Here is a 71118-nt window from a genome sequence, read left to right on the forward strand (position 1 = left end):
GAATATATAAAATTTACACCAATAGGTAAGATAGATTATTTATCAGGTAGACAATATGCAATGAACTGGTAATTGTTTCATTATTTGCTGCATAGCAAATTAGTCAGTTACTGTAAACAACATAAACATTTAGCATCTCAGGCAGTTTCTTCTTGCTGTTGATGTTTGTAGAGATACAGGGACGTGAACTCAGGGCCTCAGGCTTTCACTTGGCTTTTTCACTCAAGGCTGGCACTCTACCCTTGAGCCAAACCTCCACTCCTGGCTTTTGCTTGTTAGTTGGAGATGAGTCCCTGGAATTCATCTGCCCAGGCTGGCTTTAAACCACAACCCTCAGATCTCAACCATCAGAGTAGCTAGGACTATAGAATGAGCTGCCGCATTCCACCTCCGGCCTTTTCTTTGCCTTGGAATTAAGGTGGGGCTAGCTGATGGCCCTGGCACCAGCAATCTCCCGAGCAGTTGACACGTCACCTGAGGCTTCCCTGGGGCTGGAGGGGTTTCCAGACAAACCAATTCCCATTCTCGCAGCACTACTTCACATGCAGTTGTGAAAATGTCGAGGACTGAGGACTGGATTTCATTCAGGGATTGTAACTCATGTTCATGAAATAATAGCATTGCTGATGGGTATGTTTAATGGTTTTGTTAAAGATTGACTTATTTACACTTGAAATACTATGATGTCTAGGATTTGTTTAAAAATAATCTAGCGAACATAACAAATGGAGAGCGGGCTAAAATAATATTGACTAGAAGTTGAGATGTTATGGGAACACATTTCGCTACTAAGTTCGAGTGTGTTGGGAAAATTTCCGCAAAGTTTAAATGACTGCGTGTCTGGGTTTAGCCACAGCAGCCAGCATTTTCTAGAGGTACCTAAGAGGCACTGTGGGGTTTCAGAGAAGTCCTGGGAAGGAGACAAAGGCACTTATGGTTTTTACCCTGCTATGAACTTAGGGAAACTGTGGCTGAAAAGAGGGGCTAAGGGGCAGGGAAAGGGTGAGGACTGTAGCGCGTCAATGTGGAATCCATTGGAAAAACTTACACGGATCCTCGTAGTCCCTTGCAGGGACACAGCAACGGAATAGGAAGGAAAGCACAACCCCATGCAGGTGAGAGGTCACAGCCTAGCAGAATCTGCAGTTGCTTCCTGCCAAATTGCCACCTCTTCCTTCCCTCCCCAGCTCATCAGGCTTTGTTTTTGCCTTTGAGGAAATCTCATCATTGCACTATAAGCATTCTTGTTGTGTTTATGAGTTCAAAATTTGTGTTTTGGTGTTTAATAAAAGCTTCACAGACTTTCCTGCCCAGGCTGGCGCTGCATGGCGATCTTCAGATCTCCACCTCCTGAGTAGCTAGGACTGCGGGCCTGAGCCGCCACACCTGGCAGGCACTAAAGGTTGTTGAAGCTCCTCGGCAAGAAGGAATGACCAGAAGTACAGTACATGACTTCCAACGACAAAAGGGACAGCAAGTGACATGTATCTCAAAGGAGGAGGAATTTTTTTTTCTCTCCCTGGGTATTCAAAATGATAGGATAGTGCCCAGGCCTTGAGTTTGAGCTCCAGGACTGGGAAAAAGAAAACAAACAAACAACAACAACAAAAACCACCTGTAAAGTGTCACATGTTTCTCATCAAAGGGAATCCTTGTTTCTTAACTCTGCAGTAAGCCAGCTGCTACGGGTCCTTAGAGAAACAGAGCCCTCCGCTATCATCTCTCCCTACTTCAAGGCCCCGCACCTCTAGCTCCTCTATTAGCTGTGAGTTTGCTAGAGGTGCAAACTCATAGACCCTGCCCATACCTACTAAATCAGACACTATTTTTCTTGGATTCCCAGGTGATTTGTAGACCTAATCCATCAGGAGAACGGCTCAATGATACCTGGGATACCTCAGACTCTAACCCTCCCCTTCCACTTCAAATAACCCCTAGCCAGCTGGGCAGCTGACACCTATAACCCTAGCTACTCCGGAGATCTGAAGACTGAAGACCATTCTTTGACAGTAAACAGATGTTTCAAAATCATATCTAACACTGAATCCTCCATTTTGTTTTCCTACAAACCGTTCCAGGATGATTCACCACGATGACTCAAGATATAATCGGAATCATCCTGGCCAGGCGCCGCCGGTGACTCATGCCTATAATCCTAGCTACTCAGGAGGCTGAGATCTGAGGAGTGTGGTTCAAAGCCAGCCTGGGCAGGAAAGACCAGGAGACTTGTATCTCCAATAAACCACTCAGAAAACTGGAAGTGGTACTGTGGCTCAAGTGGTAGAGCACTTGCCTTGAGCAAAAGAGCTGAGGGACAGCGCCCAGGACCAGGGTTCAAGTCCTATACCTTGCATTCTTCATAACAGTCTTGAACCAATTCCACGGACAGCACCTTGATGATAGTCCAATCCCCACACCATTCTCCCAGCTTCTGAAACTAGGTTTTCTAGATCCTAGGCCCAAAGTCCAGGAGTCCCACGTTAGATCTGGCCACTGGCTCCTCATATGTCAAATAAAGAGGCCCGGTGAAGGGCAGACAAAGGAGACTTACCACATGGCAGCTACAAGAAGCCAGCACTGAAGTAGTCTTCAGAGTACGGACATTGGCTTCAGGTCAAATAGGGAGAACTGAGGGTAGGAGAGAAGTAAGGTCTGCAAAGCCAAAATAGTCCCGATTCTCAGGTGTGGCCAACCATTAGCTCACGCTCAGTCTCGGGAGCTTCTGAAGTTATCACTTTATTACCCGGACAGAACAGGAACAAGACAGTCACAGAGTTTTGGGCTGTTTGCTTTAAGATGATAAGAAGACACAGCTTGTTTAAAGAGCAGTTTGCCTTCCACACAAGATGTTATCTACGTCTTTTCTTTCTTCCTGCAAACAAGGTCATTGTAAAGGGACTGCAGCTGAGAATAGCTCAGATCAAAGGGCACAGATACAAAGTTTGGGGGCTTATAGTTAATTCACAGGACCCCCCCCAAGTGTCTTTTAATGTGCCTCATATTTTCACTCTCTCTCCCTTATAGTCAATTCTTCACACAGCAGCTAGAAGCATCCTGCTAAAATGTCAGCTACATGGTTCTCTGCCCCACTCACAATCCTTTAATAGTTCCTCATCTCACAGTGAAAGTCAATGCATTCAATGTCCTTACAATGCCACCTTTCCCCCGCCTTCCCCTCTCTAGACTCACCCGTCTCCTCTCCCCACCTCCTGGCTTCCTTGCGGTGACCTGTAAGAGCCAGGCAACCTCACAGAGACTCAGGCCCCCAAGGTCCTAAACTGTCTCTCCCTCTAATCTCTTGCCAGAACCAGAAGCCAGGAGCCACAAGAACTCATTCCCTGGGCAGATAGAATGTTGGAGAAGGGAATGGAGAGACTGGGTAGTAACATACAGATGCCAGCAAGCTCTTGTGGCCACTAGAAGCAGAAGTAGGCCTCCTACTTTTCTTTTTACTCCCTCCCACCCCCTCTCAGAAATGACATGGTGTGTACAGTATGGTATACATGTATACCCTGGGTGCTAGTGACTTATCTCAGAACAGTTGGGCAGTCAGACACCAGTGGCTCACACTTGTAATCTTAGCTACTCAGGAGGCTGAGATCGAAGGGTTATGGTTGGAAACCAGCCTGGTCAGGAAAGTCTGTGAGACACTTATCTCCAATTAACCACCCCCACCCAACTTTTTAAAAAAACAAACAAAGAAACAAAAGTGGTGTGACTCAAACGGTAGTGTCAGCTTTAAGCAGAAAAGCTAAGGGACAGTGCCCAGGCCCTGATGTCAAGCCTCAGAACTGGCATACACAAACAAAAATATACAACTAAAACGAAAACAAACAAAAAGCAGTTGGGCAGCCGTTGAGGTAACCCATCCCCTCCAGAAGCAGTCAGACAGTTCCCGTGATGGCTGCTGACAAACCCTAAGTCTCAATGGCCTAGGTGACAGTCTCACGGGTGGGATCAGAGGGGAAACAAACTGAAGGACTTCTGAAATACGTTTTGGTAGTTGTATGCTGACCAGAATGTGTGTGTAATCCTCGAAATGGGCAACATGTGTGGGAGACGGGGGTACTGGCTTAGTGGACTCTGAAACAATCCTTGGGAGTCTGAAACAAGAATATGGGAAGTCTGAGACCAGCTCCAGCTACCTAGTAGGGTGTAAATCCCTCTGGGGGCGGGGGAGAAGGGAGGAAGAAGAAGAATTCTGAGGACACTAAATCACTGGAATGTCTGTAGTAAAACACTACGGGGTATGAATTCCTGGGCTGAGTCTCACAGTGTCACACTGATGACTGGCAAACAACTCCTTCAAACAAAGAGGGCTTTAACCCAAGTCTCCAGTCTTCCAGATTTATCTTATTATTTGTTCTATTACTCTTCGAGCCTTATAACTTTCTATGCATGATTTACTCATTCTGCTGAAATGTCGGTCCGTGACAGATTTAGGGGAAGATCAATAAAGGAAGGAAAAAGATGCCTGAGAACTGTGGGGCTTAATTTTGTAAATGTCAAGCTAAGGAAATCAGACAGGGCAACCAGAAACATGGGATACTATCTTAAACCACCAATTAGCATTCCATGGGCCTTTTATTAAATGGATACTTCCTTCAACTAGCTATGTTGCATGCACTCGACAGCCTAGTTACCCAGAAAGTAGTAAAACTAAATGCCTACTCTATTGATTAGCTGCCAAAATATGATAATATTTCACCTTTCTCATAAAATATGTACTAAAAATTTATTAGGCCATTAATATACAAATTTACCTCTCTAGTGGGATGAACTATGAAATTCAAGACAATGTTTCCTTCAGTTTTCTCAAAAGCAGTATTCTAATATAGGACAGAAAAATACAGTGTAAGTAAGTATATACATATAGAAATCTCCATAGGGATTGTTCCTTGTAAGGTCACGTATGTGCTCATTTCTTTTCCTAAGGTTTTCAAATACCATAACTTTCTTTCTGATCTTTTCCAGATCTTGAAATCATATAACAGACACATGGTGGTCGTGGCTGTGATCCCAGCACTAGGAAGCGGAGGTAGGAGAATCCTGAGTACAAAACCAGGCCAGCCATACAACAAGCCTGTCTAAAAACAAACCAAGAGAAAACAGGGTTCAAAGAAATCCCCCCTTTTTTTCATTTCAAGATTTAACAAGAACAAGAACACTTGATTTGAAATAGAATATGTGGTTTATGCAAATGCTTTAACAGCTTATAAAATTTTATATTAATAAATCTGCTACAGTAGTATAAAATAATTTTAAATTTTATATATAATTTACAGCATACATACATAATTATCCATCTATGATAGAGTTGCCCATAAGCACTTCATTTTATGAATTAAAAATCAGTTTCTTCAGTTGGATGCCAGTGGCTCACATCTCTAATCCTAGCTATTAAGGAGGCTGAGATCTGAGAACGGAGGTTTGAAGTCACCCTGGGCAGAAAAATCCGTGAGATCTTATCTCCAATTAGCCACCAGAAAACCAGACGTGGAGCTGTGTTTCAAAGTGCTAGAGTGCTACTTTGAGTGGAAAAAACTCAAGTCCCACGACTAACAAAAGAAAAACAAAGCAGCAAAACAGGGTTGGATATGTCACTCAGAGTGGCCATGCACCAGTCGGTCTTGCAGACCTGAATTCAATTCCCAATAATCTCTAGTGGTAGGGCAAGGGGGAAGATTTACATTTCCAAGCAGGGCAAGATGATACAAATCTGTCATCCCAACCACCAGGAGGTAGAGGTAGTGGCAAAGACAGGAATTCAGGGCCAGCCTGGTCTACAGAAAAATACCAGACTCAAAGAATCAAATTCCTCAGAGATCAGCAGTAAGGATTTAGTCATCTTAGATGGCTTGCTTCTGGGGAGGACAAACATCTTGATGAGCAAAGGTCTGGATTCAGGCTTTAGTGGCAGCCAGCACACACACACACACACACACAGACACACAGACACAGACACAGACACAGACACACACACACACACACACACACACACACACAGCTGAGAAATTTTAGAGAAGAATGTCTAATATTCTGTGGTATACTGCCTCAGAGGCAGTACCTACTAAAGGGAAAGATGAGGCAGTTATTGGACTCAGGACTCTAATCCCAGCACTCAGGAGATGGAGACAGAAAGAAGGCTGTGAGTTCGAGGCTTGCCTGTGTTACTTAGTAAGACCTTGGGGAAGGCCTGGGAATCCCCAGAGAGCAGGGGCTTGGATTAAAGGAGGATGCAGCTGCATGGTTTCTAGGGAAAATATTCAAGAGAAATGATGACAGGTTACTTTCTAACTCTGTTCCAGAGAAGACCAAGCCATCATACATACATCATACATACAGTATGTGGTTAGCTACTCAGCACCGTAGCACCCAGAAAAGATCCTCTTTTTAGCTGATTTCAGCTATTGAGAGAGGAAGTGGCACAGCTGTTTCTCTAGCACCAAGTTCTCTTGGATTCGGTATGCGATCATTTCAAAGCAAGCAGAATAGTTTGCTAATATTTCATCAACGGTGTTTACCTTAACGTTTGGTTTTTCTTTACAGACTTAAAAATAATATTCCAGGGACTTGGGAAGGTGTCTCAGTGGTAGAGTGCTTGCCTTGCATGCATGAGGCCCTGGATTCAATTCCTTAGTACCACATAAAAAAGGGGGAAAAAGCCAGAAGTGGCACTGTGGCTCAAGTGGTAGAGTGCTAGCCTTGAGCTGAACAGCTGAAGGACAGCACTCAGGCCCAGAGTTCAGGCCCATGACTGACAAATAATAATAATAATAATAATAATAATAATAATAATAATAATAATAATAATAATAATAATAATATTCCATGTGGAACTAGGCCACGTACCAGTCGCTCATGCCTATAATCCTAGCTACTCAGGAAGCTGAGATCTGAGGACCACAGTTCAAGGCCAGCTCTAGAAGATCAATCTGAGAGATACTTATCTCCAAGTAACCAGAGAAATGCTGGACTAGAAGCATGATTCAAGTGGTAGAGCCCCAGACTTGAGCAAAAATGCCAAGTGAGAGTAATAAGGCCCAGAGTTCAAGCCCCAGTACCAGCACAAAATAATAATGATAATAATAATAATGGAGGAGGAGGAAAAGCAGCAGCAGCAGCAGCAGCAGCAGCAGCAGCAGCAGCAGCAGCAGCTGAAGGAGGAGGAGGAGGAGGAGGAGAAAGAGGAGGAGGAGGAGAAGAAGATTGTATTATGTGGCTTCAAAAAATCTGATATTTGATAAAGTCAAATTACTATATGAAAGAAAAAATAAATGGGAAGTAAAGTGGTTTCTTGCCATTATAAACTTTTAGCTTGGCACCGGTGGTTCAGGCCTGTAATCCTAGCTACTCATGTGGTTGAGATCTGAGGATTGCAATTCAAAGCCAGCTAGGGAAGTCCTCATGAGACTCTTCTTTTTTTTTTTTTTCCAATTTTTTTATTGTGATTAAGTGGTTACATAATTTCCCAAATTTCACAGTGTTGTGGGATAGTGATGCTTAGTTAAAGTCACATACACACATTCTCTTTCCTGGAGCAAATTGTCTATCACAATCTATAACATTTATGAGTTCTATGAGCTTTGCGATACAGTTATTTCTTCTACATTGGGTGGTATGTACATTTCTTTTGTTTTGCATTGCATCAGCTGTTCCCTCTTTCCCACTTATTCCCTCCCTCCCATCGCTGCCATTGAGTTGCTTAGCTCATTTTGGTCAATGTCTAGTGCAGCTGATGGGTCCGGCTGGTGTATGTTTTTCCCTGATTCCCTCTAGTTCTGTGTCATCTACCTGGTTCCCCTCTGGTGTACCCATTGATACCATACATGTGATCAGCAGCATGGGGTTATTTAGTAGTGATTTGACCAGATGAGTGGAAGTCCTTTGTTTCTTAAGTCCTGTTAATTTTGTCGTATCACCTAACATTTTGGATTTAACATCCACTTATCAGGGAGACCATGTACCGTTTGTCTCTTTGCTCTTGGCTTACCTCGCTCAACATGATTCCTTCTAGCTCCATCCATTTCCCTGCAAATGCCATTATTTTGTCATTTCTAATGGCTGCATAATATTCCATTGTGTATAGATACCACAATTTTTGGATCCATTCATCTGTGGTGGGACATCTGGGCTGTTTCCATATCCTAGCTATTGTGAACAGTGCTGCAATAAACATGGAGGTGCATATGTCCTTGTATACTGGTTCCTGTTGTTCAGGGTAGATGCCTAGAAGTGGTATGACTGGGTCATAAGGGAGGTCAATATTTAGCTTTCTGAGGACCCTCCAGACTGCTTTCCAAAGTGGTTGTATAAGTGTACATTCCCACCAGCAGTGTAATAGGGTTCCTCTTTCTCCGCATCCCCTCCATCATTTGTCGTTGGCTGACTTGAGGATGTCGGACATTCTGACTGGGGTAAGGTGGTATCTCAGGGTTGTCTTTATTTGCATTTCCTTCACAACCAGGAATGGTGAACATTTCCTCATTTGTTTCTTTGCCATTTTTATTTCTTCTTCTGAGAAGTCTCTCTTTAGTTTCCTTGCCCATTTAGTAATTTGTTAGGTTTGGGAGGGATTAGATTCTTCAGTTCCCTGTATATGATGAATATTAACCCCTTGTCTGATATATTGCTGGTAAATATTTTTTCCCAATTAGTTGGTTGTCTTTCTAGCTTGGTTGCGATAGCTTTAGCTGTGCAGCTTTTTATTTTAAGGTAGTCCCATTCGTCGAGTCTCTCTCCAATTTGTTGTGACCCTGGGACTCTTTTCAGGAAGTTCCTGCCTGTGCCTATAAGTTCAAGTGTCTCTCTTACTCTGTCCTGCAGTAGTTTCAGAGATTCAGGTTTAATGTTAAGGTCTTTAATCCATTTTGAGTTGATGTTGGTGCATGGTGATAGGCTGGGATCCACTTTTAGTCTTCTGCATGTGACCGCCCAGTTTTCCCAGCACCAGTGGTTGAAGAGGCTGTGTTTCTTCCATTGTATGTCTTTGGCTCCTTTGTCAAATAGAGACTCTTATTTCTAATTAACCACTCAAAAATAACCCAGAGCTGGGCGCTGGTGGCTCATGCCTGTAATCCTAGCTACTCAGGAGGCCAATATCTGAGGATCATGGTTCAAAGCCACCCTGGGCAGGAAAGTCCATGAGACTCTTATCTCCCTCCAATAAACAGCTCAGTAAACTGGAAGTGGTATTGTGGTTCAAGTGGTAGAGCACTCACCTTGAGCTGAAGAGCTGAAGTACAGCACCCAAGCCCAAAGTTCAAGCCCCATGACACACACACACACACACACACACACACACACACACACACCCATAAGTAGAGCTGTGGCTCAAAGTGGGACAGCACCCAGGCCCTTAGTTCAGGCCCCACAACCAACCAAGAAACTTTTTGCTTTAGATCCCAGGTGCAATGGCCTATGCCTGTAATCCTAGCTACTTAGAAGGCTGAGATCTGAGGATTGCAGTGAAAAAACAACCCAGGCAGGAAATCTGTATGACTTCTTCAATTAACCACTAAAATCCAGAAGTGAAGCTGTGACAGACACCAGCAGTGAGCAAAAAAGCTGTGACAGCACCCAGGCCTATGAGCCCCAGTACCTGCACAAGAGGGACAGAGGCTTTGTTTCCCACTGTTAATGCAAATCCATTAGCCCTTTACCTAAACCAGATTATTTCATCTTGGCACTTGGAGCTCACAAGTTATATAAACAAGTTCTTTAGAAAGTGTTACTACCCTAATTCTGTTCTCCCTGGTGCTCGCATGCTTTGTAAGAAGGCCCTGCCTTCTGGGAACAGTTTCCCTCCATCCACTAAGGTCCGATCTGCTCGTCCCCAGCTTGTATCCTCTCACCCAGGAAGGCCTCTACTGTCCTGTAGCCTAGCCAGTGAGGGCAGACTGCTCTGAGACGATGATGATATGTGAATGGCAGCTAGAAACACTTCCACTTAACCTCAGTCAACACGCAAATTTACCACAGCTTAGACTCTAGTGACATTGCGTAGCTTGCTCTACAGACTGATTCCTGCTGTTGACAAACTTGACGGTCCACTGGGTCTGTGTGGACCTTCCCAGCGGCTTTGGGGAGAGGGGAGAGGAGTGAGCAATTGCATGAATTTCTGCCTGGGAGACAAGGGAAGTTCATGCAAGATCGAGCAGAACTCTGGTAATAAGCATGCTTCATTCTTTTGTCAAGGAGCACAGCATCACTGCCCACCGCTCAGAGAAGTCTTTCCCCCCAAGCAGAGACACTGGCACTGCGAACGCCGGAGACAGGCCTTTTCTGGCAAGCTAAAGATTCATTTTGAGATTGTATCCCAACCCCAAGTACAACAAGTCATTTTATTATTTTTTTAACATAAGGGTAAGAACCAGTTTTCTATATATAAACATTTTGAGTTTTTTCCCTATTTTTAGGTAATTGTGAAGCCCATGTGAAACTAAGTGAGTTAATAGAGTATTAAGGGTTGATTGTGGTTCCCTTTCACCTTTCAGATGACTGCTGACATGCTAACCCTCCGTTTCTAGGAGTGTGGCATTACTTGAAAATAGTTTGCACCTGCACACTCTTGTAGCTTTAGTCACAGCAGCAAGCCATTGACCCAACTCAGATGCTCTACAGTCCACAGCTGATGGATGTATCAAGGACACGAGGGACATTTACACACACACACACACACACACACACACACACACACACACACACAGAGCCATGTGTATGCAGCCATACATCTGGAAAATTAAGCCAAGCTTCAGACAAACTTTCATGTTCTTTTTATTTTTTTTGTCAGTCATGGGGTTTGAACTCTGGGCCTGAGCACTGTCCCTCAGCTCTTCAGTTCAAGACAAGCACTCTACCACCTGAGCCACAGTGCCACATCTGGTTTTCTGGTGATTAATTAGAGATAAGAGTCTAACGGACTTTCCTGCCTGGGCTGGCTTTGAACTGTGATCCTCAGATCTCAGCCTCCTTAGTAGCTAGGATGACAGGCATGAATCACCAGCACCCGGCTTCATGTTCTCTCTTATATGTGGATATTAGACCTAAAATGCAAACATATATATAAATATATCCGGGATCATATACACAAATGTAAATATACTATGTATGATACATTTATATATTTGCATATTATGTATTATATCATATCTTTTATATGTTATATATTATAGTATAAATATTGTATGTCATATATAATATATATAATAATTAAAACATGGTATTTGGTTATTCTTAGGTGTGAGGTACCAGACTGAAATCCTTTTGAACAATTTTCAGAGGCAGTATAACAAAAGGAAATGAGAAAGTTGGAACCGGTCTTGACTGGTGGGGGTATTAGTCGGAGAGGGGTGGGCCAGTGAAGGAGGAAAAGGCTGAATACACATGTGAAAATGGAACAAGGGAACTTAATGACACTGCTTGGGGGAATTGGGATGGGATTGGAATGAGAAGGATGGAAAGGGCGATTCTAACCAAGATACACTGTAGCCATAAACAGATATGTTAAATATAGTGCCCTTGTACAGCCAACTGATGCTAGCATTACAGCCTTGAACCACTGGTGCCAGCATGGATTTTTTTTTTTTTTGGTCAATCATGGGGTTTGAACTCTGGGCCTGGGCACTGTCCCTCAGTTCTTCAGCTCAAGGCTAGTGCTCTACCACTTGGGCCACAGTGCCACTTCCAGTTTTCTGGTGAATCTTACAGGCTTTCCTGCCTGGGCTGGCTTTAAACTGGGTTCCTCAGATCTCAGCCTCCTGAGTAGCTAGGATTACAGGCGTGAGCCACCAGCACCCGGCAGCATGGGTTATTTTGTGATTATCCTGTCTTCCCCAGTCTCCCAAGAACTTGGATCACAGGCATGTACCACCATACCTAGTAAAGAGTTTTGACAGCCAGAAATGTAGAAATCATCAAAAATAGGGGCTGGGAAGGTAGCTCAGTAGTAGAGTGCTTGCTTCGCATGCATGAGGCCCTGGGTTCGATTCCTCAACACCACATAAGCAGAAAAAGCAGAAAGTGGCACTGTGGCTCAAGTGGTAGGGCAGTAGCCTTGAGCTGAAGAGCTGAGGGACAGTGCCCAGGCCCAGAGTTCAGGCCCCGCGACCAACAAAAATAAATAATAATTGCATCTCCATATTGTTCACTTAAAATGATATGTTAGGCACACACACAGGCTATAATATGTAAAATTTAGGGCTCTTGCCCTCAAGACATTTACCATGTGAATTCATGCTGTGAAGACAGACAGAAGTATAGAAACTGGAAGAGGAACTGAGGACAGAGCTCTGTGTTCAATCCCCTGTGTTAGAGAATCAGCTGAATGAGCTGAAGGCTGGCCCAGCGAGGGCTGGGAGAGGAAATGATAGTGGAGGTAGGAGGGGGGATAGCCAGAAGACTGACAGAAAGGCTGGACAAGTACTACTGTGCACAGCGCAAGACCTAGATAAGAAGGTTAGAGGAAGTTAATGTGTATCCATCTAAGTCACAAGACCCGAGGCTTACACACAGGCAAGAACACGAATTTTGAAAGAGCCCAAAGATCAAGTTACTAGGGTAATCCTAGCTACTCACTACCTCATTAAGTCATGAAACCAATTAAGTGTTAGGGGTACAACTAGGACTGATGAAGACAGCTATCTTCCAAAGGATGCATGATGGAACAAAAAAGACTAATATATACCTTCTATCCTCCCCAAAATAGTGATGACTTTCATCTTCTCCATTGCTGAAGACGACAACTTCACCTAGGCAATTCTCCCGGGAAAAGTAATGGCATGAAACACAGCTATTCCGTGTTTGTGTTAGGCATATTCTCACCTAATCCTTCTGTCCTCTACCTACCAACATCCTAACTGGCAGGATGAGAGTCTGCACAGCTTCATAATTTCCAGGGGCCGCCATAAAACGAAAACACAGGCCAGGTGCTAATGATTCACACCTGCGATCCTAGCTACTCAAGAAGCTGCCATCTTGAGGATTGTGGTTTAAAGCTAGCCTGGACAGGCAAGTCCATGAGAACCTTATCTCCAATTAACCAGCAAAAGCCAAAAGTGGAGCTGTGGTTCCAAGCAGTCAATCATTAGACTTGAATGAAACAGTAAAGCAAGAACATAAGGCCCTAAATTCAAGCCCAAGTCCTGGGAACAAATTAAAATTGAGGCTATGTGAAATCATTAACTTCATATTGGAGACAGCAGAGCATTAAACCAAGTATGGAGGGCTTCTGCCGGTGGCTCCCTGGGTGGCTGGGGGGGGGGGGGGGAGGAGGTCTTAAGCCTGTGAAGCCAGCATGGCTAGCAACAGATCTCTGGGCACTCACTTCTGGGCAGGCAGGGGGAAGGGAGGAAAGGTAATTTCCAGGTAGTCACATTCTTGTTTTCAGAGACAGTTGGCCAGGGGAGAAAAGAGGCCCAGGGATGAGAAGGGAAAGGCTGAGTTTTCCTGTTGGTTTATTCTTTCAAGTGTGGAAGTGCTCTTCATGACCCCCTTAGAACATTGAAGAAATTTAGAGGAAGCAACACTTCTAATGAAAGGATGTAGCCGGGCGCTGGTGGCTCACGCCTGTAATCCTAGCTACTCAGGAGGCTGAGATCTGAGGATCGCGGTTCAAAGCCAGCCCGGGCAGGAGAGACCGTGAGACTCCTATCTCCAATAAACCACCAGAAAAACCGGAAGTGGCGCTGTAGCTCAAGTGGTAGAGCGCTCGCCTTGAGCTGAAGAGCTGAGGGACAGCACCCAGGCCCAGAGTTCAAGCCTCACGACTGACCAAAAAAAAATGAAACGACTGACCAAAAAAAAAAAAAAAAAATGAAAGGATGTAATCTGCAGGACTCTGTAACCATCAGTTACATGGTACCAGCCATTGGTACTAGCCATTAGCAAGAGCCGATTAAGGCTTGGTGAGCATTTTTCGCCTAATGATAGCTTATCTGTACTTATGATGGCCTGATTTCTACCTCTCTTTTCCTCTTTTTTAACAAATGGAAAAACACTTCATTACCTGCCCATAAGAGGTTTAAACATTTTCACTTAATCATAATCACTCATTTAAGCAAGCAAATGATTATTTTCCCAATATAATGGCAGAGAAGATCATAATGAGTTCAAAGCCCCCGTCCTGTGTGTCAGCTCACTCACCAGGATCTGGTTAAAAGATAAGGTCTCTCTAGCTTCCCTGACCTGTTTGATTTCCCTTACTGCCCACTTACTTTGCCATCCACGCCTGACCTCATCTTTGCCCTTAAATCAGCAAATTCTTCACAGAAACTTCCCCAAAACTTCCTGAGTAATGTGTCATATTCCCTTTCCTCCCCCTCCTCTCCCACTTCCCTGCGCCTCTTATTTCTATATTGCTTAAACTGGGAACCCAAGGGCTCCCTGTGTGTCTCGTGTTCAGACTTACAGGGGTGTGTCACACACAGCCATGTGTCACTCCCCCAACACGACATCGTGTTTTGAGTGCCAACTGTCATTCTTATCCCATCACTTTTAATGGCTTGGGGGGAAAATTCCTCCTTTGAGAGATCCCTCCTTCTTGAGCACAAAAGCTCAGGGACAGTGTCCAGGCTCTCAGCTCAAGCTCTAGGACAGGGACAGCACACATACACATTCTTCAGTCCATTTGTCCCTTCATCATGACCATCCTAAAAACTACCTAAACTTGATTTGATCCAATTATCTACCAAGAAATGTCATTTCTAGGGAGGGGAGACCAATAGGGCCTTATAGCCCTACTTAATGCTTTTTTTTTTTGGCTGGTGTGGGGCTTGCACTCTGGGCTTGGGCGCTGTCCCTGCGCTCTTCATTTCAAGGTGAGCCTCTACTGTTTGAGTCACAGCACCATTTCCAGTTTTCTAGAGGTTTATTGGAGATAAGAGTCTCACAGACTTTCCTGCCTGGGCTGGCTTTGAACCACGATCCTCAGAGATTACAGGCGTGAGCCACAGGCACCCGGCCTTAATGAAGCTTTCACACTAGCCCTGGTCCTCCTGAGGTTGGAAGATGAACCATAAATCCTTTAGTTTGATTGATGGATTGGCTGTTAGACAGAGCCGCTCTCTGTAGCCCAGGCTGGTCACCAATGTGAGCCTCCAGCCTCAGCTCCCAAGTGCTAGGATTACAGAGGTGCACCGGAAGCTCCCAATCCACTTTTCCTGTGCAACCCAACTATAAGCAGCAGAACCTATGCTTCCACTAATTTACATGCCACCAAGGAAGGTAAATGGGGCTCACCTGCAATCCTCCATCCTTGGGGAGTGAGATCTGAAGTAGTCAGGGTAAGAGTTTGTGAGATTCATCTCCAATGAACCCCCAGAAAGCCTGAGGTGTTGCTGGAGCTCAAGAAACAAAGGAAGGGGGCTGGGAAGGTGACTCAGTGGTAGAGCGCTTGCCTTGCATGCATGAGGCCCTGGGTTCGATTCCTCAGCACCACATAAGCAGAAAAAGCCGGAAGTGGTGCTGTGGCTCAAGTGGTAGAGTACTAGCCTTGAGCTGAAGAGCTGAGGGACAGTGCCCAGGCCCAGAGTTCAGGTCCCACGACCGGACCCCCCCTCCCCACAAAAAAAGAAAAAGAAACAAAGGAGCTCAGGGGCAACGCCCAGGCCCTGCGTTTAAGCTCCAAGATGGACAGACAGACACAGACAGACACAGACCAGAGTAGGAAGAGGTGGAAATCAGGAATAAAAAGAAGAACCGCCTGAGGACAAGCTGGCCATTCCCGACAAACTGAGCAGGAGCCGGGGCTTCCTGTCATTGTCTTTCTTTCCCTTCTCCCCCCTCCACCTCCCCTCCTCTCTCGGGCCTCGAAGCCCGCATCGCAGCGTGCTCCCCTCCGCCTCGGACCGTGCTCCCCTCCGCCTCGGGGCCGTGCTCCCCTCCGCCTCCGGGCCGTGCTCCCCTCCCCTCCGCCTCCGGATCGTGCTCCCCTCCGCCTCGGGGCCGTGCTCCCCTCCCCCCCATCGTGCTCCCCTCCCCCCCATCGTGCTCCCCTCCCCCCCATCGTGCTCCCCTCCGCCTCGGACCGTGCTCCCCTCCGCCTCCGGACCGTGCTCCCCTCCCCTCCGCCTCCGGATCGTGCTCCCCTCCGCCTCCGGACCGTGCTCCCCTCTGCCCGTGCTCCCCTCCCCTCCGCCTCCGGACCGTGCTCCCCTCCGCCTCCGGACCGTGCTCCCCTCCGCCTCGGACCGTGCTCCCCTCCCCTCCGCCTCGGACCGTGCTCCCCTCCCCTCCGCCTCGGGGCCGTGCTCCCCTCCGCCTCCGGATCGTGCTCCCCTCCGCCTCCGGACCGTGCTCCCCTCCGCCTCCGGATCGTGCTCCCCTCCCCTCCGCCTCCGGACCGTGCTCCCCTCCGCCTCCGGACCGTGCTCCCTTCTGCCTCCGGATCGTGCTCCCCTCCGCCTCCGGGCCGTGCTCCCCTCCCCCCCGATCGTGCTCCCCTCCCCCCCGATCGTGCTCCCCTCCCCCCCGATCGTGCTCCCCTCCCCCCCATCGTGCTCCCCTCCGCCTCGGGCCGTGCTCCCCTCCCCTCCGGATCGTGCTCCCCTCCGCCTCGGGGCCGTGCTCCCCTCCGGATCGTGCTCCCCTCCGCCTCCGGACCGTGCTCCCCTCCGCCTCCGGACCGTGCTCCCCTCCGCCTCCGGGCCGTCCTCCCCTCCCCCCCATCGTGCTCCCCTCCGCCTCCGGACCGTGCTCCCCTCCGCCTCCGGACCGTGCTCCCCTCCGCCTCGGGCCGTGCTCCCCTCCCCCCCATCGTGCTCCCCTCCCCCCATCGTGCTCCCCTCCCCCCCCATCGTGCTCCCCTCCCCCCATCGTGCTCCCCTCCCCCCCCATCGTGCTCCCCTCCCCCCCCATCGTGCTCCCCTCCCCCCCATCGTGCTCCCCTCCCCCCCATCGTGCTCCCCTCCGCCTCGGGCCGTGCTCCCCTCCCCCCCATCGTGCTCCCCTCCGCACAGGCCGCAGGAAGTGAGGAGAACCGGGTCTTCCCCCGGTCCACACCCCCCAGCGGGGCGCCCCCTCCCGCCCAGGCCCAGCCCGCCCCCCCCCACGGGCGGCCCCAGCCAGGCGTCCGTGGCTCACGCCTGTAGTCCTGGCTACTCAGGACGAGGATCGCGGTTCGAAACCAGCCGGGGCAGGAAAGCCAACTAACCACCAAGAGCTGGCCACGGAGCTGTGGCTCGAGCGGTAGCGCGCCAGCCGTGCGGCCTGGGAGGGACAACGGCCGCGCCTCAGTACCGGCCGGCGGAGTCCAGCGGCCCGGGGCCGAGGAGAACGTGCGGGGTAACTACACGTCGGGTCGGCCCGCGGGCGCGAACCCGACACTGACCCCGACGCGGGGCGGGGCGGCGCGCGCCGTCACGAGGCCGGGGGCGGAGCCGCACGGGGGCGGGGCCGAGAGGGGCGCGCCGTCACGAGGCCGGGGGCGGAGCCGCACGGGGGCGGGGCCGGGCAGTGCGCGCTGTCACGAGTCGGGGCCGCACAGGGGCGGGGCCGGGCGTCGCACGCCGTCACGAGGCCGGGCGGGAGGGGGGGGTAGGGAGGGGCCCTCACGGGGGCGTGGCTGCTGGGGAGGCGGGGCAGCCGGCGGGTCGCGCGCGCCCGCCGGGCCGTGCGTGCTCACGTGACAGGTCCGCGAGGCCCAGTTCGCGCCGCGGTCGGGGCGAGCGAAGATGGCGGCCGAGAGGGAACCTCCTCCGCTGGGAGACGGAAAGCCTACGGACTTTGAGGAGCTGGAAGACGGGGAGGACCTGTTCACCAGCACGGTGTCCACGCTGGAGGTGAGGCCGCGTCGCGGTGGGTGTCGGGCCGCGCTGCCGCGCGCGTCGCCCCCCCCCCCCCGCCCCGACGAGCCGCCGCCGTGCCGCGGTGTGCAGGGCCGGGTCGCGGTGACACCTGTGACGCGGGCCGCGCCTCCGGGGCCTGTCAGCGGCGCCTGTCAGCGGCCGGGCCTCGGCCCACGGCGGCCCACGGGCCTGGGGCCGCGCGCCGTCCCCGCTCGCCGGGCCCGGGTCGATCGCGCCCCCTCCCAGGCCGGGCGGGGCGGCTCGGGCTCCGGGCCCGGCCCCGGCTCGGGCTCCTCCGGCCCTCGGGGCGCGCTTCCCGCGGGAGGCGGGGCGGTGTGCCTGCGGGGAGCGCGGGAGCGGCGGCCCGAGGCCGGGGGGACCGCGGGGGGCGTTGCGTGCGCGGTCCGCAGACTCGGCCCTGGGAGGACTGTTTGTCCCGATTCGGACCTGAGACCGACGGGTCCACCGACCGGGTCGGGTCCGTCGGTTTCCCGTGCTGGGCTTTTCAGAGGCCGGGTAGTTCGGAAAGGTGAGCTCAGGGTGGGGGGAGTCGTGCGGGGAAACCGGTTTCGTGCGAGTTTTCCCCCTCCTGAGTTGCCCCCGGGGGAAACAGAAACCGATCTTCACTCCCTTTCCTCCCTTCTCGCTTGATCAGCGATCTCTGAAGCTGAGGGTTCCTGTTTTTGTCAAAGGAGAACACCCTCTAGGAACTTAACTGTGTCGGGCCCGCCTCCGTCTCGTTCCCGTTCGGAAGGCTCTGCTCTGGGCCGGAGCCTGCACCTCGCAAACGGTATTTTAAGTGTGTGTCTCAGAATGTCAGCACATTCCCCCGGTGCTTTGCCTCGGTGCCACCCGGTTCCGTGCTTTGTTAAAGCTGCCCTGCTTAGTTCTGCACCGACTCAACTGGAACTTCAAATATCCATCATCCGAATTTCTTTTATTTCGTGTTTGTGCTGGCTCCGGGACAGAGGATTGGATGGGGCCTAGGAACCTGCCCCTTACCTTTTTCACTCAAGCCCGATTCTCTGCCACTAACCCACAGCTCCCACTTCCTGCATTTGGGTGGTTAATTGGAGTTCAGAGCCTCAAGGACTTTTCCTGCCCCGGCTGGCTTCCAACCTAATAATGATCCTCATAGCTCAGCCTCCTGAGTAGTGAGGATTACGGTCATTAGCCACCCCATCGGGCCATTAGTTACCTGAAACGGCTAATTGTATGTGCTATGGTCCCAGCCTGACTTCCCCTCTCTGCATTACAGGTTCTTCCGCAGGCTGCGGATGGTACCTTGATCACCTTTCGTTCCTCACAAAATCTTAACACTTTTACACATAGTAAATGTATACCAGGCTGTCAAAACCAGCATCTCCTAAAAAATTAGTTTAAATTTCAGGGCTGGGAAGGTGGCTCAGTGGTAGAGCACTTGCCTTGCATGCATGAGGCCCTGGGTTCGATTCCTCAGCACCACATAAGCAAAAAGAAAAAAAAAAGCCGGAAGTGGTGCTGTGGCTCAGCAATCAGGCCCCACAACCGGACCCCCCCCCAAAAAATTTTACAATATCTTTTTAAAGGTAGCCATATATTATAGTGTTACTTCAACATTATGAAAGAGTCTGCAGGATCCTGAAACCTGTATTCCCGTATTCTGTTTGGGAACTCAAAGGTTTCCAGCAGCAGAAAAGAACTAACTTGATAGCAGAGTGGAGGCTGGGTGCTGTGAGCATAAACACTCCTGTCTAATGGAAGTTGTCTAGGTTTGAGTAAACAGAACTGGTCTGTACTTCCCAAATGTGTGGGACTTTTTAGAAGTACAGTATTTGACCAGTTTTCCTGTGAAAGCCTGCAAATTTTGATTAGGAATATTTTAAATTTATCTTGGTTAATGTACTGTGAAAGTTGTAAAAATCATTGAATGTTCACCTGAATCCTTGTTTCATGGGCTCATTCAGGTTATTACAAGAAAGTAGGCCCAACACCAGTGGCTCACACCTGTAATACTCAGGAGGCTGAGATATGAGGATCAAGGTTGGAAGTCAGCCATGGGAGACAAGATTAACCAGCAAAAAAAAAAAAAAAAAAAAAACAGAACTGAAGGTGTGTGTAGCTGAAGTGGTAAAGTGTCTGAAAAAGCTAAGAGATAGCACCTAGGCCCTGAGTTCAAGCCCCAGCAACAACAGAAAAAGGGAGAAAGATAGTACAGCTATGAATTTGTAGATTCAATTTATTTGCACTTTAACATATTTGTGGAAGGTTGTATAGCAGTATTTCTTAGTATACTGAAGCTGCTCTAAAGAAATGGGCTTTGAAGCTGCATTCTAGGACTCACACCTATAACCCTAGCTACTCAGGAGGCTGAGATCTGATTGTGGTTCCAAGCCAGCCTGGACAGGAAAGTCCATGAGACTTTTATTTCCAGTTAACTAGCAGAAAAAGGTGGGAATGGAACTGTGGCTCCATTTGAGTGAAAAAGCTCAGACGCTAAGTTCAAGTCCTAGAATGGGTACACGCACGCGCGTGTACACTCACACACAGGGCTTCAATTTGAGGGGAAGTGCTACTGAAGTTTGAACTTGTGGCCTCATACTCAGCTGGCTTCCTTAACTGGTATTCTACCACTTTAGCCATGTCTCCAGCTCTGCTTGTGGCTGGTGTTTGTTTTGTTCGCTTTTGATTTTTTTGAGGGGGCTGGTCTTTTTGGAGACAAAGTCTTGTGGACTTTTCTACTTTGGCTGGCTTTGAACCATGAGCCTCTAGATTTTACGTTCTTGAGTAGAATTGCTGGGTGACCCCCTGGTAGAATCCATGCAGATGCCTGTACTTCACTAAAACCTATATGGCCTAGGATTCAGGACCAAGATCCTGGTTTGGCCTTCCTGGTCTAGGACTGCAGTAATTTTCATTTGTTTGCCTGTGGTACCTAGAATCAAACCTAGGACCTACTACTTACTTGCATCCCTAGTGCTTTTCAAACTATATTTTTAAGTTTTCTAGAGATCTTATTGAAGTACAAATTTTGATTCTGAGCCGGGCGCTGGTGGCTCACACCTGTAATCCTAGCTACTCAGGAGGCTGAGATCTGAGGATCGCGGTTCAAAGCCAGCCCGGGCAGAAAAGACCGTGAGACTCCTATCTCCAATAAACCACCAGAAAACCAGAAGTGGCGCTGTAGCTCAAGTGGTAGAGGGCTCGCCTTGAGCTGAAGAGCTGAGGGACAGCGCCCAGGCCCAGAGTTCAGGCCCTACCACCGGACCAAAAAAAAAAAAAATTTTTTTTTGATTCTGTAGCTCTGGATTCAGATTTATACCGTATTAACAAGCTGTTCTGATACTGTTTCAGGTCTATAGACAACACTAGTTGGTAGGCCCTAAGTTATTCAATCTGCTTTAAATATCGCCTAAGAAAGACCCTAAACTTTAAATTGAAAGTAAGACATAAATCACCCAAGTAGGAGGAGAGCAAGGGACTTACGTAACTGTAACTCTTCTGTATATCATCTTTATAATAGCAATGAAGTATGAGATTTTAAGGTTCTATTATTTGTGTAGAAAATTTTGAGGGTGATGCATTACCTTTCAAGATTAAAAAGTCACAAAAAGCTGTTTTCAGTAAATAAAAGCTATTTGAACCAGATACAGTGGTACATATCTGTAATCCAAGATATTGTTTCAAAAACAGCACCCTTTCACACCACAGAAACACTCCACACTCAAAACAGAACTGGACAACAAAATGTTTCACATTTCTACCATTGTTTCTATAGTGAGATTGAAAAAAAGAAAGTGGTGAGGGGCCAGGTTAGAGTCTGGGTGCAAAGGGAAGGAATTCGGCAAAACCTTGCTCTTCTTGGTATGTGAGAAGGTAAGGCTTCAAACTGCTCATGAATGCTACTTTTTCCTTAAATGGTGGAATCTTAAGCTTAAGGATGTTTGATCTTTAAGCACTGTTTAGCATGGAGTAATAGCACCTTCAGAAAGGAATGTCAGGACTTTATATACTTGTGTTTAAAACAGTTTTGTTGAGGTACTTTTCATATACCATATAAGTGATCCATCAATGTGTGCAGCCCAATTTTAGTGTATTCATAGATGTGTGCAACAGTCACTTCCGGGCAGTCTTAGAACATTTTCATAATCTGAGTATATGAAATACCACCATGAAATCCCTTTGTACAATTACATGTGTGTGTGTGTACATGCACGTGTGTGCATGCATACCAATACCAGGGCTTAAACTGACAGTCTTATGCTCTTGCTTAGCTTTTTTGCTCAGCACTATTCCACTTGAGCCATATCGCCAATGGTAAGAGGCCAGATTCAGGGCCAGCTTTTCCCTGGTTAATTGGAGATAACTGTCTCATAGGTTGGTCTACTCAGGCTGGCTTTAAACCACGATCCTCAGATCTCAGCCTCCCCCATATTTAGGATTATAAGCATGAGTCACTGGCACCCACCTGAATCGATTTTTTTTTTTCCAGTCCTGGGCTTGAACTCTGGGGCTGGGTGCTGTCCCTGAGCTTTTTTGCTTGAGCCACAGCTCCACTTCTAGCTTCTTATAGTTATTTGGAGATAAGAGTCTCACTGACTTTCCTGCTAAGCTGGCTTCAAACCACAATCCTTAGATCTCAGCCTCCAGAGTAGCTACTAAGACAGGCATAAGCTACTGGCACCTAGTTCAATTTTTTTTTTTTACTGTTATTATAAAGGTTACAGTTATATAAGTCAGGTAAAGAGTACAATGTCCTAGACAATGTCACCCCTTCCCTCACTCCCCAATTTCTTTTTTTTTTTTTTTTAAAGAACAGCTCAGAAAAACCTTGTATTCTTCCCATGCCATCCCTCCCTTTCCCTAATGCCTCTGCCTCAACTAAAAAGCCAGGACTTTTTATTACAATAGAGTTCTCTGCTCTGGATTTTCTATGTATGGAATCATGTAAGTAGTCCCAAAAGATTTAATTTACTTGAGTGAATATTGAGTATTAGGTGGGTGTAGCAGCACAAACCTGTACTCCTAGCACTTGAGAGGATCTGGAGTTGGGAGTCAGCTTTATATAGTGAGATCCTATTTCCAGAAAGAAACAAGCAGTCCTTCAGTATTTACTCTGCCATACTGTTTAGATGTTGGCAGCAGTGCAAGTAGATGGGCACCATTGGCTCATGCCTGTATCAAGTCACCGGTGAATGTGTAATATTTAGCTAGAATATTAAGTTAGTGAACTGTACTTAAATTGGAGGGGCCAACAAGTAGAATAAAGTTTGCTTCTAAAGGCTCTTCTGAAGAATTGAGATGTTGAGATGTTTGGAGAAAATAACAGACAGAAGAGAGAAGATAAGTCTGAAGGAGGTGGTTAACATGAACAAAGGCACTCAAGTGGGAATAGCAGTTACTTAAAATGTGACATGTTGATAAGGGTTTTGGTTACAAACAGAAACATAAACTGTCTAGAACAATGTTCGGAAGCTCCTGTGAAGGACACAGCATAGGAATCAAGAGAGGTACCCAGGTACTTCTGTGTATGGAAATAATCTGCTCATGTATGCCACTTCTGGTAATGTCAGTTCTGAACACTAGTAGATGCTTGTGTATTTCTCAATTCTATCATCCTTGATGCTTTCCAGTGAGCTCTTTTGTCTTTACTTTGGACAATTACCATGTATAGTCTGTCACTGAACCTGCTCTGTTGTGTTATTAACTACTTTGAGAGCCAAAATAGAAATGTTGTTTTGCTGTTGGTAAACAAAATTATATTTTATTTCTTAATTGAGATAAGGTGAAATGGGGCAATAATAATAGAAAATGATGGATAAACGATTTGCAACTAAAATTAAAGCAGACTAGGGGACTAACTGAATTTTTTCTTTAGTCTGACCCGGTTAAAAATTAATACATTACTATTAAGGGTGATTTTGAGATGAACTATATGTGGACCAATTTTTGATACACAGCTAACTCTTTCTAGTAGTCCGATTATGGTATAGTAAAGATCAAACAATGGTTATAAAGATAGGAAATAGAACCGTCAGGATTCAGGATGAGGAAGTCAAAAGTGAGAGACAAATGTTTATATTTCCGTCAATTGTATATACCCATGTGTGCATGCATGTGCCTGTGTACACACGTGTGTATGTGCTGGTCAAGGGACTTGAACAGGCCTGAGTGCTGTTCATGAGCTTTTTTTTGCTCAAAGCTATCATTCTACTACGTAAGCCCAGCTCCACTTCTGTGTGTGTGTGTGTGTGTGTGTGTGTGTGTGTGTGTGTGTGTGTGTGTGTGTGTGTGTGTGTGTGTGTGTGTGTGTGTGTGTGTGTGTGAGATTAATTACAGATAAGGGTCTCACAGACGTGTGTGTGTGTGTGTGTGTGTGTGTGTGTGTGTGTGTGTGTGTGATTAATTAGAGATAAGGGTCTCACAGACTTGCCTGCCGGGGCTGGATTCTTACCTGCCCAGGCTGGCTTTGAACTCAGCCTCCTGAGTAGCTAGAATTGTAGCAGGAGCCACTAGTGTCCTATTCTCTATAATTAATTTTAAGTATTAAGAGTAGCAAAATAAGTTTTTTGAAGGTTGAGGCCAAAAGAGGCACTGAATGCAAGACATGAGAACTATAAACCATCATAAAGAATACTTTTCATGAGTCTGGTGGTACACATCTGTAATCTCAACTACTCAAGTGGCAGAGACAGGAGGGCATGAGCTTGAGACAGCTGACAAAGGGTCACAAAGACCTTATTTCAAAGACAGACTGGACTCTGGTAACTTACACCTGTCAGTCTAGCTAACTAGGAGACTGAGATCTGGAGAAACCTAGTTCAAAGCCAGGCCATGCAGAAAAGTTCATTAGATTCCATCTCTAATAGGTAGCAAAACTTTGGACATGAAGTATAGCTCAAGAGGTAGAGTGTCTGCTGTGATCAAGAAACCTGAGTGAGAGTTTGAAGATCTAGTTCCAGCCCTGGTACTGGCAAAATGAGACAATCTCCCAAAAGTCTGGAGGTGAAGTTTAAATGAAAGAACGTTTATCTATCTTTCATGTGCAAGGGGCAGTGGAGGATATGGGTGGAGAGCGTTGTTGATATACAAACATATATTAATATAGAGATGAAATTCTGTAGAAATTGTAAATACAAAAATCTTCATGGTGACTCATTTGATGGAAGTAGACTAGCATAAGAAATACACCTTTTGGGAACATGGAATGAACAAGTTGACTACTAAAACTGAAATGTTTTTAATTGCTGTCAGAAAAGTACGATGTATGTCATAGAAAGTTACTCCAGGGGTTGTGTCTATACAGTTAGAGCAGATGAAACAGCATCACTCTAAAATGCTGAGAAACTTTCAAATGAGCAAATTGAAGGGTTACTTTATCTTTCAAGCAGATAGGACATAGTAAGTAGTACATGAATATTAATGCTAAATAAATTTTAAAGTGTCAGTAATTGAATCTAATAACTATAATTCCATATTCTTTTTCTTTCTTTTTTCAGTGCCATTTTGGGTCTTGAACTTAAAGCCTGGTCATCATCCCTAGCTGCTTTTGCTCAAGGCTAGCACTCTACCATTTGAGACATAGCTCTACTTTGGCTTTTTTTGAGTATTTTTGTTGGACATAATCATGGACTTTCCTCAGTCTTCTGAGAGGCTAGGATTGTAGGTCTGAGCCACAAGCAACCAGCTAAATGTGTGGCTGTATTACTCTTTTCATTCTTTTTTCAGTGCCAGTCTGGGCTTGTGTTCAGGGCCTGGGCACTATAATTCCATGTTCTTACAAGAGAAGGGGATAGGCAAAGAGAAATGGCTGCTTGGAATCAGGTTGTTGGAAAAAGCAGAGACAAGATCTAAAACTCTTGATTTTTCCAGATTTAAGTAAATTCACTGATTTTTCCATCCTCTTTGAAGTGGCTAAAGTGTAGATTCTTTGGTTTGCTTTAATTTAACTCTGTCTTTTAAAATTTCTGTCTCGTGTTATATGTACATAGTGTTGCCCTTAGTTGTCTAGACTCAAACTTGTGATCCTCCTGCCTCAGCCTCCCAAGTAGCTGGGATTGCAAGCATGTACTACCATGCCTGGTTTATGAAGCTTTTTGACTCATATCTTTCTAATCATCCTTAGTATTGGTTTATGAAGCTTTTTAACTCATATCTTTCTAATCATCCTTACTATTGTTTTTCTAGATTAATAGTTCGCTAATCTGCCTTAATTCTCACACATTTGATCTCCCCTATTTTAATCACACTGGTCCTAGAATATTCTAAATAATAGCCTAAAAAGCTTTCCTGACACTTTCACAATTAAGTCTATACTTTAGCATGTGATAAGACTTTACCATTGAGACACTTGTAATTCTTTAAGTCAGCTCTTGGAAAATAAAGATACAAATTTTTAAAAGTTAAAATAACCACATGCAACCCACTGTCTAACAGTTTTTCTGCCGCTTTTCTCTTGTGAGGGAGTGGATCTCTGTGTTTAGGGGAGGCTGGACTCAAATTCGTGTCAGCCTCCCAAATTGGGGATTACAGGCATATACCTCAGGCTTGACTTCTCACTTTTGTAGCATACATCTTTTTAGATGAAAAAATGAGAATTAATTTGACAAATGCACTACTGGCCTTTTCTCATTTAACCTTAAAGTGTAAGCATTTTCCTATGAAGCATTTCCTATGTACACATTTCTTCATGTATCGTAATAGAACTTAATTTTGAAACTGTTCCTCTGCTAAATAAGTAGGGTTTTTTTTTTAGTGTAATTAATAAATATACTTAACTTTTGGTCCATATCCAGGCTAGTTCCTTGACAGAATTATGTCTTTTTTTTTTTACATATATTTCTCTGTTTTTTACTAAGGTTTAGTATATGTATCCTATTTGTGTATTTTTTTTTCTTTGAAGAAAAATTGTTAGAACTACGAGACTCATCTAATTAGAATTAGATTTATTAGAATTATTAGGCTCATCTCAATTTGATAGAAAATATAGCTAGGAACAGTAATTGGTCAGATCATCAAAAACAGTCAAGTTTGTGATTGTGTGTGTCTTATTATACCTTAAGTGTTTTGGTTTAACTTTATATTTGCACTTAAAAAAAATTTTTTTTTGCCAGTCCTGGGGCTTGAATGCAGGGCCTGGACACTGTCCTTGAGCTTATTTTGCTCACAGCTAGCACTCTACCACTTGAGCCACAATGCCACTTCTGGCTTTTTCTGTTTATGTGGTACTGAGGAATTAAACCCAGGGCTTCATGCATGCTAGGCAAGCATGCTACTACTAAGCCACATTCCCAGCCCCAATACTTGCAATTTTTAAATGTCCAATATTGAAGTAATTTAAGATTTGTAGAGAAGTGACCAAAATCTTACAGGTATTTATGTACCTTTACCTAGCTAGTATCTTAGACAAAAGTAATAGAGTTATCTAACAGGAGATTAGTCTTGAGAAAGTGTCATTACTGTCCTCTTACTAAATCTGTAGATTTTCATTTTTATGTCCTTTATTAGTTTTTATTCAAGTTCTGTCTCGGTTACTACATAGCATTTAATTAAAGATTTGTATAGTATTTTCTCATTAGATTGAGTTTATATACATTTTGGTTCCTTTAATTTTTAACCTATTAGGCTAAATTATTATTCAGTATATGCATATAATTCTTTTATATTGTTATTGTAAAGGTGATGTGCAGAGGGTTACAGTTACATGTAAGTCAGGTAATGAGTACATTTCTTTCTGGGCAGTGTTACCCCTTCCCTCGCTAGTTCTTTTTTTTTTTTTTTTTTGGATCTGGTCTTGGGGCCTGAACTCTAGGCCTAGGTGCTGTCCCTCAGCTCTTCAGCTCAAGACTAGCACTCTACCACTTGAGCCACAGCGCCACTTCTGGCTTTTTTCTTTTTTGCTTATGTGGTGCCGAGGAATCGAACCCAGGGCCTCACTGAGCCACCTTCCCAGCCCTTTTTTTAAAATAAGTTTTTATTGCGAAAATACTGTTCAGAGGGGTTACAGTTACATGAGCAAGGTAATGAGTACACTTCTTGTCCTGCATTGTTGCTTCTTCCTTTGTTTTTCCCCTCCCATCCCACCTTCTCAACTATACCCCCCACCCCCGCCTAAATTGTAAAGTTTGTTTTTTCGACATAGCATCTTGTACATCTCATTGTTGCAATGAGTCAATCTGTATCCCTATTTTAAACATTTTGTTTTTTCCCTTCTCCCCAAATTAGACCAACATCAAATTCACTGAAAACGGGGTTATACCATGGGGGAGGGACATACAAAGCAACAAAAAAATCACATGGTACCATATAAATACTGGCAAAAAAAAAGATCTCAGGACCAATGGAATAGAATTGAAAACCCAGAAATGAACCCGCAGACCTATAGCCACCTAATCTTCAATAAGGGAGCTAAAAAAAAAAAAAAAATAGAATGGGAGAAAGACAGCCTCTTCAGTAAATAGTGCTGGCAAAACTGGTTAATCACCTGTAGAAGCTAGATCCTTATATACCCTGCACCAGAATCAACTCCAAATGGATCAGAGACCTCTTTTGCACTCCTCTTTCACACATACTGGTCCCCTTCTTCCCATATAGTCCCCTTCTACTTTCATATTGTTCTTTTTTATTTAATTCAACTACATATGAAGAATATATGCAGTATTTGTTAACAAGTGTTTTTTCATGTAACTACCAACTTTTTTCATGTGATGTTTCATTTTACTCATCTTTCTGCTATGTGTTTAAGATTTTTAAGTTTATAACAAAAGGTACAGTGGCAGTCACATTGACTTCATGTATAGCCCTGCACATGCGTAGCCTCCCCCATTTTCACTGTGTCCTACCCAGGTGGTACATGTGTGACCATTGTATTTTATTTCATTTTATTTTCGTTGGTTGTAGAACTTGAACTCAGGGCCTGACTGCTGACCCTGAGTTCTTTTGCTCAAGGTTAGCGTACTACCACTTTGAGCTACAGCACCACTTCTGGTTTTCTGGTGGTTAATTAGAGATAAGAATCTCATACTTTCTTGCCTGGGCTAGCTTCAAACCTTGATCCTCAGATCTTAGTTTCTTTGTAGCTAGGATTACAGGCATGAGCCACCAATGCCCACCTTGCATGACAATTTATGCATGTATATTGACATGATTATCACTCCAAATTCATAGTTTACATTATAGTCCACTTTTCATGTTTAAGTTTAAGACTTGGTTTTAACTGTTATAAGAAAATAAAAGCTGCACAACTGAGGTCTACTTCTTGTTCATTATGTTTAAGTACAAAATAATGTTTAGATTAACTGAAATGTAAAAGTTTGGAGGAAGGGCCTATTTTAATTTGAAACTCAGAAATCATAGAATAACTAATTCAACTGATAGTAATCTTTCTTATGGAAAAGCAGTGTTTTTGAACATTTTGCATATGCCAGGTACTTTCAAGATCGATTGAGTTTCGAAGACTATTGATGCTTGGAGACATCTCCTTCTGCAAGAAAAACAAGCATGATAATGGCAAAAACAAAAGCATTTATTCTTTAAAAACCAGGGAACTTTGGGCTGGGAAGGTGGCTCAGTGGTAGAGTGCTTGCCTTGCATGCATGAGGCCCTGGGTTCGTTTCCTCAGCACCACATAAGCAAAAAGCTGGAAGTGGCGCTGTGACTCAAGTGGTAGAGTGCTAGCCTTGAGCTGAAGAGCTGAGGGACAGCACCCAGGCCCAGAGTTCAGGCCCCACCACCAGACCCAAAAAAAAAAAAAAAAAATCAGGGAACTTGATCTTATTTCAGTTCTGCTGTTCATGTTGGGTTTTGTTAATTTTAACTCAAGAGGACAGGTTAATACCCCTAAAGGGAAGATACTTAAAATTTTAAGTGATTTTTCTAAAAAAATAAAAGTGTGTTTGGGATTTATTCTTAACCATAAAGGAGGAAATATAAATAATGGTTATTTTCTTGTTAAGTGGATTTTCTATTTCTGTACTGTATTAGATACACATTCTAATCCAATATGTATGTTTTTTAATAGTCAAGTCCATCATCACCAGAACCAGCAAGTCTTCCTGCAGAAGACATTAGTGCAAACTCCAATGGTCCAAAACCTGCAGAAGCTGAACTAGATGATGATAGAGAAGATCTTTTTGCAGGTAATTGTCTATCTTTATTTTTCGGTAGTGACCAATCATAATAAATATTCTGTTAGAAGATACCATTTAAACCAAAAATTTTATGGTGGTGGCTCACACCTGTAATTGTAGCTACTCAGGAGGCTGAGATTGGAGGATCATGGTTTGAAGCCAGCTTAAGCAGTTAACTACTCAAAAACCAGAAGTAGTGCTGTGGCTCAAGTGGTAAAGCACTAGCCTTGAGCACAAAGAGGCTCAGGGACAGCTCCCAGGCCCTGGGTTCAAGCCCCACAACTGACAAAATCATCATCATCATCATCATCACAATGCTAGCCTGAATAAAATATTTCAAAGGTAAGTTATAAGTATAAGATACATAACAAATTTAAACACAAATGAATGTAGAAGTAGCTACATCTCTCCTAGTATAGAAAATCTCCAGTAGTATAATTAAGCTGATTTAATATGATTTTTTCCAAACTGACAAAGTTCCTAGTTGTTTTAAAGTTAAACAACTGAAAGATATGTGAAATTCTTTTGTAATAATAATGTTTAAATACATTGTTTTGATGTTTATTTCTGGATATTATTAAAAATGTTTTCGCATTTCATTAACTGCCAAATTGACTATTAGTTGTTTGAAATTTCCTTATCTAACTTGTTTAATTTGTGTCTAGAAGCCACAGAAGAAGTTTCTTTGGACAGCCCAGAAAGGGAACCCATTCTCTCCTCAGACGCATCTCCTGCAGTCACCCCTGTGACCCCTACTGCACTCATTACTCCTAGAATTGAATCAAAGAGTCTATCTGCTCCTGTGATCTTCGATAGATCCCGGGAAGAGGTACGAGAAAATGCTTGTATTCTAAGATTTATATGTAAGTAGCATTTATTTTTGTTCCTCATCTAGTGTCACTTTCCTGTTAGCTGTTCCTAATCAAAGCCATTCAGACATTTTAGGAAAAGAATATTACACTAAAAAAGTTGGGAGATAGAATGATGGATGGATGTAGTACTTGGGATAAAACTTGGGCCCTTGTACACACTAGGCAAGTATTGTATCACTCACCCAAATTTCCCATTTAACTTTAGCCTTTGTTTTTAAAAAGAAAGGCACTATTATCAGTTAATGATATGGTATTATAATTTTGCATTTTTTTTTAGTTTATGAAGAATTGAAGTTTATTTGGCTTATCATTCTGAAAGTGGCAGTAATTGATATTTATTATTATTGACTTTTTTGGACTTTCTTGCCTAGGCTAGCTTTGAATTGCAAGCTTCAGATCTCCCGAGTAGCTAGAATTACAGGCATGAGCCGATGGCTCCCAGAAGTAGCAGGAATTTATAATAAGATGCATTTGGGAAACAAAAATGTTTTAGGCCTATTTTAAAAGGAAAGCTAAATGTTAAAAAATCATTTATCTAAAATAATTTGTGGGCTGGGAAGGTGGCTCAGAGGTAGAGCAAGCGCTTGTCTTGCATGCATGAAGCCCTGGGTTCGATTCCTCAGCACCACATAAGCAAAAAGAAAAAAGCCGGAAGTAGTGCTGTGGCTCAAGTGGTAGAGCACTAGCCTTGAGCTGAAGAGCTGAGGGACAGAGCCAGGCCAGAGTTCAGGCCTGAAATAATTTGTACAGAATAGTTCACTAAATTGGCCACAATCAAGTAAATGACTACATACAAAAACATGAATAACCTCAAAATCATAATATTAACAGAAGCCAAATAGAGATGAATGATTCCATGGGATGAAACTTTAAAAAGAAGTAAAACTTGGGGTGGGAACATAGCTTAGTGGTAGAGTGCTTACCTAGCATGCATGAAGCCCTGGACTCAAATCCCCAGTACCACAAAAACAAAGTGGAAGTGGTGTGAGATGGCTCAAGTGGTAGGGTTCCAGCCTTGAGCTAAAGCAGCTGAGGGACAGTGTCCAGGCCCTGAGTTCAAGCCCAAGGACTGGCAAAAAAGAAAAAAAAAAGAGATTAAAACCAAGGAACATTGTTAGGAGTGGTATGTGAGGTCTAGAGGGCTTCGAAGCAGTAGAGCACCTTCTGGGATATAGTACTTGTTTCTTATTTGAGATGTGACCCATTTTGTGAAAGTTTATTTATCTGTACACTTCAAATTAATGCACTTTTCTGTAAGTATATCATGCTTCAAAAAAATTGGCTTAAAAAGTATGTAAGCAGGTTACCCCAGCGGTAGTGTATGCCTTATAATCCTAGCAATCAGACTGAAAAAGAAGGATCAGGAGTTTGAGGCCATTTGTGGTACAAAGACCCTCAAAAAATAAAAAGGAAAAAGTAAGGAGTTAAGCATTTTTCTATATATGAGAAATTCCAATATATTTTTTTTCTCTCCAAATGATCCTTATTTGTGTTTTGTTTACATAGTTGGCAAATGATAACACTTTTATTGTTTTTCAGAAATGGAATGTTAAGTGGCTTTTAATATTAGTTACTATGACAGTAACTCAAGTAGAAACATAGATGAAAAATTATTACTAGTAGTAATTGTGACAGTAATATAAATTGGAAATTTTAATACCAAAATTAAATATACTACTCTAGATTGAAGAAGAAGCAAATGGAGACATGTTTGATATAGAAATTGGTGTGTCAGATCCAGAAAAAGTTGGTGAGTTATTATTTATTATATTTTAAATTTTTTTACTCGTTTGCTAGATCTTGTTCTTTTTTTCTGACTAAGGACATAATTACAGTGTTAAAATAACACTTTATTTTTAAACATGCTGTTTTATTTATTTTTATTGTGCTAGGAACTTGGTACATGCTAGGCAAAGCCTTCTACCATGAGTTAAATACCAACCCAAGTATATGATTTTTCTATTGTTGCTTGACTTTTCTTATAGGTGATGGCATGAATGCTTACATGGCATACAGAGTAACAACAAAGGTGAGCCTTTTTTTTTTTTTATTATTGTGAAAATACTGTACAGAGGGGTTACAATTACATGGGCAAGATAATCTATCGAGTACATTTCTTATCAAGCATTGTAGCCTCCTCCTTTGTTTCCCCTTCCCATCCCATCCTCTCCCGGCTCCCCATCCCCCCAATCTCCCCCCCCCCCCCTCCAAAGGTGAGCCTTTTTGTCACTATGTGGTAGAGAATATAGTCTTTAAGATGGAAGTGAGCCTAAAGGTTACTGTCTCATAAAGATTGCCAAGAAGTTCTTACCAAAAGTTGATTTGATAGAGTGTTTTGTGTGAGAGTGTGTAGGAAGAAAACTAATCTAGACTTGAGTGGTAGGCAAGGCTGCTTAGGGAAGAAGTTCTTTTAAGCCAGACGAAGATGAGAAAGGAATATGTAAAATTAAAATGTATGTAATATGTAAAATATGTAAAAAATAAAAATTTAAGAAAGCACTGGGCTTTCTAGAATCTCTAAGAAGTGGTTCATGACTGAATTGTTTGGCTGCGATCCTCCATGTGATATAATGAGCAGCCACATTGAGATACTTGATTTAGTCCTAAGCATTAAAGCTAGGGATATAAGAGTTGTGACACTATTAGAATTTTGTTTAGGATAATCTCTGTTCTCACTATGAAAATTGAAAGGTAGAAGAAGTAAAGGGCAAGATTACTGTACCAGCTAGGATGCCATTACAATTATTAGAGGATTGTAGGCCTTCAAATCTTAAAACAGAATCTACTATAGCAGTCCCTAGTTTGAAAGAAGTAATGCTTATAACCAAGGAAATGACTCTGGAAATGAGCAAAACAAATGGTTTCTTGAGGTATGTAGAAAGTAGAATCAAAAGGATTTGACTATAAGAAGTAAGGAAGAGAGGTGTTTAAGTTGCCAACTAGAGAAATTTTGAGTTGGTGGAGTAATTTGTGTAGAGACATGATGAGGTAGAATACAGCCTTACTGTGGTGGGCGGGCTCCATGCAAGCACCGGGGTATATAGTAGTGAACAAGATAAACAAATGCTTTTTGTCTTAGGGAACTCATGCTCAAGTGGAAGAAAATACAGTGAGTTTGAGGTGCCAGTGAGATTTAACTAGAGTAGTCCTGGAGTATTTAAAAATACTGTATTGAAATTTAGAAGGAGTTTTGGGCCATAAGATAAAAAGATTCAAGAATCGTTAATTGTCCTAGCTACCCCAGGACGCTGAGATCTTGAGGATTGAAGGTCAAAGCCAGCCCAGCAAGAAAGTTTGTGAGACTCTTTATTTCCATTTAACCACCAAAAAGCTAGAAGTGGAGCTGTGGTTCAAATGTTAGAGCACTAACTAGTCTTGAGCACAAAAGCTCAGAAACAGAGCCCACACCCTGAGCTCAAGCTCTAGGACTGGCAGCACACACAAACACACATAAACTTAGACATCAGTGTAATTATGGCTGAGTGGATAAATCATTATTGTAGTTTTGGGTGAGGTAGGTCAAGGATAGAATAAAATAATATTTTCTGTTCTCTTAAAGTTCTTTTTTTTTTTAAAAAAAGGAAAAACCAATGAATTAGGGATTTTCAAATTTTGAAATCTGTATGCCTATATATATATCCTCTGTATTCTTTTGCAAAGAAGAGCATTGTGTGTATGTATGGGTGTGTTGACAGTTAGGGAGAGCATTACCTTCTAGATAATTGCTTACTATTGAAAATCTGAATGCTTATTCTTCACTTGTAGACTTCCCTTTCCATGTTCAGTAAGAGTGAATTTTCAGTTAAAAGAAGATTCAGTGACTTTCTTGGTTTGCATAGCAAATTAGCAAGCAAGTATTTGCATGTCGGTTACATTGTGCCACCAGCTCCAGAAAAGAGTATAGTAGGTAAGCATAAGTTAAAAATAATTTTTGTTATTGTTACTAGTTTAATTTTAACTGCAAAAGTTTGTGGATTCCATAATTCACTCTTTCATAATGCCTAGAGATGGAGAATATAAACATTCTCTGTATGATAATTATGCATTCAGTTTTATTTTCTAATACATCAGACTCTGGGTATTGAATGTTGTAAACTGTAATTTTTAGGATCATTAGAACACCGTTTTACTGAATCCTTCCTAGGATAATGTTTGACAGCTTTGTGCATATACAAACTATTTCAAGTCCTCTCAATTTATTTCATACCTCAATGTTTCTGAAAATTCTAGGCCAGTCAGGGTTATAGATAGTAAGACTTACAAAAATCACAAAACAACAGATAAATTCCTACAGTTCTAAATAATAATAAAGGCTTAGTTAAAAAAAATGCAATCTGAGTTAGTGGCTCATGCCTCTAATCTTAGCTACTCAGGAAGCTAAGATCTGGGGATCATGGTTTGAAGCCATCCCAAGCAGATGAATTTTTGAGACTCTTACCTCCAATTAGCTATCAGAAAGCCAGAAGTAGAGCTTTGGCTCAAGTATTGGAGTGCCAAATATGAACAAAAAAGGTAACCAAGGGAGGAAAGCTTGGAGTTCAAGCTTTAGTACTTGGGGGAAAAAAAATTACAAAAGAAAAGGACTCTTCTTAATCTAACTGCCAAGACAACTGAAAACACCTGTTGTCTCTTAAAATTCAGTAGTATTTTTCCTAATCTTGTTTCGCTTTTCATTGTGATTATCTTGAAAAATACTTAAAACTTTAAATGCTAAAATGCTGAAAAGCATTTTTATTGGTATCGTTTATTTTTTTGAAACCTGGCATATTTAAATTAATTTTTTATATTTCTGGGTTTTTTAATTTATAAATCTAATCAAATTGTGCGTGTGTGCTACATGCACATGTATGTGTATGTGGTGTGCTGGGAGCCCAAACTCAAGGCCTTAAGCATGCTAGGCAAATGTTCTCTTGCTGACCTTATGTTCTTAATTTTATTGAAGACTCTAAAAGAGCTTTTGCTTTTGTGGGCTTTTAAGTTTTCATTCATTTATTAATAAACTTGTATTAAATAAAGTCCTGGTGAAAATAATTTTTGTAAGATAAAACATTTCCTAAGACTGGTTTTTCTGTTTTTGTTTATTTTATACATCTCTAATTTCTGGCTTAATAGAAGTTAACTGTTGAGTGTGATTATACATCTTTAATTGCAGCAGTCAAGAATTAGAGGAAGAAGGATGTTGGTTTGAGATCACTTAGGCTGTATATTGAGTTTCAGTTCAGCCTAAGCTACAGTGAGATCCTGTCTCAGACAAACAAAATTGGTCTCAATTTGTTGTAACATAGCATATCACATAATTTTTATAAACTCCCAGAGATTAAGAAAAAACATAGTAGCTTAATGTTGTTATGAAAAAGAGATCTTGTAGCTCCCATGAAAGGATACCTAAAAACGCCAGATGCTCTGAATACTCTGAACCACGGTTTAAGAACTGCTATCCAGGCATTGTAGTGTACCCCTGTTATCGCAGCACTAGGAGCTTGAAGCAGGAAATTAAGTATAGTCATCAATTTTCTTTCTCAAAATGTTATATTTTGTTAAACTACAAGTAGGTCATCTGTTAATTGTTCTACAACTTTTTTCTTTAGTTATTCTTCAGAGAAGATGTTGCATTTTTGCCAGGACTAGCTTCAGACCTCTGTCCTTCTAACTCCTGAATAACTGAGATCATGACCACCCTGCTGACTTTTTGCATGTATTGGGTTCAAATTCTGATTCTTTTGACCTCTGAATATCTGGGATTACAGACAGGTTACCACCATGCCTGGTCCTACATATTTATTTACCTATTTATTTATTGTGCTGATCCTAGGACTTGAACTCAGGGCCTGGTCAATATCCCTGAGCTTTTTTTCTCAAGACCAGCACTCTAGCACCCTACCATTTGAGCCATAGCTTCCCTTTTAGCTTTTTGGCAACTAACTGGAGATACGAATCTCAGGGACTTCCTGGCCAATCTGGCTTCAAACCAAGATCCTGAGATCTCAGCTTCTTGAGTAGCTAGGTTTTCAGTCACTGGATGTCAGCCCAGCCTTAATCCATGCTTTAAAAATTTGTCAGTCATGGGGCTTGAACTCAGGGTCTGGGTTTTGTCCCTGAGCTTTTGTGCTGAAGGCTATAGCATTCTACCACTTTGAGGTACAGCTCCAGTTGTAGTTTTTGGGTGGTTAATTGAAGATAAGGCTTATAACTTTCCTGCCCAAATTGGCTGTGAATCAGGAGCCTCAGATCTCAGCCTCCTGATTCACTAGGATGACAGCTATGAGCCAACACAGCATCCAGCAATTTTTTTTAAGGCTCTTTTTGAGATATCAGAAACATGTCATTTTCCCTTTCATTTAATGGCTCTTAATATATTCAGAGTTGAGCCTCCTTAGGAGGATCACTTGAGCCTTGTCATGCAAGGCCAGCCTGATCAACACAACAAGACGCTAGGTCAAAAACAAAACAAGCCTCATCCACAAAACAAATGAGTAAAACAGAACCTCAGCGGCCCAGCTGTGGTCATCAAAACGTGCTCTTGTAGCAGGGAAAGCATTCAGCAGATTCATCAAGTATATTTTTATCTTTTTTTTGTCATCTTGAAAGTAAAGAACTTTAATTATTGCTTATAAAAAATGAAAATGTGAATTGAGCTTCAGATTGCTTATTCGGAAGTTCTGTTATAAGCACTGGATGTAAGAACATTGCAGCCAGGGATGAGGCCGGTGGTGAGACACTAAAGCGTGAGGCCTGCCTGTGACACTTTCAGGAGGGGATAGTTCTGAAATGTAAATACGTTTCACTTGCCAGAAATATAAAAGATGTAGATAAAGAGACTGGTGTGAGCTTTTATATCAGTAACAATATGGGTCAAAAACTCCGCAAAACTCAAATTCTGCTTTATGTCATACTGTAGGGATTTATTTACAAAGAAGAGGATGAAATGTGACCCCTCAAAATGGTTTGTCCTTTAAGTAACAGTTAAAAACTTAGGAGATTTTTTTTAACAAGTTCAAGTTTGAAGTATGTATTTTAAACCCTGGAGAAATGATTATAATTATTTAATCATTTTAATCATTATAATCATGAATCTCTTTCAACTTCTTCAAAGGTATGACCAAGGTCAAAGTAGGTAAAGAAGATTCATCATCCACTGAGTTTGTAGAAAAACGGAGAGCAGCCCTTGAAAGGTAATTCTACATTCAATACTTTATTGTGTGTATGCTTTATTTCAGAAATATAAATCTAACTCATTATGTAACAACTATGTTTTATTCTTTAATTTTTTCAAAAAATCACTTAAACCACTTGCTTCAAAAACTTAATTTAAAAATTGCTTTTTTTGGCAACACAGTACTGTATTTGAATTGTTTTTATTAATCCTCATTAATAGTCTTAACAGGGCTGGGAAGTTTGGCTCAGTGGTAGAGCGCTTGCCTTGCATACATGAGGCCCTGGGTTCGATTCCTCAACACCACATAAGCAGGGGGGAAAAAAAGCCGGAAGTGGCGCTGTGGCTCAAGTGGTAGAGTGCTAGCCTTGAGCTGAAGAGCTGAGGGACAGTGCCCAGGCCCAGAGTTCAGGCCCCACAAACCGGACCAAAAAAAAAAAAAATAGTCTTAACAAAGTAATGTCAAGTTTTGCATTATGCTATTAGGAGAAAAAAGAATGATTTAATTGAGGATATTATTATATCATAAACATAGTCTTTAAGAGCACTAAGAAGTTATATGTGTAGGAAGAAAACATGAAGGTTGCGATTACAGAAAAGAATTGATAAAAATATTAGAAGTCAGGTGTGGTGGACCATATAGTTTAAAATTTTTGTATTTTGACTAAAAGGTGGAATTATGTCTGAGAATCGGAAATTACCCAGGAAAAGGATTTAAATTAAGAAAAGTTTAGCCATTAGAATTGATTATCTTGTGAGAAAAGTTATATACAGAATATTTTTAAGAATAAAGGTATAGGGCTGGGAGGGTGGCTCAGTGGTAGAGCACTTGCCTTGCATGCTCGAGGCCCTGGGTTTGATTCCTCAGCACCACATAAGCAAAAAAAGAAAAAAGCCGGAAGTGGTGCTCTGGCTCAAGTGGTAGAGCGCTAGCCTTGAGCTGAAGAGCTGAGGGACAGCGCCCAGGCCCAGAGTTCAGGCCCCACGACCGGACCCAAAAAAAAAAAAGAATAAAGGTATATAATGTTCTCTCTTGATTTTACTTAATTCCTCTTGAAAGTGTAACCATGACCCTTTGAAAAACCTTTCAAGTCTTATTTTTTTCTATGAGTAAATTTGAAATATTTCAGATGGCATGCTTGATAAGGGACTTAATGAAGATTTATTTTACCAAAGAAATAAAATTTGAGTCTTTGTTCTCTTTTTAACTTGACTACATTGGATAGTACATGCTATATCTTGGTGGTATATTAAACATTGAGAGTATTAAGGGAATTTTGAAACTTAGTGTTTGTGTAAAGCCAGTTTACTGGTAAATGTTACTTGTTATACTTGTTAAATGCTGCTTTAGTGAAATTAACAGTTAAAAAAGAGAAGCAGTATATAATACGATAACAAAATTGATTTTCCATTAGGAAAAAATGACTAAAATACAAGCAGAAAGTTGTAGAACAAAGGAACTGGAATAATTCTTTAGTTTTTATTCCAATCTTTTTTTTTTTTCCAATTCCAACTTGGTTCCTGTGCACATTTGTGTTTTAATGTCTACAAGATGTTAAAACTGCATTTTTTTAATTCATTGTTATTTTAGAGGTGATATACAGCGAGGTTACATTTACATACATCAGGTAATAAGTACATTTCCTTTCGTAATGTCATCTGTTCCCTCGTTCTCTCCCATTCCCTCCCTCCCATCTCCACCCACAAGTTGCACAATTCACTTTCATCGATGTCCAGTGCGCTCCACTGCTGCACTTTTTTACCCTTTTTCCTCAAATTCTATGTCCCCCCTCACCCTCCCACAGATGTGCACGTGAATACACCATATATAAGGTAAAGAGTACAGAGTCATCAGAAAAAATAAGAAAAAAAAGTCTTTTATTTCCATATCTTTGGAGTTTGTTTCAGTATGCATATTATTTTATATACGTAGGAAGAGAGACTTTGGGTATTGCATGTTTGTGATTCTCTCCTAAGACTATCTCCTTTGGTCTCACTGTACGTGAGTATCTAGAATCCTGTGTAATTTGTAATATCCCAGTGTGTTTTGGATCTAACTTCTACATATCAGGAAGAACACATGTCTGCTGTCTCTGAGCTTGGCTTACCTCAGTTAACATGATTTGTTATAGTTCTATCCATTTCCCTGCAAATGACATTATTCTATTCTGGCTATAAAATTCCATTGTATACAGGGACCACATTTTTTGGATCCACTCATCTTGGGGGGGGCATCTGGGTTGTTTCCATATCTTGTCTATTGTGAATAGTGCAGCAATGAACACGGATATGCAAGTGTTGTTCTTGTAGACTGGCTTATGATGCTCAGGATAGATGCCAAGGAGTGGTATGATTGGGTCCTAGAGAACATCTGCGTTTAGTTTTAAAGTTGCATTTTTAAAAATCCTTTTACATCTCTTGTTTTTCTAAGTAGTTTCCACGTTGCGTTTCTTAAGATTTAAACATTAGACTCAAGCATATCTATGGAACACTCAGCCTAGTTAGATCTAGTGATGAGGGAAATATTTCTTTTTATATTACTTTATAACTTTCATTTATATATTTGTTCAACTTAGGGAACACTAATGACTTTTTAATGAAAGTCTAAACTTCTGGTATTAAAATAATAAGCAAAGCCGGTTGCTGGTGGCTCACACCTGTAATCCTACCTACTCGGGAGCCTGAGATCTGAGGATCACAGTTCAAAGCCAGCCCGGGCAGGAAAGTCCATGAGACTTTTTTTTTTTTTTTTTTTTTTTTTTTGGGTCCGGTCGTGGGGCCTGAACTCTGGGCCTGGGCGCTGTCCCTCAGCTCTTCAGCTCAAGGCTAGCGCTCTACCACTAGAGCCACAGTACCACTTCCGGCTTTTTTTTTTCTTTTTGCTTATGTGGTGCTGAGGAATCGAACCCAGGGCCTCAGGCATGCAAGGCAAGCGCTCTACCACTGAGCCACCTTCCCAGCCCCTCCATGAGACTCTTATCTCCAATAAACCACTCGAAAACTGGAAGTGGCACTGTGGCTCAAGTGGTAGAGCGCTTGCCTTGAGCTGAAGAGCACAGGGACAGCGCCCAGGCCTAGAGTTCAAGCCCCGTGACCTACAAAAATAATAATAATAATAAGATAAAATAATAAGCAAGAAAAGACTGATGAAGTATCTCATCTTGGTACACAGTAAAGTAAGCTGGGAGTGCAAAGTCACTCCCATAATCCCAGCACGCAAGACTGAAGCACGAGGATAAGGAATTCTATGACAGCCTGGGCTGCATAGGAAGACTGCTTCACAGGAGAGAGAGGCAGACAGAGGTGTATATAAAGATACAGCTCACTTGGTTTTCTTGAGGATACTTCACACCTCGTAAGATCATAGTGAGTTCATTTCAGCATTAGGGTTAATCACTTCTCAGTTTTTTTTATTGAAATTAAATATATGTAAGAATGCACTTCAATAGATACCAACTGAGACATTTAGAGGAGCATGATATTAGTATACAAGATTTAGAATTGCTTTTCAGTTGAAGGCTGCACTACACTGTATTTCTGTGTAACCTCAGGCAAGTTACTTATATGTGTTCTTCCCCATCTCTGAACTATAAGTGAATTATTTAATATTGAGTTCATTTAATGAGCCTAAAAATCCAAGGTATAAGCAGTTAATAAAGATTAATTAATCTACTTTTTTATAGCAAAGAATTTGGAGGTAGTGAACTTTTTAGGATTACCTAATTCATCAGGAAATAACTTCCATTTACTTTTGATATCTAGAATGCAACCATTTTTCTTTCATCGATTTTTTTTTTTTTTTTGGTCCAGTCATGGGGCCTGAACTCTGGGCCTGGGCGCTGTCCCTCAGCTCTTCAGCTCAAGGCTAGCGCTCTACCACTTGAGCCACAGTGCCACTTCTGGCTTTTTTCTTTTTGCTTATGTGGTGCTGAGGAATCGAACCCAGGGCCTCAGGCATGCAAGGCAAACGCTCTACCACTGAGCCACCTTCCCAGCCCCTTTCATCGATCTTTTGATGACAGTCCTAATTAAGTACAGCAGTATCCAGATTGGTCTCCCTGTTTCCATCTTTGGTAGTTCTTATTTTTAATATAGCAGCTAGAATAATTGTTTTAATATATAGATCAGGTTGCATTAATGCCTGATTTTACTCATAAAGCCAAAGTACTTACAGTGGCAGAGTGGATCTCCTGTCCACTCAGATCACTCTCTGTGCTCTGAGCCACACTGACCTTTTAGTACCCAGGTATTATTTTTGTACCTTCTACCCAGAATGCTTTCTTCCCTAGGTCTGCATGGCTAACTCCAGTTCCTCTTTGAAGTTTAAATGTTCAGATATTGTCTTCCAGTGAAAACAATTTGATTTTTGGCATTCTGACCTAGTTATTTGTTTTGTCCACTCAGGGTTGTGTTTTTGTTCTTGCATTTTTGTTTTGAAACAGGGTCTTCTAGTTCTTTTGCCTTTGTCAGAATTACAGGTATATGACACCTGGCCTAACCTATTTAACTTGTCAACAGCCACGTTTTACATACTTGCTGCTAGGTATCCTATTTTCTATCCTCTTCTGTGTCATGTGTATTATAGTTGCTTATACTTTATTACCTGTCTTCCTGTATCAAACTATAAGCTTCACTAGGAAATTAGTATTAGTGGCTCTTATACACTGTTGTATTATAGAAACTCAGAATTTCTGTCTGACATGTGATAAGTGTTCAGTAAATATTTGTTGAATGAACAGATAAATACCATTCAAGACCCAGGATCATCTTGCCTTTTTGTTCTCTCATTGTTAGCGTTTGCATTTAAGTTTAGTGTGACAGATTTTTTTTTCATGAATTTCTATAATCAAACCCACATAGATGTGACCTCACGTATAATCCAGTGCCCTACCCTATACAGATGGACAAAAAATTGAGATTGATGTTTGTAAACCAACTTGACTTTTAATTTCTGTGCATTGTCAAGTCGGTGGTCATGGTAAACTAGTCGACTATTTCCAAAGTTGATAGGACAATCTCTAAAAACTAAAATTATGCATGTGTGTGTATTCATATTAAAAGACCAGTAAAATAAGATGTTCTGTATCAATAGTAGCACCAGCTATTCCAAGTTCTGCAATCATCTGAACAAAATTAAAGACGTTCAAGATACCCCATTAATAAAAAGAAAAACAAAAACAAAAACCTCAGAAAAAAGCACAATTCTATTATTGTTTTGGTACCTGGAATTATTTTTGTATTAGCTTCTCAGTCATCATCTGGAAAGAAATCATTCTTGAGTAACCTCATTAATAACAGCTCAGTACTACATATCATAAAGTCAGTACAAGATGTTTTACATTCACAGAGATGTGATACATCACTGTCCTACATCTGTAATACTAAAGGAGACAATTAAAATGCATGCCTAGATTAAGACTTGATTCTATTTTTCCAGCAGAGGGCCTAAAGAATGGTATGACACAGCTCTAGAAATGTAAAGAGAGAACTATTTTTAAATTTGTTGGTCTCAGGTATTGTCTATAACCTCTTTATTTTGTATTGTTTTTAGTAGTACAAAGGAACTTGGAAACCCTACAAAATAGTGTCAATTTGTTAGTAACCTTTCCTTGAAAAGATCTAAAGAGCAATTACATACTCACTGCCTTTGTTGTGTCTGTCATTTTTATCCATTCCCTGTGCCTCCCATTCTGTCCTCTGATGGCTCTGTTTGTCATACTTTTTTTTTTCTGTTGGTCATGGGACTTGAACTCAGGGCCTGAGGGCTGTCCCTGAGTTTTTACACTCAAGGCTAGCACTCTACCACTTTGAGTCATAGCACCACTTCTGGTTTTCTGATGATTATTGGAGATATAAGAGTCTCAGACTTCCCTGCCAGGGCTGGCTTTGACTGTGATCCTCAGATCTCAGCCTGTGGGGTAGCTAGGATGACAGACGCGGGGCCTTTTTCATATCTTTATTTCCTTTTCTTTTTAGTTAATTCTTCCTTGTAGCCTTTAACAAGAAGGAAAGTTTTGCTTTCTTATTTTCCACAATTGATTTCCTCGTAAAGCAAAGTATGTGACAAAATGAAAAAGTGGAACAACTGATTTTTGTCAATACAATGTTTATCAAAATTAAACCAAGTTTATTTCTTGAAGGATTTTTCAGGCATTAATATAATGCCATTAAATATTATTTTTCAAGAGAAATATGTAAGTTTATTTAAAACTTTCTTGATCATAGAATCAGTCTTTTACCTATTGCTTGAGACCAGAAATCTTCCTATTTCACTTTAGAAAATGGTTTTAGAATATAAGTAGTATTAGGTTTTTCCATTTGTTTGAAATAATGGAATGTTTCTTAGATTGAGTGCTAGATGCTTTATCATTCTTCCCATTTGCTCATTTTACCAGTGTTTGCTAGCTCTATGTTAACCACTTAAGACACATGTAGTATGAAGTGTAAACAACTAAATAGCTTACCTAATAGTGTTGGGAGACTTTCACAGTTAAGATTATAAGTTAAATTCCAGTGGGAAAATACTGACATTTCTTATACTTACAAGATTGTTTTCACAACATCTGCTTTAGCTCTATAATAAAGGGAGAATTTTAACTGCATTATGTAGTATATTACACATAACTACTGAATGTTCTGTTTTTATTACAGTGGCTTCTAATGTGAACTATTAACTGAAAATGGAGTTTATACTATGGCATATGTCTATCTAAATGTATAAAACAAATTACCTTTTAAACATCATAGTCACTGGGACCGTTGTATGGAATTTGATTACTGAGGTTTTCGTGGGTTTTTTTCTCTTGAGATTTTATAAGTTTTAGGAATATTTATTATCTTACTTAAAAAATAGAAACCAAACACTGTAGCTAACACCTGTGATCCTGGCTACTCAGGTGTCTTAATATCCAAAGTGTGTAGGTTTGAAGTCATCTTGGCAGAACAATACTTGAGATTCTATCTCCAAAAATTACTAGGGGAAGAAAAACACACACATTAGAGACATGCCTCAAGTAGTAGAGCACCAACCCTGAAAGCAAGCTGAATAAGGACAAAATCCTGAGTTCAAACCCCAATACTAGGGGAAAAAAAATTTCTAGTAAAGAAAAAACCTGAACAATTGACTCATCATCAGTCAAAAACCAAAGCTCATTGTGATCATTTAAATCAGACAAGCGGAAACATCGGTGAGTAGTTTCCCTGCTAGGTGATACATAACAGACGATACATAAAAACATGTATCTTAGGTCTCTACAATTTAAATTATAACTAAGAACATCCTAATTTCACCCAAAAATAACATCATTAAACTCAGTCATGTATCATCTGACAACCCTAAAACTTTAGAAAGAAATTTGTTTCTCCCCATTTTTATCCTCTCCCATACCCCCTCAGCCATTTCTCATCATATAATTTTTGTATGTGCTGGTACCGGGGCTTGAACTCAGGACCTTTAGCTCGCACTTGCCTTCTTAACTCAAGGCTCATGCTCTCTATTTTATTCACACAGCTCCCCTTCTGGTTATTTACTGGTTAATTGAAGGTGAGAGTCACAGGAACTTCTGTCCGGCTTGGACCCACAGTCCTCATGTCTCAGCCTCCTGAGTAGCTAGGTACAGATGTGAACTACCAGTGCCTGGTCTCTCTTCATGTAATCTTTTAAGAAAAATGGCTTATTTTCAAAAGATGATTATAAATATTAAATTGCTATAAGATTCTAAATTAAGTGAGAGCATATAAATAGGCAGACATTGAACACCTTTTCATGTAATTTTAATTTCTGTTATTTTTACTCTTTTGTTAAAATCAATTTAAAATACAGTTAATAAAGGAGCAATTTTACTCTTAAATGTAGGTATCTTCAAAGAACAGTAAAACATCCAACTTTACTTCAGGACCCTGACTTAAGACAGTTCTTGGAAAGTTCAGAGGTATTTCTACTTTAAGCATTTTATATAAATTTTATAATTTTAAAATAAATTTATATAACTTGTCTCATTTACATTTGCATTAAAATAGGTAACCAAGAATGAGTTAGTAGATTGATTAAAGCAATGCTTGTGTGAATATGTAATTTTTTTGCTTAGTATTTTAATTATGTGACTAAATTACTAGCAAAATATCTTCATTGTGACATATTTAGGACAATCAGTCTTTATCTTCAAGATTTAAATGCAGATCTGAGAGACTGCTTTGTTAATAGTATAACTTTGAATGTTTACTTAAGTTGTTTAGGCATTATGTTGAAACTTTAGAAAAAGCTAAAATAATGTGTTTTTGTGTCTTTTGAGTTCTTTTTGAAGGCTTCAATATATAAGTAATATGACTTTAAAATGTATACTAGACTGGGAATGTGGCTTAGTGGTAGAGTGCTTGCCTAGCATGCATGAAGCCCTGGGTTTGATTCCTCAGTGCCACATAAAACAGAAAAAGCTGGAAGTAGCGCTGTGGCTTATGTGGTAGAGCACTAGCCTTGAGCACAGAGAGGCTTTAGGACAATGCCCAGGCCCTGAGTTCAAGCTCCAGAACCAGCAATAAATAAATACTAAATTACAAATATATTAATGTATTTTATAAAATTATAAATTATAGCCAGATTGTTCTTTGTATTTGGAATTTTTGGTACATTTGGGGTTCTTTAAAGGTGTGTATTCGTGTGTGTGTGTGTGTGTGTGTGTGTGTGTGTGTGTGTGTGCGTGCGTGCGTGCATGTGCGTACGTGCGTGTGGGGGGAGTGTAGGTTCTAGGGTTTGAAGATAGGCCCCCCCCTTGTAGCATTTTTGTTTAAGACTGGCACTCTACCACTTGAGCCACAGTTACTCTTCCAGCTTTTTTCTAGTTAATTGGAGATAATAGTTTCATACCTAAGCTGGCTTTGAATTGTGGTCCTCAAATTCAGCCTCCTGTATTGTTAGAATTACAGCTGTGAGTCACCAATGTCTGGCTTTGGAATTCCTTAAAACAGTTGAATATTATAATTGTTACTGTTTGAGATTTTCTTTTTTTGTTGGTCATGGGGCTTGAACTGTGGGCCTGGACGCTGTCTCTCAGCTCTTCAGCTCAAGGCTAGCATTCTACCACTGGAGCCACAGCATACTTTGGCTTTTTCTGCTTTTGTGGTGCTGAGGAATCAAACCCAGGGCCTCATGCTTGCAAGGCAAGCACTCTATACCACTGAGCCATCTTCCCAGACCTTAAGATATTTTTTTAATTTAATTGAGACTCAGAATTTGTAAAAAAAAAAAAATATATATATATATACACACACACACACACACACACACACACACACACACACACACACACACACACACACACACACACACACACACACACACACACACACACACACACACACACTACAAAATCCTAAATAACTGCTAGCATAGGAGATTTTCTCAAAATGGTCTCTCCTTTGTAATCGGTTTATGTCTGCTAGCAAACAGGTTGCCAGTGTTAGTGTACTTGGCAATTTCTTAATGTGTTTTGACAAACAGTGTTTGTTCTATCTAAATGTAAACGTGCAGAAGGAAAGCAAATGGAAAGTCTATTTTTTAAGTTTTCCTTTGAGAATGTACAAGTAGTATATTTGAGAAATTAGATCTCACTATTGAAATGTATGAGAGTAAAGAAAATACAAACTCTTTTTTTCTTTTCTTTTCTGTTCTCTCTTTTTTTTTTTTTTTTATTTGGGGAAGAGAGGTCTCTTTTGTGCCCAGTTAAACCTCTAGGCTTTTAACCGGTTTGTTTGCCCTTATTTGTCATTCAATTCCAGCTGCCTAGAGCAGTTAATACCCAGGCTCTGAGTGGAGCAGGAATATTGAGGATGGTGAACAAGGCTGCCGACGCTGTCAACAAAATGACAATCAAGATGAATGAATCGGATGCTGTAAGAGCTGATTTTTCGACTTGAATAATGAGATGAATTAATGAGCCCAACAATTGCATTTTAAGGTTGCACAAGTAGAAAATAGGATATTAATTTGTTTATTGAATGTAGGTCTCGGCCACATCAGTTGGCCACCATGGTTATACATGGTTAATTTGTTGCTTTAAAACAAAGAATGTGGCTTGCTATTGGTAACCTGATTTACAGTGGTTTGTTCTTCCTAAATTAGCTCCATTTTTCATTTTTTTCTTAGTGGTTTGAAGAAAAGCAGCAGCAGTTTGAGAATCTTGACCAGCAACTTCGGAAACTTCATGTTAGTGTTGAAGCCTTGGTCTGTCATAGAAAAGGTTTGTTTTATTACTTTTGTGTTTAGCACCATAACGCTAATTAAAATACTTTATTTAAATCTTTACCCTGAAGTTACTGTAAGAGATATAAATTTGAATTTTGGATTAAGATTGTTACTCATTTATTTATTTAATGTATTTATAATTTAATGAATGAAGATATCTTCTTAGGTATATACAGTGACTTGAGATTCAAAAATTGGTAATTGATCTTTTGTGTTTGCTTTGTACTTTGTTTCTGGGAAACCTATTAAAAGTATTTTACTAATTTTCAGACCACAATGTTTTTTGTGTGGCTAGTTAGGTGGCTTTTTTTTTTTCTTTTAACAATTCATAGAAAATTTGAGTTTTAAATTTTCCCCCCTCACAATGAAGTTTGTCTTTTTGGTTTGTTCTTAAAGAATCCAAGGCTCTTAATACAATTTTTCAAGTTATTTAAGAATTTTATTACCTGACATTACCTGTAATTCATTTAAGAAAATTGATAGAAACCTACTAACATGTCATTTTGTTTATTATATTATTTGTAATTTGTCACAGGTTTGCCATTTGTATTATATACCTCTTACGGAATGACTTCTGTGGTTCTTTTAGAGAACTTTAGAATATATAGAGCAGCAGAGCAATTTCTCAGGAACCTAATTGTCACTGGCAAAGTCCAGCCAGTAACACCCACTTTGCATTATCTGAAATACCTTAAGTAGTCATATGAAAAAAAAAACTATTTTTTGTAAACTTGGTAACAAAAGATTCTAATATTTTTTGTAAACCATTACACCAATGAAAGACCTTGGATTGACATGAATTTATGTACAGTTATACCTTTTTTCTATTAGCCAAATAATATTCCCACTAAAAATTCCCAACATTTTCAGTGACCTGTTCAATGCCAATGAATGTGATACAAACCATCATGAACTTAATGCTTGTTTTACTTGAAATACATTTCTTGTCTTTTAGGAATGAATAAAGAAAGAATGAGTGTTTTGAGTGGGAGGAAGAAACATTATTAAAATTATCTCACAAATATAGCTTATCAGTTGATAATATAAGCAGTGACTGGGAGCAGTGGAAGCTGTACTGAGGCTCAAGCCCAGGGCCTTGTCGGCGATAGGCATGTGCTCTGTAATGAGCTGCCTCCCCAGCCCAGCAAAGATTCTTCTGTGATCCCTGAGCACGTAGCATTTTGTGCAAAGCATTTGCATGCCTAATTGTTGCATGTTCACTAATTTAAAATATTATTAACCAAGTTTAGAGAGTGGAGACCAGTTACTACAATCGTTTAAATCTTTACAAGAGAAATAGTTCATGCTTTTTCATTTCAGAACTTTCAGCCAACACTGCTGCCTTTGCTAAAAGTGCCGCCATGTTAGGTAATTCTGAGGACCATACTGCTTTATCTAGAGCTTTGTCTCAGCTTGCAGAGCTTGAGGAGAAGATAGACCAGTTACATCAAGAACAAGCTTTTGCGGACTTTTACATGTTTTCAGAACTGCTTAGTGACTACATTCGTCTTATTGCTGCTGTAAAAGTAAGCCGTTTGCAGTCTTTTCTCTTTGTTCTAAAAAGAATATGGTTTACTATTAGACACATAATTAAGTACTTTAGTACTTAATTTAGTACTTATACTAGTACATGTAAATTTAGTCTTCGATTTGCGTACCCAACTTAGTACTTTCTTGCCTTCTGACTTGTACAGTAAACAGAATTAATATTTTTAAGAGGTCTAAGAAGCACCTTACAAGATGAAGAAAATTACATATTTACTTAAAATCCATATGTACGCTTTGTTTGTATGTTTGTGCATCCTGGTAGTAACTGGTACTACCTACTGGACTTTTTAATCATTAATAGAGCTAATATTGTGACATGTTTCATGGAGGGTTCTTTCTGTATACCCAAGTGTGTAGTCACTGGGTTAGGTCATAGATTGTAGTGGCTAATGATGTTTAAATATTAGTAATCAAGTTTCTGAATTGTTGGGGAAGTAACTCAGTTGAAATTTTAGTATTCTACAGGTATTTCTGGGTTCAGACTCTTAAGCAGAACTGAATGGATTAAATAAGTCCATCACATCTTTCAGAATATCATGATGTTTTGGTAGCTGAGTTACTGTTCTAAACGTTAGTTTTCACCGGGAGGCAATTTAAATATCTAGAAAGTTAATTTTAGATACTGTTCCTTGCTTCCTTATGCTTATTGATTTGGGGGGGGGGGCTTTTAAACTAATGCTAACAGTTACTACTTGAAGATGGTATTTAAGGATGCTTTCTTAGAGTTGATAAAATGATTAATTTTGCTTTTGTTTTTTTCTTTTTAATAATGTTGTGCTCCTGGTAATTACATTTTCTTTCTAGTTATTTAAAGTTACTGAATTTTTTAAATGCAACGTAGTGTTCCATTATGTACTCTGTGGTGTGTGTGTGTGTGTGTGTGTGTGTGTGTTCCATTATGTACTCTGTGGTGTGTGTGTGTGTGTGTGTGTGTGTTCCATTATGTACTCTGTGGTGTGTGTGTGTGTGTGTGTGTGTGTGTGTGTGTGTGCCTGAGTTATTTAACTAGTCTATTAAAATTCTAGTTATTTAAAGTTACTGAATTTTTTAAATGCAACGTAGTGTTCCATTATGTTCTCTGTGTGGGGGGGGGGTGTGGGGTGTGTGTGTGCCTGAGTTATTTAACTAGTCTATTAAAATTCCTAGAAATGGAAGCATTGGTCAAGGTTATATGGATTTTAAATTTCAGTAAGTATTACCATATAACCTTGTTTCTATATATGACTACCAAAATATGTTTCCTGTTCTCCTGTCTGATGATGAAGGACTTTTTTCCTATATTAAATTGTGATCTCTTTTTAGCAGGAATTTAAAAACCTTTTCAAATGATAGCCATTTACATTTCTTACTTTCCTTTCCTCTCTGCCTCCCCCTTCCCTTTTTTTGTCCTCTTCCTCTTTTTACTTTTTCTTTTCTAATCCTTTACTTATTTCCAAATAGTTTCTAAATGAAACCTTCTTGTGCAGTTATTTTATGCTAATAAATAATAAACTTTATTTTTTGAGACAAGAGCTCGCTATGTAGCCCAAACTGGCTTGAAATTCCTGATCTTCCTGTCTTAGCATTCTTTTTTTGGGGGGGTGAGTATGAGGGGTTGGTTGTGGGTCATTGAACTCGGGCCTGGATGCTGTCCCTCAGCTCTTCGGCTTAAGGCTAGTGCTCTGCTACTTGAGCCACAGCGCCACTTCCAGTTTTCTTGTGGTTAATTGGAGATAAGAGTCTCACGGACTTGCCAGCCCAGGCTGGCTTTGAACTGTGATCCTCAGATGTTAGCCTCTTGGCTAGCTAGAATTACAGCTATCTCAGCCTCCTGAATGCTAAGATTTATAGGTATGTGTTACCACGTCTGGATTAGCAATGCTATTTTAAATTGGCAACTCATCTCTTTTAGAAAACCAATTCTAGCCGGGCGCTGGTGGCTCACGCCTGTAATCCTAGCTACTCAGGAGGCTGAGATCTGAGGATCGCAGTTCAAAGCCAGCCCGGGCAGGAGAGACTGTGAGACTCCTATCTCCAATAAACCATCAGAAAACCGGAAGTGGCGCTGTAGCTCAAGTGGTAGAGCGCTCGCCTTGAGCTGAAGAGCTGAGGGACAGCACCCAGGCCCAGAGTTCAAGCCCCACAACCGACTAAAAAAAAAAAAAAAAGAAAGAAAGAAAACCAAAACCAATTCTGTTGGTTTATACTCATCATCCAGTTTGGACTGCCATTTCCCAGCCAATTTATGGATACATTTGTTTGCAAACTGGTCTAGGTTTGTAAATATGATACACTTTTCTGAGCCCACCAAGAAATTTGAGGGTGAAATGTAACCATATTCTAATTAAGTGAATGTGAAAATATTATGCACAGTTTTGAAACTATTCAGAAAATCCATTTAATACATTTATATATACATATATATATACATACATACATACATACAAAATATAACTTAGGATCTTTGTAAAATTCATTAAGCAGCTAGGTGTGGTAATACACAATTGAAATTGTGCTGAGACAGGATGATTATGAGTTTGTGTGCTGCCCCACAAAAGAAAAATATTTTTTTAAGTGTTGCTAAAATGATTTTTTCATTATTTCCTATTCTTTTTTAGTATGGTGGTACTGGAGCTTAAACTTTGGGCCTTAAATTTTGTTTGGCTTTTTCACATAAGGCTGGTGCTCCAGCACTGGAACTATACCTCCACTTATGAGTATTTTCTGCCTATTTGGAGATAAGAGTCTACTGGATTTGTCTGACTGGGCTAACTTTGAACCTTAATCCTCTACCTGAGTAGTTAGGATTATAGGCATAAATCATCAGTGCCCAGCTTGTTTTCTTCTGCTCCTACTTTTAGACTATGAAAACAAGATAAATTTATCTCATTAGACCTACTCTGGAGGCTGAGATCTGAGGATCACGGTTCAAAGCTAGGGCAGGAAAGTCTGTGAGACTCTTCCCTGTAATTAATCACCAGAAAACCAGAAGTGGCACTGTGGCTCAAGTGGTAGAGCGCTAGCCTTGAGCTGAAAAGCTGAAGGACAGCGTCCAGGCCCAGAGTTCAAACCCCACAAACAACAACAACAACAACAAAATCAAGATTACAAGATTAATTTTTTTAGGTAGGTGCTGGTGGCTCACACTTTTAATCCTCACTGCTCAGGAGATTGAAATCCGAGGATTGTGGTTCAAAGCCAGCCTGAGCAGAAAAGTCTGTGAGATTCTTGGCTTCCAACCAACCAGCCAAAAGCCCTAAGTAGCGCTGTGACTTAAGTGGTAAAGCCTTGAACAAAAAAGCTAAGTAATAGCACCCAGACCCTCAGTTCAAGGAGAGTTTTTTTAAAAAAAATTTTTTTTTGAAATAACCTGACTGTTAAGCTTTAGTAATCTTACCTCATAAAATTCCTACATCTATACCACAATAAACGTGACATAACAAATTGCATTGGGTCCAAGTTAGTTTAAATTTAGTGTCTCAGTGAAAAGTTGTCATACATTAAAAACTTAAAAACTGATATTGCTGGGAGCCGGGCGCTGGTGGTTCACACCTGTAATCCTAGCTACTCAGGAGGCTGAGACCTGAGGATCGCGGTTCAAAGCCCGCCCGGGCAGGAGAGACCTTGAGACTACTATCTCCAATAAACCACCAGAAAACTGGAAATGGCGCTGTAGCTCAAGTGGTAGAGCGCTCGCCTTGAGCTGAAGAGCTGAGGGACAGCGCCCAGGCCCAGAGTTCAAGCCCCACGACCGACCAAAAAAAAAACAAAAAACTGATATTGCTGGGTACCATAGCTCATGCCTATAATCATAGCTACTCAGGAGGTTGAGATCCAAGGATCATGATTTGAAGCCACCCAGGGAAAGTTACCAGCAAAAAGCAATAAGGATCCTGTGTTTAGTGGCACAAATGTTCTGGGCAAGTTTTAACATTTCAAATGTCTTTGGATATTACAGCAATAAAGGCAACATGTTTTGCAAAAAAAAAAATTAGAGCTATGGCTGAAATAGAAAAGCACCAGTCTTACTTGAGCAAAAAAGCCAAAGGACAGTGCACAGGCCTTGAGTTCAAGTCCCAGTACATGCATAAATGAATAAGTAATAAAATTTTGTGTTTGATATATTGTGATTTTGATCCAAATTAATTTGGCTGAAGCAAAGTTATGCATAGATTTAAATACATGTAAAGTTATATGATTTACCATTTTGTCTAGGCAGTTAACACTGGTAAATTTAAAACATGCACAGTTTTTTTTAAATATGGCTGGTCCTCCATAGTAGTGAGTTCCACAGCTAAGTATTCAGGAAACCAAAATTGGATCATTTGGGAAGAAAATCATATATGTACTGAATATATACATACTAATTTCTTGTCAAAACTCCTAAGTGTCAGAAATACACCTAAGTTGGCACTGATGGCTTACACCTGTAATCCTAGCTACTTTGGAAGCTGAGATCTGAGGATTGAGGTTCAAAGCCAGCCTAGGCAGGAAAGTCCATGATACTCTTATCTCTGATTAACCACAAAAAAAGTCTGGAAGTGGAGCATGTCTCAAATAGTAGAGCAGTAAATGAGCAAAGCAGCTCAGGGACAGCACTCGGGCTCAGAGTTTAAGTTCTAGGACTGGCACCAAAATAAGTTAATTAAGTCTAGATAGATAGATAGATAGATAGATAGATAGATAGATAGATAGATAGATAGATAGATAGATAGATAGATAGATAATCAACTATTTACCTAACAGACACGTTTTATGAAGTATTATAAATAATCTAGAGATGATTTCAAGTAGGGGGGTGCATTAAAGTAATAGGCAAATACTGCCCTCTTTCGTATTCATCTCTGCAGGAGTCCTGGGACCAGTCCCTGTGGATACTTAGTTGCCAATTGGCTGTAGTTTTAAATAGCATATTCCAAATATTACCACCATACCAGATAAATACATGGTTAAGTCTCATTACTAAGTGGGTATTTTTGATGGAAATGTAGCATGAGCAAGTACATTTGGGCGTGTGATACCTGCAGGTAATTCGTAACAGGCATCCACTAGGCTGTCACTCTGCTGCTGTTGTGTTATTTCTAACCCACAGACATATATATCCTTTACCCCTTTAAAATTGTTATAATTTGCCAGGTGCCTCTAATCCTAGCTCCTTAGGAGACTGAGATCTGAGGGCCACATTTCAAAACCAGCCAGGGTAAGAAAGTTCATGAGACTCTTAATTCAAATTAACCACAAAAAGCCAGAAGTAGAGCTCTGGATAAAGTAATAGAGAGCATTGAGCCTCAGAAACAGCTCCTAGGCCCAGAGTTCAAGTCTGAGGACTGGCAAAAAAAAAAAAAGAAAGAAAATATATTTTTAGAATTTAAGGATATTACAGTGGCAAAACTAATATTTGATGTGTTTCAGAGTCCACTTACTCTGTGTGTGTGTATACACACTGAGCTTAAATTTGACCTGGGCCTTTTCAATTACAACTGGTCTTGTTTTATATTTTGTGTTTTTCTTGTGGTGTTGGGTATGAAGCCCAAGGCGTCACTACCCTTGCTAGGTAAGCAGTCTCTGGGTGCTGTTCTCCCAGTCCCCAAAACCTCTTTTTTTCTTTTCTTTTCTTTTTTTTTTTGGGGGGGGGGTTAGTCATGTAGCTTGAACTCTGGGCCTGGACACTGCCTCTCAGCTCTTCAGCTCAAAGATAGCACTCTACCACTTGAGCCACAGCACCACTTCCGGCTTTATCTGCTTATGTGGTGCTGAGGAATCGAACCCAGGACCTCATGCAAGCAAGGCAAACACTCTACCACTGAGCCACCTTCTCAGCCCCTTCATATTTTTTAAATATATAAGGACATATATTTATTTACTACTTAAATTTAAAGTGATTGTGAATAAACTGATGTAATATTGTTCTAGTTCACCTAATTAGTTATTGCTTCATGTGTTCGATGAATAAATACTAAAATGATTCATTCCTCAAACCTCAGGCTAGAACAGGAATTTGTAATACCTCTACCCATTTATTCCATCTCATTTCTTTTCTTTATTTGTTTGCTCTTGCTCTGCTAGACTCTTGGAAGAAGCTGATTTGGTTGCCTTGTTGAGTTGATAGTCTCTGCTATTTTTTCATTTACGTCTGTATTTTATAAGAACAAATAGAGATCATTTTACCTTAATCTGTAGAAATCTATAGAAATATATTTTCCTCCCACTGTTTTGAGAATTTATTTTTCATTGCTTAGCATTTTACATTAGTCATTGGGATCTTTGTCTACCACATTTTTCCTTTCTTATTGAATTTCATTCTTTTAATTTCTAACTTGTTTTCAACACAAATATGCTTTTATAGATACAATACCAGCATTTTCCCCATTCATAGTGTCTTTTTTCAAAGCAAATGGTTACACATCTCATTCTAACTTGCATTTAAAACTCTAAGGCTAATAAAATGTATTTTTATGTCGGGTTTTGGTTGGTTTTGTTGTTGTTATTGTTTTGTTTTTATCCTGAGTTCTTATTTCTCATCCAGTCATAGGTTTTTGTTTCAAGCAAATAATAAAATTATCTTTGGCATTGTTTATTTTTACTGTCTTTGCATAGTAGGATGGTGTTGAAGTATTTGGCCTTATTGCCTTAAGAATGATAGCACTTGTTGTAGAATGGCAGTGTCTCACAGTGTCACTTACTGGCATCCTGTTATTCACTCAATAGGGTGTGTTTGACCATCGAATGAAGTGCTGGCAGAAATGGGAAGATGCTCAGATTACTTTGCTCAAAAAACGTGAGACTGAGGCAAAAATGATGGTTGCTAACAAACCTGATAAAGTCCAGCAAGCTAAGAATGAGATAAGAGAGGTGATTGCTGAATGCTTTATTTCTTTACTCAGATTGTTCATGCCATTCTTATTTGCATACTTTTTCATAAATTTTTTTCTGAACCATTCAACCAGTAGCTGTTCATATTTTTATGAACTATGGTAGAAATACTTTAACATTTTAATTATCAAAATCTCCAAAGCCCTTTGTTACTTCCACTTAACTATAGAATGGATAAAGAAACATATGAGAAAAAAAATCTAAAATTAGCTCTTACATAAATGGTTATATATTTCCTTTTAACTTGTTAATTTGATTTCAAATGATGAATCATTTTGTATTAAAAAAATGGTTTCAGAGATAGACCTGTACTAGAATTAGTTGTTGAGGCGGTATTACCCCCATATATATGTATTATATATGGTTATTTAATAATTTGTATAAGTTTATTATAATTTATACACTTTTTTTGCCATGCTTCAATAAGGAAATTGAAGAGGTAGGACAACCTTTATATTACTAAAAATAAATGTACCTGCTCTTTGGAGAGTATGTACCAGTGTTCTGGCTACATAGTGGGAAAAAATATAATTTCACTGCTTAAATCTGTGTTTTACTTGTTCCATTGGTCACTAATCACAAGGTTTGGTGTTTCTGTACTCAGTTTAGTGATTTCTGATGGGTTGGTTGTCAGCAAACTATAATTCCACTTTTTTATTTTAACCTAGTTGTTTACCATTATAATTTTTTTAATGTTTGTCATATGATTTTCTTATTTTGAAGTATTTCCATGAACACAGAAACTATGATAAACATGTATTCTTGAAGTTAATATTATTCTGAGATAATAAAAAAATGAGAAAACTATATAGTCACGTATGGATATTGTTGGAGGATGTTTCTTTCTTTGCGTTTTTAGAGACAGGATCTCGCTTGGTCTCACACTCACAATCCTCCTGCCTTAGCCTTCCTCATACTGTGGTAGCAAGTGTGCACTATTGATTCTACTCCCATCAGGATCCTACAGTTCATTAGATACTGAAATCTTTTTTCTTTTTGGTGGTACTGGAGTTAGAACTCAGGATTTCGTGCTCTGTAGGCAGATCCTCTGCTGCTTGAGCCACGCCTCCAGCTTTCTTTACTCTCTTTACTCTCTTTACCAGTCTTTACTCTCTTACCAGTCATAGGGCCTGAACTCTGGGCCTGGGAGCTGTCCCTCAGCTCTTCAGCTCAAGGCTAGCACTCTACCACTTGAGCCACAGCACCACTTCCGGCTTTTTTCTTTTTGCTTATGTGGTGCTGAGGAATCAAACCCAGGGCCTCATGCATGCAAGGCAAGCGCTCTACCACTGAGCCACCTTCTCAGCCCAACTCTCTGCTTATTTTAATATAAGGGTTTGCTTTTTCCCACGTATGCCTAAAGCAAGAGCATCCCCTTTGTGCTCTCCCAGCATAAGGAATGACAGGCATGTGTTACCAGATCTAGACCCAGTTTTACTCTGTGCTAGTCTGTAAAACCAGAATCCTCCAGATCTCAGCCTCCTGTGTAGCTGGGGTGACAGATGGGTAGCACCTGTGCATACCTTTTGGTTGAGACTTGGTCTCAGGAACTGCCTGCCCAGGTTGGACGCCAGCCACAATCCTCCCCAATCTCTGTCTTTCTAGCAGCTAGGATTAACAGCTGTGAGCTACCAGCACTGGCTGAAATGTTCTAATCTTGAGTGACTTTAGCAGTGAAGAATTAATGAAAATTAAGGTAATGTGAATTTTGACTTCAAAGTGGAGATACAACTTTGAATGGTAGTAGATTGGATTTTGCCAGTACAGAGTTTCTTTGGTATCCTTGGTCATTATGTTAAGTTAAATGAGTGATCATGACAACTAGTACTGTGCTCTTTTTCTTCTAGACAAAAATGAAATGTTTGTTTGTTTGTTTGTTTTTATTAGTGGGAGGCGAAAGTACAACAAGGAGAAAGAGATTTTGAACAGATTTCTAAAACAATTCGAAAAGAAGTGGGAAGATTTGAGGCATGTATTAATAAATAGTTTTACACTTAATAACATGGCCATGTTTTTCAATAATTTTATGATAAAATTAAATTTAGTTTTCTACTTATAGATTTTTTTGTGTTGTACTCTTAACAGAAAGAACGAGTGAAAGATTTTAAAGCTGTTATCATCAAATACCTGGAATCATTAGTACAAACACAACAACAGGTAAGCTAATTTTTTTTAAAAACAAGGTGATTAATGAAATAGTCTTTTAAGCTCAGGCAAGAGAAAGAAAAGGGTGGAGATAGCCAGTGGCAATAATGCGACAAAATGTTGGCTAATTGGAAACCTTCTTGGTGTTTGCTTCTTCTAAATAGTCTCTAGAGACTAAAGTTTCCCAGTGTTAGGCCAGGAAAACCTTACAACTTTCCTTGTATCTGCCTGGGGCATTTTGTTTTGTTTTCACTTCAAGGTTTCCTATGGTCCGGGCTGGTCTGGAACTTCCTCGGTACAGCCTGGAACTTCCTCTGTACATTTTAACTTTCAGTCCTTGAGTCTCCTCCTCCTCCTGTGTGTTCAGAGCACAGGCCTAACACCTTGCCTAACACTCTCTTCCTGGTTTGAATTTTCCCTAAACAAATTTGTGAGTAAATGTTCATAGAAAGTTGAGGGGGGGTGTTTGGGTTTTTGTTTTATTTTGTTTTGTTTTGTTTTATTTTCCTGTCCTTGGGCTTGAATTCAGGGCTTGGGCCCTGATTCTGAACTTTTATGCTCTGCTAGCACTCTTACCACTTTAGCCTTGGGTCTAATCTGAGATAAGAGTCTCGAGCTTTCCTGCCTGGCTGGTTTTGAAAAGGAATCCTCAGCTCTCAGCCTCCTGAGGAATTAGGATTACAGGCGTGAGCCACCAGTGCCCAGCAAAATGGTTCTGTTGATTAAGTTTTATTTTTAATTTGTACTTTTTTTTGAGGTTTTTGTTGTTATATTTTACCCTGGCCCCAGTTCCTTGGGCTCTGGTTAATTGGAAATAAGGATCCATGGACTTTGCTGCCCAGGATGACTTCGATCCTTGATCCTCAGATCTTATCCTCCTGAGTAGCTAGGATTGATTTATAGGCATTCACTACTGGAGCCGAGCTGGATTGGATGTTGGGTTTGAGGCCAGTCTAAAAGAACATAGCGAGATCTTGTCTCAAAAGAAGAAGTAAGCTGGGCACTAGTGGCTTGCACCCATGATCCTAACTACTAAAGAGGATCATGGTTCAAAGCCAGCCAGGGCAAGAACTTCTGTGAGACTCATCTCCAATTTACTACCAAAAACCAGAAGTAGAGCTGTGGCTCAAAGTGGTAAAGCACCCAGGGCCCTGAGTTTAAGCCCCATAACCAAGCAAAAAGACCCCAACAAAACAAAACAATAAGCAAGAAAAGAAGTACCAGACATTATGTTAGTCATGTTAGCTAGCTCAATAGACGTCTTTAACTGTCTTATGGAATATATGCATTAAAATGTCATAAAAGTAATGAGAATGTTACTTTTCTTGTCATTCACAGCTGATAAAATACTGGGAGGCATTCCTACCTGAAGCCAAAGCCATTGCCTAGCAATAAAAATTAATCCTGTTAAGAAGACAGTGGATGTTTGTTCCAGTTACGCTGCATTCTACAGTGAAATCATTTAAAACCATCTAAATAAACCACTATATATTTTATGAATCACATGTGGTTTTTTACATATATATATATAAATACATACATATATATATATATATATATATATATATAGACACTCTGATGTTTTATGACAAGCTGCATGTCCTCACCCTCTGAATCAAGTGGACTGTGGCATGACATTCTGCAATATTTTGCTGAATTGAACACTGTTATGTCTTAAATACTTGCACTAAAAAGTGCATTGCAAGGCCAGAAAATTTTTCAATATTTTTCTTTATAATATGTTCTGTAGTGTTTGTCCTCTTTATGAAGTGAGTTATCAATGAATTGATTAATGTTCACTTACATTCCTGTACAGAAATTATGATTTTGTGATTACATAATAAAAATGATATTCCTTGTGAAGTACTAGTAACAAATTATTTGGGTATGTGAACAATTTAGGGATTTTTTTTAAACAGGAAGGAATACTTCTAAATGTATATAATTAATACTGTAATTCCTTAATTATTTTAAGTAACAGAAAAATAGTGAAATGCAATGAATTATATATGACTAAATGAAACTTTGTCTTATGGAACCATTATAAATCAAAGCTTACCTCTGGAAATACTGAATGATTCTCTTTGCTTTTTTTTAAATCCATCCCTATTTTAAATGCCCAGTTTAGGAATTCAGAAAAATTTGTGTTTCTGTGCATCTATTTTAAGTAGCAGGGATTTTACCAGTCTTCTGTTTTTGTGTGTGAATGCCATTTCTGGTGCTTCAACTCTGTCTCTTAAGCTTTTTCCCCCAAGGCTACTCTGCCATTAGAGCCACAGCTCCACTTCAGGCTTTTTGCTGGTTAATTGCAGGTAAGGCTTATACACTTTACTGTCTCCCCCCACACCCCCCCCACCCCTTCAAATTACAGTCCTCAGACCTCAGCCTCTTGAGTAGCTAGGATTACAGCTCGATCTTCTACTTTCTTCAAATCCAAGATTGATTTATCCACATATTCCTTGCCTGTTATTTGCATTTCTAATTTGAAGCTAGAAGTCGATCATCTGTGTTCATACTTGAGTTGGGCGGTGCCCAGGCTGCCCTTTACCATGATGTGGGGTAACCAAGGACAGCCCAGGTCAGTGTGCCGCTGGCGCAGGGCTCGCTGCCTTTCACAGCCCTCTCACCCTTCGGCTGGCTTGTTCACATGGCTGTTATCCAGTTCTTAACGCTAGTGAAGATTTAAGTGGTGACTGTCACTATTGTTGATTTTAAAAACATTAATTTTCTGGACTGGGAAGGTGGCTCAGTAGTAGAGCGCTTGCCTTGCATGCATGAGGCCCTGGGTTCGATTCCTCAGCACCACATAAGCAAAAAGAAAAAAGCCGGAAGTGGCACTGTGGCTCAAGTGGTAGAGCACTAGCCTTGAGCTGAAGAGCTGAGGGACAGCGCCCAGGCCCAGAGTTCAGGCCCCACGACCGGACCCAAAAAAAAACAAACAAAAAAAAAACTGTTAATTTTCTGGAGTGAACATGATTGTGCATGTTTAAAAACCCACACTCAGGAGGCTAGGACAGAAGGATTGTGAGTCTGAGCTATGTGAAAGTAAAAATAAACCCCTTCTCTTGCAAAGAAATACGTATTTGAAACTAAATCTTACCCTCTTGTAGCTTATATGGAGAATATCTCACAGTGTCCACAACATCTGTGTTAGCTGAAATATTAAGAATGCTGTGTGGGTGTTCTTCACACTCATGCATGTACAACCCAGAAGAGGGCTTGGTTAATTAAACGGGAAGAAAAAAAATGATGAGAAAATACAAAACAGATGCTGCCCTTGGAAGAAATTGAAGCAGAAAGGGTACAAACTAATGTTCTGCTGGAAATGGTAGCTTTGAGAAGTGTCTCCATCAGGTGCTGTCTTGATACCCCATTAATACTAAAAGGAAGATGGACTTAGCCAAATACCGGGTGTCTGGAATGACGTGCTGGCCCCTCTGGCCATCTGACCACTTGGTACAGTAAGTTGTTCAAGCTAGAATCTTCTGGTTATCTTGGGTACATTCGCTGCAGTATCTATTAGCCACAAGTAATGTGGTAAACATTTTCCAGCTTGATACAACTGCAGTGAGCCCCCATGACTCCATTCTAGATGCCATTCCAATCCGCATTTACCAGAAGATAAAAGAATACTGACTGCGGTCAATTACCTAAGCCCCTCGACCATCCGCCAGCACTGGAACCGGGTTGAATATCTGAATACTCTGCCTGTCTTCTCTCCTGTGCACATCTGTAAAATGTATTACAGATAGTCACTTAAAATTTTCTAATTTATAGATTTAAATTTCAATATTGTTTTTTTAAAAAATGAGAATATTACTTGTTAAGCAACCTAGCATAAAGGAGTAGAACAAGATGACTGTGTTCAGTCTGGCTTCTGATACTTTGTGGTTGTGTGGCCTATCATGCCTCAATTCCAGAAAAACAAGTTGATAAAATTCTTGGACCTGCAAGTGCCTTAAGTAGTTTTTTTAATACAAAATTTCAGCATAAATATTCTATAACATCAAATTCTAATCAAAGACAACTTCCTGTCAGGTAAATCAGGCCTATAGCCGGGTGCTGGTAGTTACGCCTATAATCTAGCTACCTGGAAGGCTGAGAAGAAGGATTGTGGTCCAAGGCCAGACTAAGCAGAAAAGTTCAGAAGATCCTATCTGAAAAATAAGGGAGGTTGCGTGGCTCAAGTGATAGAACACCAGCATAGCAGTATGTCCCTGAATTCTAGTATCAGTACCAAAAAATAATTATAGCCTAATGTGTGGGAAATCAAATTACTAACAAGTGTTTTGTTTTGCCAGTACTGGTGAACTCAGGACCTGGAAGCTGTCTCTTAGCTTTTTTGCTAAAAGCTGGCATTTTGCCACTTGAACCATAGCTGTACTTCTGGCTTTTTGCTGGTTAATTGAGATAAAAATGTCATAGACTCTCCTGTCCAGGCTGGCTTTAAACGAAGATCCTCATAATCAGTTTCTTGAGTACCTAAAATTACAAGTATAAGCCTTCAGCACCCAGCTTAAATGTTTTTGTTGTTCTAAGTTTTAAAAAAGTTGTAATACTGTATTGCATAAGAAGTTATCAACATTTTATTGAATACAAACAATACTCAAAGGAGGAAAGATCGACACAAATTAAAACTAATTTTCCCAGTGACAAATGAGGCATTAAAATCCTTCCTTGAGGGGCTGGGAAGGTGGCTCAGTGGTAGAGCGCTTGCCTTGCGTGCCTGAGGCCCTGGATTTGATTCCTCGGCACCACATAAGCAAAAAGAAAAAAGCCGGAAGTGGCGCTGTGGCTCAAGTGGTAGAGCGCTAGCCTTGAGCTGAAGAGCTGAGGGACAGCGCCCAGGCCCAGAGTTCAGGCCCCACGACTGGACCAAAAAAAATAAAGTCCTTCCTTGACTATTTAAGAGCGTTATTCAAAAGACTGTATTGTAAAAGTTGCATTAGAGTCATCCTTTAGTAATTTGTAAACCCATCCCAGAAAATTATTGTTCAGAAATAATTACTGATTTATAAACAAGTTTTGAACTAAAATTCTCAACTATTTAGCTGGTTTTATACATATTTATATGAATCACTCTTGTTTATTCAGATCTAGTACTCAAATTCTTTGTATGAATGAAGTGTTTCATAGTGATTTTTAAGTACAAACTTAATAAGCTTCTTAATACAATTGGTTCCTTTAAAGAAAGATGAGTAGAGAAGTAAAGATTTTCCTTTATGTGTATGTGTGCCAGTCCCAGAGGCTTGAACTCAGGGCTAGGTGCTGTCCTTGAGCTTTGTTGCTCAAGGCTAGCATTTCACCACTTGAATCACAGCTCCATTTCTGACTTTCTGGTGTTAACTGGAAAGACTTCTGCCCAGAGTAGCTCTGAACCATGTTCCTCATCTCAGCCTCCTGAGTAGCTGGAATGAGAAGTGTGAGACACGGGTGTCTAACTACATTTCTTTAAGAAGTCTGTAATTCTAATGTGGAAAGTAATCAGGTCTGCATTTTGTGCTAAACGTGGGTGTGACTAAGCTTGGTGGGAGCCTCATGCCTCCCAGCCCCTGCACGAGCCATGCCATACTCTCCTGAGTGCAGACAGGGAGAGAGCCCTGGGATGAGGAGGGGAAATAAATGTATGCATTCGTATAATTCCAAGTTACATCACAGCCAAGGCATATGCATGATATCTGTAATCATCTTTCTTTTAAGTATTGAATAAGGACAATAGAAGTACCATCTCTTACCTTAAATTCCTAACTTTTCCAGTAAAGGATATAGTTTCAAGTTACTGAAAGGGTAGGTAATTGAGCAGACATGGGAATTAAACCTGACTTAAATATAAGGACTAGGGGAAAGACTCAGGTGGTGCTTATCAGGGCCCAGGTTTAATCCCCAGGGAAAAGCGGGGGAGGGGACCCACAGTTTAGGAGCTCTAGAAACGAGACTGTCAGGTACAATGTAGGTAGATGACTGTATGGAGCATGATTTTTGCAGTGTGCATTGATCAAATGATACCAGTGCATTCCTAGAAGGAAAGGACCACAGTTGGGTCTCAATTTAGAAATAAAGCAGCAGATCCAGCACTTAGATTGTGGTTGATCTGATTATTCCTCGTCTCAGACTTTGTATTAGTCATGCGTGAACATTCTTCAATGTATGATAAGCTCTTCAGAATTTTTGTTTGAAATCTGCTGCGTAGAATTCTAAGCCCTTTGGGACATGATTGTTGCTTCAGAAGCTGCCAATAGAACATTCTAGAAAGCATGGATATTGTACTTGCTGTCCAGGAAGAAATGAAAATTTTTACATGCTCATCTTCCCATCACACACTTTAGAAGAAATCTGAGCCAGGTGCTACTGAGGAGGCAAAGATCTGAGGATCACAGTTCAAAGTCAGTCAGGGCAGGAAAGTCATACCTCCAACTAACAACAACAAAGCCAGAAGTGGAGCTGTGGCTCAAGTGGTACAAAGTTCAAGGACTGTGCCCAGGCCCTGAGATCAAGCCCCAGGACTAGCATACATATACACACCAATCTCTGAAAATTGAATACTCTTCTTAACTGGTGAAATACAAAGCTTGTAATTAAAGCCAATCAATAAGACTGGTGGGGAAGGGAGGAGGAGGAGGAATGGCAGAGGGTGCTTTGGGCCAACAAACATTGTGTACATAAGTGGACTTGTTAAAAATGAAACTTCCTGTACCATTAATTGGTGTCAATAAAAATATTTTAAAAGTTTTTAAAGGCAAGCAAGGTAAAATCATATTTTGATATGCAGATAAATATTTTTTTCATTAAGGACATAATGGGGAATACTAAGGGACTACTTTGAGGGGAAACAAGCTCTATTTTAAATTTGTGTGTGTGTAACTTTAATAAACACCTAGACAATTTAAACAAACTGCCTTCTTATTGCTTCTATAGTCAAGTCTCAAAAATTCTGGTTTTGGGCTGGGAATGTGGCTTAGTGGTAGGGTGTTTGCCTACCATGCATGAAGCTCTGAATTCAGTTCCTCAGTACCACATAAAGAGAAGAAGCTGGAAGTGTTGCTGTGGCTCAATTGGTAGAGCGCTAGCCTTGAGAAAGAGGCTCAGGGATGGTGCTCAGGCCATGAGTTTGAGGCCCAGTACTGGTAAAAACACACATACACATAACTCTAGTTTTAGTGTTTTACTTTCTCGCTTTATATTTCCAAATCAGCATTTCATTGAACTATTGTTTCCTATTATACCTATTCAAATGTATCTATACAAATGTATTTCTATAGCAGGTACAGTAATTGTGTGTAAGCTTTTTGGTATTGCTTGTTTTGTGTTGAGACAAGGTCTTGCTCTAGCCCTGGCTGGTCTCAAATGCATGACCCTCCCATCTCCGCCCCCCCCCCCCCCCCCCCGCCCCAAGTGTACACCTTACATGGAGCAGTCTTTGACTAAACTTAGATAGTACATTTCCATTAAAGTGTATCCCAGTCTCAGCCAGGGGTGGCAGCACATACCTGTAATCCTGGCTGCTCAGGAGGCAGAGATACAGGATCGAGGTTTGAACCTGGGAGATTTGGAAAAAAGAAAACTTTTTTTTTAAAAGTTTGAACCAGGCACTGGTGGCTCACACGCCTGTAATCCTAGCTACTCAGGAAGCTGAGATCTGAGAATTGCAGTTCAAAGCCAGCCCAGGTTGGAAAGTCCAGGAGTCTCTTGTCTCCAATAAAGTACTCAGAAAAAGGCAGAAGTGATGCTGTGGATCCAAGGGGCAGAGTCCTAGTCTTGAGCAAAAAAGCTCAGGAACAGCCCCCAGGCCCTGAGTTTAAGCTCCATGACCTACAAAACAAAAACTTGAGTATGGTGAAAACTGCTGTAATCCTGACTGTTCAGGAGTTGGAGGTGGGAGGAACACGTAGGAGGCCCTTAATCTGAGGCCAGCCCCTAGCAAAAATGTGAGACCATTTCTGAACAATGAAAAGGCCTTGGAGGTGGTTCAAGTATACCCTCACAAGGGGCCCTAGTTCAAACTTCAGTACTGCCCAATTTTCACAATTCCCCATAACAGACAAAGCCAACACGGGTATTCACGATTATATTGTCTAGGAGTCATAATTTTGCTGAGACCTCCCTGAAGTGATGCTGTCTGAAGCCCTTTCCCCTCTCATCCTGTATCGAGATCTTAAGACAGTTCTACAGAACTATCTGAAGTTTCCTGTGAAGCACTTTCCTACCATAGTCTCTGCTGTGCCTGTTGTAGTGCCCTGCTGCCAAGTTGACCTTCCTTCAGAGCACCCATCAGAAATGGACAGGCCCGGGGCTGGGAAGGTGGCTCAGTGGTAGAGCGCTTGCCTTGCAAGCATGAGGCCCTGGATTTGATTCCTCAGCACCACATAAGCAGAAAAAGCCAGAAGTAGGGCTGAGGCTCAAGTGGTAGAGTGCTAGCCTTGAGCTGAAGAGCTGAGGGACAGCGCCCAGGCCCCAAGTTCAGGCCCCACGACTGGACCCCCACCCCCCCCCAAAAATGGACAGGCTCCCTAGAGCCTGCAGACGTGAACTTACCCTTCACCCATCTATTGTCTCGTCTCATGAGCAGGCTCTATCTCGTTATTGGGAAACTTCTCCTTTATCAGTTGTTTAATCTCACATATAGTTTAGTTATTCAGTTATTTATTGTTTGTACCTGTACTGGGGCTTGAACTTAGGGCTTCATGCTCTCCCTTCGTTTTTTCACCCAAGGCTGCCAATCTACCACTTGAGCCACATCTACTTTTCATCTTTTGGTTTTTGCTGCTGGTCCTAGAGCTTGAACTCAGGGCCTAGGTGCACAGTACCTGACCTTATTTTGTTCAAAGCTAGCACTGTACCACTTGAGTCAAAGCTCCACTTCCAGTTTTTGGATTTTTTATGCATTTATTTTAGTGGTTTATTGGAAATAAGAGTCTCAGAGACTCCTATCTGGGCTGGTTTCAGACTATAATCCTCAGATTTCAGCTTTTTGAGTAGCTAGGATTCAAAGCAGGTGACACCTATGGCTAACCAACCCATACTTGAAAGTTCTGGTGAGAACTACCTTCTTGTAAGTCCCCTAGGTTGAAGGAGGATGGAGCCTCCTGATCTCTAGCTCATAGGTGACGCTGACGCCCACTTGCAGAACAGTTGTGTGGTCTGTCTGCCATCATAGTCTTGTTTGAGGAATAACTAGGCTCTCGGGGCTGAAGCTTTCCCACTGAGGCGTACCTCGATTCCATGTATAGCTACTCTCATAACTGAATGTTGAATCGTGTAAAGCAGTCATTGAAACTTTGATGAACTTTACAAGTCTTTTGGGGGCGCGGGGGGTGCCAGTCATGGGACTTGAATTCTGGGCCTGGGCTCTGTCCCTCAGCTCAAGACAAGCACTTTACCACTTGAGCCACAGAGCCACTTCCAGTGTTCTGGTGGTTTATTGGAAATAAGAGTCTCAGGAACTTTCCTGCCTGGGCTGACTTTGAAGCAAAATCCTTAGATCTCTGCCTCCTGAGTAGCAAAGATTACAGGCATGAGCCACTGGCGCCTGGCTAAAATAGTTTATTAAGAAGTTTGCACCAGAGAAGTGGCGCTGTGGCTCAAGTGATAGAGCGCTAGCCTTGAGCTGACGAGCTGAGGGACAGCGCCCAGGCCCAGAGTTCAAACCCCAGGCCAACCAAAAAAAAAAAAAAAAAAAAGTTTGCACCAGTATATATTTCTACTCAGTACAAGGTAAATGTGGTACTTTTAATATAAGGATCAAATACCCAGATTCCAATTGAATTTTATTTTTCTCATGCATTTTTTCTTATATTAGCAAGCACTAGCTGTTCACTATTTTATATATGTATTATATATGCCTATAATTTATATATTATATATTGTATATACTATACACCTCATTTATAGGTTATTTTAATATGGTATCATTTATATGGTTTTTTCCCAGTTTTTTTTTATTTTTTTATTTTTGTCAGTTTGGGGACTTGAACTCTGGGCCTAGGCACTGTCTCTGAGTTCTTTTTTTAAAAAAATTTTGTTGTAAAGGTGATGTACAGAGGGGTTACAATGATATGTCAGGTAATGAATATGTTTCTTTTTGAACAGTGTCAACCTTCCATCATTTTCTCCCAATTTTTTCGCTGTCAACCTCCCTCCTTACCTAGGTTATATCGTTCATTTCCAACACATTGTCTAGTGAGTATCCCTGCTGAATTAATTCACCCTTTATCCCACTATTTCTGTGCTTCTTCTCCCCAAAACAAACTTACAAGACAAAGGGTACAGAAACCAAAAACAGAGACAAAGGTTGGGAGGGGGACAACTGAAAACAGCACAATAAAAACCTCTTGTTTCTGGGGCTGGGAATGTGGCTCAGTGGTAGAGCGCTTGCCTTGCATGCTCAAGGCCCTGGGTTCGATTCCTCAGCACCACATAAGCAAAAAAAAAAAAAGCCGGAAGTGGCGCTGTGGCTCAAGTGGTAGAGCGCTAGCCTTGAGCTGAAGACCTGAGGAACAGCGCCCAGGCCCAGAGTTCAGGCCCCACGACCGGACCCCAAAAAAAAAAAAAACCTCTTGTTTCTGTTTCTTGGAGTTCATTTTGATAAGCATCTTTTTATACAATCATCTGCACATACCTATTGAGCCCTTGTGATCCTAAGAATATCCTCCTTTGTTCTATGTGAATGTTTAGAATACTGTTTATCATGTCCAAGTGCAATTTTTTTGTTTTTTACTGTCCATTGGCTTTAATTGTAGATTTATATGCACATTCTAACTATTACAAACAAGGGAAACCTATGTTTCTTTGGGCCATGCTTATCTGGATTAATAGAATTTTTCCCAAGTTGTTCCATTTTCTTATGAATGGGGCAATGTTATTTTTTCCTGATGGAATCCTAGAATTCCATTGTGTGTATACCACATTTTCTTGATCCATTTGTCCACTGAAGGGCATCTGGGTTGATTCCCTATCTTAGCTATGGTAAACAGTGCTACAATAAACATGGTTGTGCTAGTGGCTTTAGTGTACCCTGGTTTGTGGTCATTTGAATAAATGCCCAGTGGGATTGCTGGTCATAGGGGAGCTCTATATTTAGTCTTTTGAGGAACCTCCATACTGCTTTTCATAATGGTTGAACAAGTTTACATTCTCATCAACATTGTACTAGTGTTCCCTTTTGGCCACATCTCCATCAGTATTTGTTATTGTTTGTTTTCTTGATGATGGCCATTCTAACAGGTGAGGTAAAATCTCAATGTAGTCTTGACTTGCATTTCTTTTATGGCTAGAGATGTTAAACATTTCTTCATGTGTCTATTTGCCATTCTTACTTCTTCCCCTGAGACATCTAAGTCTTTAGCCCATTTATTAATTGGGTTGATACTTCTTTGAAGGCTTGTTTTGGGGAGTGTTTTTTTTTTTGAGCTCTAAGTTTCTTTTAGATATGAGGCCCTTGTTTGATGCACAGCTCGTAATGATCTTCTCCTATTTTGTGGGCTATTTGTCTTGCTAGCTATGTCCTTTGCCATGCAGAAACAATTCAGTTTAGTGCAATCCCATTTATCTAGCATTTCTTTGATTTGTGTTTCTGGATCTTTAAGTTTTGACCTGTGCCAAGGAGCCTTAGTGTATCCTCTATCTCTTCTTGTAATATTTTCAGGGTATCTGGTCTTACATTGAGGTCTTTGATCCATTTGGAATTGATTCTAGTTCAGGCTGATATACAAGGATCTAGCTTCAGTTTTCTGCATGTGAATAGCCAATTCTGCAAGCACCATTTGTTGAAGAGGCTGTCTTTCTTCCATCCTGTGGTTTTGGATCCCTTATCAAATGTTAAGTGGCTATAGGTCTGTGGGTTCATTTCTGGATCTTCTATTCCATTGGTTCTCAGGCCTATTCTTGTGCCAATACCAAGCTGTGTTTAAAACTACATTTTTGTAATAGAGTTTGAAGTTTGGTATTGATATTCTTCCAGCATGTTCTTCCTGCTAAGGATTGTTTTTGCTGTTAGGGGTCTTCTATTATTCCATATGATTCTTTTTTTTTTTTTTTGGTCGGTCATGAGGCCTGAACTCTGTGCCTGGGAGCTGTCCCTCAGCTCTTCCGGTCAAGGCTAGCACTCTACCATTTGAGCCACAGTGCCACTTCCAGCTTTTTCTGCTTATGTGCTTATGTGCTGAGGAATCGAACCCAGGGCCTTCCTTATACATACAAGGCAAACACTCTACCACTAAGCCATATTCCCAGCCCTCCATATGAATCTTTAGATTGCTCCTTGTATATGAGTGAAGAATGTTGTTGGGATTTTGATGGGATATTGCACTGAATTTGTAGAAAGCTTTGGACAGTATTGCCATTTTCATATTAATCCTACCAGTCCAGGAGCATGGAAGGTTTTTCCATGTCCTTAAATCTGCTTTAATTTCCTCTTTTCAGG

At 41.0% G+C, this 71118-nt stretch overlaps 1 protein-coding gene across 1 annotated transcript; it reads left to right on the forward strand.

The window, feature by feature from the left end:
• Nucleotides 1–17636: 17636 nt before the first annotated feature.
• Nucleotides 17637–60563, forward strand: LOC138819707 (sorting nexin-2). The gene is made up of 15 exons (XM_070011229.1): nucleotides 17637–17777; nucleotides 29782–29899; nucleotides 30556–30719; nucleotides 32446–32512; nucleotides 32748–32791; nucleotides 34528–34669; nucleotides 37856–37934; nucleotides 45771–45846; nucleotides 47690–47803; nucleotides 48057–48150; nucleotides 49476–49681; nucleotides 56391–56534; nucleotides 58443–58523; nucleotides 58641–58712; nucleotides 60039–60563. The coding sequence occupies exons 1-15, from the start codon at nucleotides 17670–17672 to the stop codon at nucleotides 60087–60089; spliced, it is 1560 nt and encodes a 519-aa protein (XP_069867330.1). The 5' UTR covers nucleotides 17637–17669; the 3' UTR covers nucleotides 60090–60563.
• Nucleotides 60564–71118: the final 10555 nt, after the last annotated feature.

This window comes from Dipodomys merriami, unplaced genomic scaffold, assembly GCF_024711535.1.
Source record: "Dipodomys merriami isolate MVZ:Mamm:240054 unplaced genomic scaffold, mDipMer1.0.p SCAF_81, whole genome shotgun sequence".
Classification (NCBI taxonomy): Eukaryota; Metazoa; Chordata; class Mammalia; order Rodentia; family Heteromyidae; genus Dipodomys; species Dipodomys merriami.

What these genes read in the sequence shown, in the direction of transcription:
- LOC138819707 (XM_070011229.1), top strand. Translation starts at nt 17,670, where the DNA reads ATGGCGGCCGAGAGGGAACCTCCTCCGCTGGGAGACGGAAAGCCTACG. An exon ending in GTCAGATCCAGAAAAAGTTG is followed by an intron (nt 32,513 to 32,747) that starts GTGAGTTATTAT and finishes CTTTTCTTATAG; the next exon opens with GTGATGGCATGAATGCTTAC. An exon ending in GTCTTATTGCTGCTGTAAAA is followed by an intron (nt 49,682 to 56,390) that starts GTAAGCCGTTTG and finishes TTCACTCAATAG; the next exon opens with GGTGTGTTTGACCATCGAAT.